Genomic DNA, 72,089 nt, shown 5'->3' with positions numbered 1-72,089 from the left:
CAGGTCTAAAAGCCAACTTCCTTAAAAAAAAAAAACAAAAAAAAACAACTTAGTTTTGGTGTTTTAAAATTGCACAAAATAAAATTTGTTTTCTTGCAAGTTTAGGATCAAATTTTGTATTTGGTGCTCTAAAATTGAACAAAACAACTTTGTTTATTGCAAGTTTAGGCTCAATTTTTCATTTGGGGCTTAAAATCAACAAGACAAACTTCTTTCTTGCATCAAACTAAGAATTCATAATCGACACTTCTCTTTTGGTGCAAATAAAACTCACAATCAACTTGTTTCATTTTTTGCAAAGCGATTTTCCTTCATGCATACGTGCTTCAAATTAAGTTGACCAGGATTTTCAAAGTTCTAGTTTACTCAAAAACTTTGTATTTGAAGTTAAAAAGAACACCATGATTGTTGGAGCAACATCTCCAAATAGTTAAAACACATTGTGATGGCAATTTAAAAAGAACAAGTGCATTTCATGTTTGGCACACTTGTGCAAAAGGGTTGGTCGAGTGGTCCTACTTCTAATACACACTATCCTCTCCCTTGGCTTTCGTGGTCCTAGGTGCAAGAGAAAAGTGTTAGTAACACTCAAATTTTTATCTTTTTAAGAGAGGCCTGCCAAGAGACACATAACTCTTGGGAATGACCTCATGCGGTAAATCCTTCGAGCCGCTTTAGAAATCAGGTGAGAGCGAAAGCTGTAGCCTTGGGTATAGCTGTTCCTACAGTGTAACTTGCCAAAAGGACAAATGGGCCCCACCACAAGTTACAAGGCTCTTAAGTGAGTCACTGCAAAATGAACTTATGTCCAAAGACATCCAAAATTACTAAACACCTTTAAGTAGTAGCCCACCCGTTCTATTGATTGAGAATATTTGAGATACAATTTAGTGCAAGAGCATAGATGGTTTTGCTCCCAAGATACTCACCATACATATTTCCTTGAGTAGAAACATAGCTTTTTGAAAAGTCACTTGTGGCTAGATAAAAGTGGTGACTCCCCCATCATAGGGATAATCTATTTGTTATACTCGCGCAAGACTTAGTATATCACATCCTTACCTACCATGGCGGGATTCATAAGGTATGTAGTACCAAAGTTGAAGAAATATCAAGATGTGGGCTGAATTTGTCACAAGTGGCCATTTGACCTTAGGGATACAAAGTGTTTGAAGTGTTTTCATTTTGAGTCAAAGACCAAGTACAAATTGAGCTAACTTCAGGCTTTGGAAAGAAAAACACCTAAAATACACTTAAAGGAAAGGGTCATAAAATGTCCAAGGATTGGGTTGATCTAGACCCATACTCATTTGTGCCTTTAAAGACAACATTCTTGTGTTTGTGTGCTTGCTTTGTTTTCTTGTCAAAGAAACATCATAAAATCCAAAAATCAAAACAAGTATTCATCCAACCAAACATCTTTCAAAAACAACCAAAAGATCAAAAACAAAGAGAAAAGTATCAAACTTTATGACCATTCTTCACATCTTGAGAAAGAAGAATCTTCATCAAAACATCAACTTGAAAAGAAGACCATTGAGTTCAAAGGCTTTTATCAAAAGGAGGAAATTCTTCTATCTAAATAGATAAATCTTTGTTTCTCATAGAGTTTTTCTACGTCACATGCGTCTCTACCTTCAAGGCAAAACAAATGAATTTGATTCAGAATCATTAAACCACAAAGCTTTTATGCAATATAGAGCTTTGAGTTATCACAAAAACCAAGGAGGCAAGATTAATCCCAACTTCTTCCCAAACATTTGTATCACATACAACGTAGCTCGAGAAATGCCACCAACACTCGAAAGGGAAGAGGTAGAATTTTTTTCAAAGCTTTTATTGAAGTTAAAACATTTCATCCATTATCTCATTCATACATCATCACTTCAACATAAATCCGTTCCAACTCTCAAAACATTAAGAGGTTCTTGTCCTAAGTTCTCTTTTGGATATTGCTTGAATCAAACACATCCCATCACTTTTTAGATTGTTTCTACATCTAGGATAAGCTCATCCTAAGAGACATATCTACGCAGGTTTAAACTAGTTTATGAGTGAATCCTCTCATTACTAGGTAGTTAAGTTTGTAACACATCTTAGATTTCTCTAAAACCTTATCACAACAAACCTTATAAAAAACAAACAAGCAATTCAAAGAAAGAATTTCGGTCACATCTACCTTTAAGTGCTAGAGATCCACATGCAACACAATTCATCAACCATTAATCTTTCATTTCATCAACAACTCATCATCATTTTCACCCAACTTCAACAAAGACTCATAAGAAAAATGGCTCAAACCCAATTACAGTCAAGACAATGAGAAATGGAAATTGAAGAAGAAGAGGAGGAAAATATCAATGAATTTCAAGAAGCACTTGGAGGAAATGGGAATGACGAAAACCCAAGTACTCCTACTCCTACAACAATAGAAAGGGCCTAGCATAACCCTCTCTTTAATAGACTTTTTGATGAAATACTCAGGAGCAATGTGGATGCTCACTTTTTAAAGCTCACTCAAGAAGGAGCCAAGCTCCCCTCTGACTTTGATCTTGCCCAATTAAGACAAGCATCAGAATGACAAAGTCACCATGAAGAAGAAAGAGGTAGAGATCCCATCAGATATAACATTTCTCGAGGTAACTCACCACCTCCTCCTCCAAATGAAATAGAGATGTTGTGGCAACAAGTTGAAAATCTCACCCAACAACTTCATAGTGGTGTGAAAAATAATCAATTCTCACTCAATGACATCTGTCCCTATCCCTTTGATAGGAATCTTTATTTGCCACCTTTTCCAGGAGGATTCGAAACACCCAAATTTGAAAAATATAGAGGAAAGGGAGATCCTCGCAATCATGTCAGAGAATTTCATTTAGCTTGCCTCGAAGTGGCATATGAGGACACATACCTAATGCGAATTTTTCCCCAAAGCTTGGGAGGAACAACCACATCATGGTTTTCTCGACTGCCAGGTGGCATTAGGATCTTTGAAGAGCTAGTTTAGAAGTTCTTGGCACAATACTCTCATAACATTGAACGCGATATCAACATGGCTGATTTGTGTACCACTAAACAAAAACCAGGTGAACTATTCTTAGTATTCTGGGAATGATGGCATCAAATTTCTAGCAGACATTCTCTTCAGTTACCTGAACAAGAACTAGTGGAAATATTTATTTCCAACTTAAACGAAGAAATGGAGTTTCACTTGGATGTTAAAGACATAGACTCTTTTAATGACATGATCACCAAGGGCTTAAAATGTGAGTGAGCTCTCATCAAGAAAGGACTTATCAAAATCTATAATGAATGAAAGGATGGTCCTCACCCACGCTTCAATAGTGACAAACCAAGCTTCTAGAACAAAAACAAAAATATCGTCAATGATGGGGTTGTGGATGCCAGAACTATCAAAAGTGCACAACCTATAGTTTGATTTGCAGGACAGAATCCCCCACCCTAGACTAACATAGTTGTTCCTTCAAATCAAGGTTGCATCACATCTCATGATGAACCCAGACCTCATCAACAAAAATAAAAGTGAACATACACTCCCTTAGGGGAACCCATCGAAATAGTGTTGCGACAATTGGTTTCTCAAAATTTGGTAACTCTACCTAAAACATCAAACTATAAACCTCAAGTCAAACCTGCATGGTGGAGGGATACTGAACATTGTGATTTCCATCAAGGGAGAGGACACAAGACAAGTAATTGTCACAGATTGAGAGATCTTATTCAGGATCTTATTGATCGAGGTGAAATCAAAATTGAAGGGCATGACCCAAAAATGACAAACAATGATCATCTGATGTTCAAAAATCCACTTCCATCACAAGATCAAAGGGGTCCTTCCACTTCCAGGAGAGGCACTGATACCATTGATTATACGTAGGTTGCATATAATTATACTGTAAATCACCTATATGATGCCAGTGAACAAATTGCAACTATAACCATAAAAAATCCCAGCTCCAATTGCAATGTTGTTACATGACGCGGCAAGGTTACCATAAAGGCAGCTCCACAAGGCACCACCTCCATAACAAAGCAGAACAATCTTGTGGAACAATTAGACAAAATGCCTGTGCTTATATCAATTTTAGAGATATTGCGCCTATCTCCATCTCATAAAACAATCTTGGATCAAGCTCTCCAAGAGGTGTTAGTCCCTGCAAACCTAAATACAGATCAATTCCAAGCCATGGTTGGAAGTCTAAAGTCATCACCTTGTCTCACCTTTTCCAAAAGTGACAACTCTTCCTTCCAGCAACCTCATAACGCTTCACTACACATTGAAGGATTTATCAACCAACATAGGATCAAGTGAGTCTTGATCGACAATGGAGCATGCTTAAATATTTGTACACTATAGTTGGTCACTGCTTTGGGATATGCAATAGAATCAATGGATCCCTGTAAGAAGATCACAATCAAAGCCTATGATGATGCAAATCGTTCATCCAAAGGAGCTGTGGTACTACCAATCTGAGTGGGCCCTGTGGTGAAACACATCATCTGTCAGGTTTTGGACCTTCCTCTGCCATACAATCTATTGTTAGGAAGACCTTGTATACATGCCATGCAAGCCGTTCCATATACCTACCATCAATGTATCAAGTTCCCACATAACAGTGTAGAGATCACAATCCTAGGCGATGCAAATCCCTTTGCATATTGTCATAATATCAGTCATCAACCAGAGATTACCATTCCTAACAATAGAGAAGCCATTTCCTCCACATCATATATAAGTCCGACCTCTCTTGCTAGTTCAAACACCACTATACCCAAGCAAGAAAATCTTAAGATGAAAATAGCAGAGGAAGGTCTTGGGGATTACAACTTAAGTCAACTCTTTTGTGTGGGACAAATGCCCACTTCTCCTAGAACACATGGCAAACCACAACATTACTTTAGCAACCACTGATCATGCCAGCATGTGCTTTGATGCCTTTCATCCTTGGGAAGAGTCAAGAAGAAGAAACCAAAGATGAGAACTTAGCAGAATGGATCTATAAAGATCCCATCACCACCGATATGCTGCAAGCTACACTTCCCACGGATCAGTATGGCAAAGGCCTCCTCATTATGTAAAGAATGGGTTATGATGGTCAGAATGCTTTGGGACCTTGCAAACAAGGAAGACATGAACCACTACTGCCATAATTAAAGCCCAAAGATAATACAGGCCTAGGATTTGAAAAGGAAATCTTTCCTAAGCTCAGATTCAAAGGAAAACCCAACAAACCACTATATCAACCCATTACAAAGAGGACACCTTTTATTATCAAAGCAACATCAAACACCATCGCAACTGCCCCACCAAGGCTCAAAATCCCAACACAACCATCTATAATGCCAATCATCCCACCAATCAAACCAGTAATCCCATCAGCAGTAGCAATAACATCAATAGCACCATTAGCAGCAACAACTGTATCAGAACCCATAGCAGTATCTACAACACCAGTAGTTCTAGCAGAAGCAGCTGAGTCAACATTACCGATACTCCCCTATCGGATTCATTGATCCCCATCATCCTTCCTGCGACACCTATCATTTCATCTACAAAGTTACATCAACCGATCACACCTGCAGTATTTAACACAAAGGACATCCCAGTATGGTATAGTAATCGGATGCTGGAAAGTGATTCAGAGACCGACTCACATGAATGGGAATTTGATTCCATTCAGCTTAATACTTCAGATGAGGAAGACACATCAATACGTCCAACTCGCAAAGACATCCCTGTTTATGGAGAAGCACAAATAAAGACCTCTTGGGTTCCTGAGCTGGAAACTTCTTCCATAGATCCTATGTCACATCCTACGCTTGATTCTGATAGGGAGAGTACCATCAATGACCTTCACCATAATGTCTTAACCCTCACCGATACATCTAATGAACTTAACCTAATCAATGAAGTAATGCCCATTATTCATCCTAAACTCATCGAATGGAACCAACCTAATCCCCCATGTCTTGACCACTTCCAAAACGATGAGGCCATCATTGACTTTTTGGAATTACGGGATAACCTACCAAGCGGGGATCACAAAGCTGGATTCGCCATTGAACTTAATAGTGCAACATATTTTGGGGCAGATGCCAAACCTTTCAGCTACAAAAATATAACAATAAAACATGGATCTTCCAGTGAAAACCACACTGTGGCACTGTTTGATTCAACAAAAGTAAAAACAAAGAGCATATCCAATGGCAAAAATCTCTCCGAGGCACCCGAGGATGAAAGGTTTGACATCCTTCGCTACAACACACAATGGGAACGATCAATGATTCTCATCGAGGAAACCAAAGAATACAATGTGGGGACTCCTGAAACTCCTCACCTCATACATCTGGCATCTCTTTTAACTCCAGAGGAAAAACCTAAATTCATAGAGTTCTTTTAGAAGCACCAGATTAATTTTGCATGGTCATATGCAGACATGCCTAGACTTGATCCTAATTTAGTCATGCATCACCTCACCATAGCGGAAGGAGCCAAACCTGTCAAGTAGAAGCTTCATAAGATGCATCCTCAAATTGTAGTACTATTCAAAGCAGAACTCAAGAAACTTCTGGATGTTGGTTTCATTAGACCAATTAATTATGCAGATTGGATATCCAATATTGTGCCGGCTAGCAAACCAAATGGGGGCATTCATATTTGTACTAACTTCAGAGATCTGAATAAGGCATGCCCTAAGGATGACTTCCCCCTACCAAACATCAACATCATAGTAGAAACTTACAGCAGGACATGCCATGCTTTCACTAATGGATGGATTTTTGGGATACAATCAGATAAAAATCACACCAGAGGATCAACATAAGACAGCCTTCACATGTCCATGGGGCACATACTACTGGAATCTAATGCCTTTCGGTCTAAAGAATGCAGGAGCAACCTATCAATGAGCAATGACCACCATCTTCCATGGCATGATGCATACTATGATGGAAGATTATGTAGATGACTTACTAGCAAAATCACTCACCAGAGAAGGGCATCTCAACATATTAGATAAAATCTTTGATAGACTGGAACAATACCATGTTCGACTCAACCCAAAGAAATGTGTCTTTGGAGTAACCTCCGAGAAGCTTCCAGGATACATTTTCTCAAGCAAAGGTATCAAGGTCGACCCAGCAAAGGTAAAAGCAATCATGGACATGCCACCTCCAAAGAACATCAGTTAGCTAAGGACATTACAAGGACGGCTACAATCCATCCATAGATTCATTGCACAATTGGCAGATAAGTGTCACCCCTTTACACATCTGTTACACAAAAACATCTACTTTCAATGGGATGCAAGACGCTAGCAAGCATTCCAGATGCTTAAAGATTATCTCATGAATACGCCATTATTGATCCCACCAGATCCAAGTAGACCTCTATTACTCTATATATCAGCAACAAGTACAACATTGGGTGTACTATTGGCACAACATAATGCAGAAGGGAAAGAGTGCGCTGTTTACTATATCTCTTGTACACTAGTTGGCTATGAACTCAATTTCACACCTATTGAGTGAGCTTGCCTAGCAGTAATCTTGGTAGCCACTAAACTGAGGCATTATCTATTGAGACATAAAGTATAGCTCATCGCAAAGATTGATCCACTCAAGTATTTACTCAGCAAAGCAGCATTGACAGGCCGCTTCTCTAAATGGGTGATGATTCTAAGTGAATTTGACATCAAGTATGTAGACCGTAAAGCTATCAAAGGACAAGTTATTGCAGATCAGTTGGCCGATGCACCCCTCATAGGAGATCATCCCCTCATTTCCAATTTTCCGGATGAAGAGATATTCATGATCGCAACAACACAACCATGGAAACTATACTTTGATGGTTCGTACACTAGGCATGGCTCGGGGGCAGGCATTCTATTTATCACACCTCAAGGTGACAACATCCCAAAGTCTAATAGGCTCAAATTTTCCTGCACCAACAACATAGCAGAGTATGAGGCCTTGATCATAAGACTCAGGCTCTCTGTACAATGGAAATTACAAGAACTACAAGTATATGATGACTCCCAACTGGTCCCTCGACAAGCAACTAATGAATATCAGACCAAGGATGACAAACTCATGCCATACAAAAACATGGTGGAAAAATTAAAGACATCATTTACTACTATCACCTTTGAACAGATACCAAGAGATTAGAATTGAGCTGCTAACGCTATGGCTACCATCGCATCTCTCCTAGATCTTCCACAAAATTCAACACGCTATGAGTTCTTGGTAGAACAACTTTGGATCCCTGCTTATGATATCCCTAAATCCGAGATGATATGCCACCTTGTCGGTTCCGAGTCCCCATGGTATGGTGAGTTTTACACCTATCTCCATGATCACACCCTTCCTTCTAACCAATTGAATAACCAACGTAAAACCTTCATTCGCCAAACTGCTCGATATACCATTATTGCTGAAACCTTATACCGATGTAGTCTTGATGGTACTCTCCTTTGATGTGTGGAACAAGATGAGATAACAAAGGCCTTGGAAGCGGTACATGAAGGAATTTGCGGAACTCATGCAAGTGGCCTGTCACTAGCCAAGAAACTCCTGCGCACTGGATACTATTGGCCATATATGGAAAAAGACTCCTACTACTTTGTGAGGAAGTGCAAGAAATGTCAAGTTCATGGAGACCTGATACATGAACCAACACAAGAATTACAACCAATCACGACACCATGGCCTTTTTGTCAATGGGGTCTTGACCTTGTGGGTAAAATCCATCCATCTTCATCCAATGGCCATAAATTCATTATTACCGCCACCGAATACTTCACAAAGTGGATTGAAGTTGTTCCACTTACCCAAGTCACCAGAAAGCAGATCACCTCATTCATCCTTAATTACATCATCTGTCGGTATGGTGTACCCATGTCCATCATCACAGATAATGGTCTGCCTTTCAAAAATCAGGATGTCCGTGAACTCTGTGAGAAATTTCACATCCAACACCGCTTTTCCACTCCCTATTACCCACAAGGAAATGGTCAAGCCAAAGCATCAAACAAGAACATATTAAGAATCCTAAAGAAGATAGTCAATGATGCCAGTCGTGATTGGCATGTTCAATTGAATCGAGCACTATGGGCATATCGAACTAGCATTCGAACCCCTACATGCGCAACTCCATACTCATTGGTCTATGGCGTAGAAGCTATTTTACCTATTGAAGTTGAGATACCATCACTATGGGTTTCCTTGCACAATCTCATCAATGATGAAGCATACAGAGTATCCTATCTTTAGGACTTAGAGCTACTTGATGAGAAGCGACAAGCTGCATATAATCACCTCAAAGCCTATCAGTAGCGCATGAGTAGAAGTTATAATCATTGAGTTAAGCCTCGTACATTCGAGGTAGGTGATCTCATTCTTCAAGAAAATCCTCGTAACCAACTAAACCAAGAACATCAAGGAAATTTTGAATCAAATTGGCTGGGTCCATATGTTGTCACTGCTGTATTTAGGTCCAGGGCATATCAGTTGGCTACGTCAGAAGGAGAACCACTAGGAGATCTGATCAACAACATGCACCTCAAACAGTTTTATACCTAAAAGCTGTACAGAGTATCAGGCTCCCATATATACTGGCAAAAATACCAAAAACATCCAGATAAAATGACCTGAAGAAAATACAAAAACACCAAAAAAAGTAAAGAAAAATCATGCATCCAAATGGTGAACAACCACTCCGGTGGCACCTTGGGTAAGTGCGATGGTGAAAACCTAGCAAACAGGCGCAACTCGTAAAGGCTATCGCTCCATTGTCTTTCAGACTTGTTGTGATCACATTCACTGCATCCATATCCATCCGTCCACACCATGTCTTGTTATTAATCTGCAATCAAAATAGTGCTTCATGCATCTTGCATTCCACCTTTTCATAGTCATGTCTAAACTGGGGGCAATGCCCTTAACCTATTTGATGGAAGTGGATTATACATTACTTATGATTCGTTGGGTTCTTCATTCAAAACAATCATCACAAAATCCAAAAACATTGGAAAACTATCTCACAAAATACCAGAAACATTCAAAACAATCATCACAAAATCCAAAAACATCAGAAAACATAAAAAATTCAAACAAAAACATGGCAACACATTGAGCATACTCATCCAAGCAGATACCAAGAAAACATTGAAAAAATTCTCACATGATGCTCACTTCTCCAATTGACCAAACAATCAACATCAACACTCAAAAACTGTCTTCAACAAGGATGCATCCTTCCTTACCAAAACCAAGACAAAATGACGTTTTCTTTGACAAGAAAATTGTGTTAAGCTATCAAATACTTGGTTGATTTGTGAAGTAATTCATTCGTTTATATGCATCAGGTTCCTACAACATTGTTTGTGTGTCTTCTGTAGATTGTTCTGATGAAGTTTCGGGGCATGTACTAATGGTTTCTATGTGGGAAGTCATAAATAAATGGAGATGATCCTTGTCTGTTCTGCAAGAAATACTCTAGTCAACTTGACCCATTATATCAAGTCATTTGTATTAACTTTCTATATCAAAATCCATGTAGGAACTACTCTGGTCATCTTGAATCATTATGTCAAGATGCTTGTATTTTCTTACAACATTTTAAAGCTCAATCATGAAAATAGAGCACTATGGATCGTCATTTCATCTCATCTATTTATATATTTCATTCCATTGCATATCACCCATCCATTCACTCATTCATATGTATGATTTGTATGCAAATATAAACAAGGTTAATATGGACAGTTATGTAAGAATTGAGCTGGTCTTGGATACAATCGCGACCGAGTACTCTGATACATCATCAATGCATCATGCAAAGTCTCAAAAAACCTTGCATTCATCATGGTCATATCATCATTACATTTAGTTGCATTTTGCATCAAGTACATTCATGTCATTTTTAATTAAATTGCATATAGTTCATTTAATTTATTGACATTAATCATTTGCATCATTGCATAATCATGATGATTAGATTCATATGATGAAATTGTCCTTGATTGTATTAACCATTTACTATGCATACATCTAGTGTCAATTATCAATTATCATTTTATCATCCTTTATTATTCTTTATCATTTATTGTTGCATACATTTATTTATCTATTCATTAGTTGAAAGGTGCATTCATTCATCCATTATTAAGTGTCTTATTATGCTCATTTTAGGATTCATTTACATTGCATTCATTATCATTTTTTAATTGCATTAAGGTGTAGTTATTAAACCATAAGTTGCATTATCATCACATTATCATTTTTACTTAATCATATTTAAACATTTAAAATCATAAAACCATTTGTCTCCAAACATTGGTTCATACCATTTTATATATCCATTATACATATGCATTCATTTAGACATCATCATATAAACATTTGTACTTTACATTTTGTTTATCCATATTACATTCATCTAAAAACATCTAGATGCATATCCATACATAAACCATTAATTCTTTGCATTAACATCATTACATATCATTATCTAACCATTCATTCAAAATATTGCATGCATCATTTCAAATATATAAAACAGGAAACACCAAAATCGTGTTCATAAATTATCATGAACATACATCATCATCATAACATTACATACATAAAGTATTACATCAAACAAAAGATGCACACATGTATAAACTTGCATTCATATGTCAGTATCTAACATCATAAATCATCATAAAAACATGCATATAGGAATCATCTCATAAATGCATACATATACACGTATCCATCTAAGCAATAAACTCATAAAAACACCATCCTATATAGCATCCATACATCACAATATGCATATAATCAAAATATGGGATCTCCTCATATATATCATCTCATGTATCAGAGTACAATGACATCTACGAAATCAGCTACTAAGAGCCATCCAAGACATAGCCCAAAATAACAATGATAAAATACATGCATGCAAAATGCTCTCTCAGATGCCACTCTGACCAGATGCTACACCACCATCGCCACCTTCTCCCCCACTAGTCCCTGCACCATCTAATCTATCTCTCCGTGGAGGCCCCATCAAACCCCCACTAGCTCCTGCACCCCCTGACCTATCTCTCGATAGAGGACCCATCACACCCCCACTGCTCTGTATCCTCTGGGATCATTCTGATCTGACTTATCGCATCTATGAATAGCTCAGTGCTCGCTAACTGGATGGTACCACCTGCTCATATAGGCCCAGCCAATAATCAACCTCTCCACCTGCTCTTCGTACCTCCCTCACCAATGCCTCTACAGATGGCCCCTGTCCCTGTACTCCCTCCAAAACCCTCACTCTCTCCTGCAACTGGACCACCTTGTCAACAACCGGATCTCTCTCCTACAACACTACACTTAGTGTCGACTCTCATGCAAATAGCTACACATCTCTTGCTGCAACCTCTACCTCCAGATCCTCCACCCATGTCTCAGTTGCTATCAGTCGAGTATGCAAATGTGCTAGCATATGCTCCCAAGGATCACCACCCCCTGTCGCTCCCTCCCCTATCTCCATAGGTGCCTCTCTAGTAGCTCCCTCCTCTCTGTCCATCAAGATCTCCCTCTCCATACCGTGGCCACCTATTTTGACTCCTCCCAACACCAACGGCCCCTGTGATATCCAAAGTGGCAATCCGCCTCTCCCTCTCCACTGGACCCGGCCACCTAAGCCACCTAAACCACCACCTCCACCACCTCCACCATCTCCTCCTCCCCCTCCCCCACCTCCACCTCCACCATCTCCTCCTCCTCCTCCTCCACCTGCTATCAGTCCTCGACCTCCTCCCCTCCTCCGTCTTCATCCCCTCTCATCCTCAAAAGCATGAACCAGCTCTACTGGATCAGATATCCGTAGAATCAGATGAGCTACCATATACTCTGTATACTCATTTGACATCCCTGCATCCACCACCCTCGGCCGTATATCCCATGGCCTCACCTAAAGCATTCGAAACTTTGCCAATGCCTGATCATATGGAAGTATTGGCCCCCATGCATACCTCTCTCCGACCACTCGCATACTCTCTTGATCCTCTCGGCAATCCCTACTGCCGTCCAAACTACCTCAAAACCTTGCCTGGCACCTGTCTCTCTACATGATAAGATGTCCTCCCAATGAGGAATAGGATCATAAAAACATATGATAGTGCCTCCGCATCATCCTCCTAGGGCTTGCACTCCAGATCACAACATCCAGATCATCCAATGTCCGCCGCCACCACTCTAACTTCCCCAAGTGGAGCTGACTCATCATACCACTGTACATAAACATATAGGGCTGGTCAATTGCCCAAAATCTCAAACTCATTGGTCGGGTCACTGGTAAGTGTTCCCACGCCCAAATGTGCAGCAACATCACTCTCACTACTAATGAGCCCCTCCCATGATATACCACCTCATGCAGCTCTTGATATAAGTGCGCCAGCATGCATAGTCCCCAGGCAAATTGGGTCCCCTTTGTAATCATCATCTTGATCACCTGCCCCCAACCAATGGCCAGACCATGTGATCGCCTATCTGAGCAGAGTAGTCCTCCCATAATGCCTAACAAAACTGCTGGTAGAGGCTCAATAATGCAACAATATCCTCCTAGGCAATAGAGCCATCATCAATGTACACGAGCTCATCAAAGACTTGCTGAACTGCTACAGTCCCCCATGATCTATCATAGGTGACTAGCTCACCCCGAATGGGAATATGAAGGATACGCCACACATCCTCCAAAGTCACTATCATCTCCCCCTATGCAAGGTGAAATGTGCATGTCTCACTGTGCCAGCACTTTGCTAAAGCTGTAATCAACCCATGATTCATTCGAATCACGGGCATATGCATCACATCGTACAACCCAGTCGCTGCAATACAATCAATCTTGGTCTCTGTCAGCCGATCTCACAACCCTTGTCATTGGATGTCTCTCACGTAACTGTAACATGCGTAGATCCTCTTGCATATGGGCATCAATCAATCCTCGTCAGTTGTTTTGTTTTCAAACTTTCTTAAGTTTAAACCTAGACTATCAATAGATACTTTGATCAAGTATCTTCGGGTCTCAACAGGTAAGCAATCATGGCACACCTAGACTTCAACAAGTATTTATCCTAATGACCTAAGTCTTATCAGGCTACTATGGTTCAAAACAACTCCCACTTCACATCCCTATCCATCCATCATTGGCATCGGGAGATTTTTTCACACAAACTGGGGCATCTATTATCTTGCAAACAAAAGCGCTATTTTGCAAACAAAAGTGCTACTTCTCGATAATAGCACTAAACCCCTAACAAAGCGCTTAATCAGCTATGCAAAAGCACTAAAACTACAAACGTGCTACAACAGCTATGCAATAGCACTGCTTAACAACAAAAGCGCTCAATTGACCCCTCAATAGTGCTCAAAAAATAAAAGCACCTAAACATGCCTACAATAGTGCTAGTATTTTCAACAACGCCCAAACAACAACACAATAGTGCCATTGCGACACAAAAGTGCTAGTTAATTAGACAAAAGTGTCAAAACATAGTTTCAGTGCTATTGTCTTGACTCAACTTGGACTCAACAAAAAACATATAAAAAATTGCTTGTAATCCAAAATTTTAAATTTGTGTACCACTAGTCTGTAGTCGTCTGGCCGCTGGAATTGATGGACTCATTCAAAACAGTGCTCTACAATAGGTACTAGCATCCTGACTGCTGCTCGCTCCTCTCAAAAGTCACTATGAGAGCTCTGGTTTCACACTGGTTGCGGTAACAAATGATCCTATTTTCACCCCTTTCTCCTTATTTAAAACCTTCGCAGTCACCGTAACTTTCCCCCGCTCACCGCCGTGGTCTCCGTACACTTCCCGAGCCTCCCATTTCTCCATTTTACCTCTGATTTCTTCTATTTTACACCCGCGTTGCTAACTTCTTCTCTTCTACCACCCTGCCAATTTTCATTCCATTTCGAGAGATTGCCCGATTTTTCAAAAATTTTCAGCCCTTCTCTCAAGGGGGCATACCACCCATTAAATCAACATTTTATGGGGCATTTCTTCACACCTATTTTTCTTTCTTTGAAATGATGCGATAAATCGCACCATCTCAAAGAGGGGCAAATGTAGTCACATAAATCTGTCCATTCTAATTAAATGAATATTTGCTATTTATTTAATTAAAAAATCCACTAGCCATCAGCTAATTAAATTAATATTTAATTAATTCATATCCAAACATTCTTCTATTAATTAAATAAATTATTCAATTTATTTTAATTAATTCATTACACTAAATTCAAATCAATTAAATGAATAAACCATATTTATTTCATTTAAATCCCCTATTCCTCTTTTAAATAAATTAAATCAAACATTTATTTAAATCATTTATCCCCCCAACTTGCATTTAGCTACAAATGCAACTTGCACACATTTATTGAAATAAATTAATTTATTTTAATAAAAAAATCCTATTTTCCCTCACCCACCAAATCCACTTGCAAATCTAATCCCCCTCTAGATTCTTCTAACCCCTTCTTAATTAGCCTAATCCATCCCCTAATTATTGTCACATTCCTAAGCAACATGGAGTCACTTCTCAAAGACTTCAAAATCTTTGAAAAGCATTTAATGCTTTGTGTGTTCAACAATTTAACCTCCAAAGTCTTCCAGGACCACTAATGGCTCTTACATGACCATTAATGGCTCTTATATAACCATTTATGGTTATTTCAACTTGCACTCATGTGTCTCCTCAAGCATTTATTGCTTTGACCATGTTTATCCCTTTTGCCTTTGCACAAGAGTTTATCCATTGGATAAAAGTTTTACTCTTTGAATAAAGAATTTATTCATTTAGCCTAATCTTGACCTTAACTTCCAAGTTAACCTTCAGGTCATGTCAAGCATTTAATGCTTATTCCCTCTCCTCTCAACCTATCTCACATTGACACTTGTCATCCTGGGATTGGGTTGAAAGCCCTCACATGGATTGAATATCATTCAATCCTGACCCTTATTGAGATTACTCAATCTCAACCATCCATTGCTCCATTTTTCCTATAAATAGAGCCCATTTCTTCATAATCCAGATCCTGAAAACTTGTATGCATTTAAGCTATAGTGAATTCTAGAGAGCATTTAACATAAACTACTAATATCTTGTCATTTTGGTTAAAATAAATCATTTTAGTATCAATAGCATAGTATCAGCTTTTTATCCACATTTAGAGCAAATACTTCAATCTCAAACCTCCATAAGCATCCATAGTGCAAAAAGATACTGAGAGCTACACTAGTTTGGAACTTGGAGAGGAGAGGAGCAAAGGAGAAGGAGCCAAGAGTATGGTAGAAGGCATTTGGAGATGTCTTCTTGCATTTACATTTGTAGTTAAATGTTTTACTTTGTTCTTGGTGTCTCTTTTGATATGCCTGCTTAGGTTGATCTTTGGTTGAATAACACTAACCTTAGTACTTGTTTCTTGTTGTTTATGTGTTATACTACCACAAGTTTTGATCTAACACTTGCCCTTTTTGCAGAGCATCACTAACGTATCACAATGTTTCACCTCTTTATTCTTAATATCTACCTAAATATAATAATGTTACTGCTCCATCCCAATCCAACATATTCAATTTCAATCCATCCATTGAATCAACCATATATAACCTAGCCCAAGCTGTTACATCCCTACAACATCATTTGGATTCCACCACTCAATCGAAGTTTAATGTTCCCCCATTTGATGTAGCGAGCCCACTATTTGCTGACATTGTTTGTGCAGTTCCTCCTAAACATATGGAAGTCCCTCAATTGGAGTTTTATAATGGAAAAGTTGACCCCTTGACTCATCTGAAGAAATTTCAAACTATGTGTAGTGATTTTTCCCATGACCAAAGGCTTATGGACAAATTATTTACTAGAACTTTTAGGGATAAGGCTTTGCAATGGTATTATTCTTTGTCTCCTTTCTCTATTACTTCTTTTCAACAATTGGCTAATGCTTTCATTCAACAATTTTAAAATAATATTTGTCCTGAAATTACTTTGACTGATTTGATTCATTGTAAGAAATGAGTTAAAGATAAAGTGACTAATTTTATCAATTGGTAGACATAAACATTTGCACTCTCAAATTTCTTATCAAGTGCTCGATCATGATGTTCAAAGAATTTTTATTTCTAGTTTAGAAAAAAATATTAGAGATTAGATTATGTTTTCTAAATTTACTTCCTTTATGCAATTGTTTGCAGTGGTGCATAAGTATCAGCTTCAAGTGAGTCAATTTGAATCATCCTCTTCAATGACTCTATTTGATAAGAATTAGGGTGCTCAACAATCATTTGTGAAATTTAAACCCAACAAAGGTTACATCAAGATAAATGACAACATAAACACACAAGTGGGAGCCATGACATTAGATGTGGCCCCTTTATCCAAATACTTTATAAAATAATTAACTCCTCTTCCAGAGTCTTTGCATAGTATAATGTTGAGGCCAATAAATGCTAATGCGTTGAAATTTCCTTGCATTAAGCCAACTAATACTTCGAAACCATTTCCACCCTACCATGATCCAAAAACCTTTGATCAATATCACCGTCAACCTGGCCATAATAAAAAATCTAAATCTCACCAATCCTTTGCCTTCTCCCAATGTTTTTGAGTCTGAGTCTCTTGATTTTTGTCCCAATGACCTTGGTGTAGAATCTAACAATAATGTGAATTTTGTTCATGAACCTACACCTCCTAAATACCTATGCATTACTTTTGATCCTAGTAAGACTATTGTTCCATCTGATGGCCCATTATATATCACTACAAAGATTAAAGACAAACTCTCATGAGGGGTTCTCATTGATCTAGTGTGTATGTTGAATGTGATTACTAAAGAATATATTTATATATTACAATTGCATCAAGTAACATATGATAAATTTGATGTTATGGCCAAGGTGTGTGATGATTTCACTTTCCCTACTATTGGTTCTATTTCTCTTCTCATTAAGGTTGGGACTAAGTGCTTCAATGTAACTTTTTCTATTATACTTACATCAGATCAATTTTGTGTGACGTTAGGACATCCTTGGTTCTCTTCCATGAATGCCATTCCTTCTATAACTCATAAATATTTCAAATTCCCTCATAATGACACTTTTTATCGTAACAATTAATCATAGCTTTTACAAACCTAAAATGAATCATGAAAATTTCACCCTTGATTAATTTTGGCCTAAAAAACCTAAATCTCTTAAGACTCAAAATGACATCCTTTTCTTATCTTACCAGAAGAGGAAAAATGAGATGATCATATCCTGGAGTAAGCATAGAGACCCTATACCTATGGATATTCCTCCTCCTCATAATGGACTTGGTATATATGCCTCAGTCCCACTTCCTACATCTTAAAAACGAAAGTGATTGGAATATTCTACATATCAATCTAGTGGGGTTTCTTTCATTCCTCCCCCTTTAAGGGAAGAAACGAAGCTTATGCACATTGATCCCCAAGCTTCACAACCCTCGGCTAAAACTTAAAAGAATTGTTATGTGAGAGAATATTGATGAATCCATTGTACTAAGTCTTATGAGATTTCTTTCCAAACCATTTGCTCCCCAAAGAAACCAAATGTTAACTTGATCCCATTTATCTAGCCTTTGCCTAAGCCTAGGGAGGAAGTTCAACTCAAATCACCAAAATTAAAAGTGCTTAAGAAAAATTATGGTTCAAGTTCTTTTTGTGTTAGAGATCATATTACTATTAATGTAGATGATGACATGGATGATGATGTTAATGTTCATGCTAACAATTTTGATTCTAATGATTCTAACGATATGTATGAGCATGTTGATGTTAATCATGATTTATCTTCACATTTTTAAAAATCATTAATCATAGCTCCTAGTGATAAACAAAGTGACTCATCGTTAGAGTATGGTCCTTGTTTGGAACTTACAAAAACTCCATCTACTATGCTTAAAGTGGCTCCTCTTCCATCTTGTCTACCATCCCCAAATGTTGTTCAACAAGATTGGGAGGAGAATGATTTGCTTAACCAGCTTCATTCGTGTTGTGGATCCTCTTTTATGTATTTGCTTGTTCGCAATGGGCTTCCCCTGTGATATGTTTTTGTGTTATGTTAGGTTCTCTTTGGAAGACCTTTTCCACTCTATTGGTGTAAGGTAATAAAGAGGCCAAATCCATTTTGACATTCTTCTATTTGTATCTCCTTTCATTTATATGTTTTACCTTGTTTTGTCTACTTGGAGATGATGCAAAGTATTAACATCTCTTTTTGGTCTCTTCTATGTTGAGTTAAAAAGAAACTTTCACTATTCTTCCATTGTATTTGTAGTTCCACTACCTTTGGGGGATGAGGTCAATTCAATATAAATATTCTTGATATACATTATTTATCGAAAGAGCATACTGACCTTGTATTTAGTTGATTCCTTACGTTCTTTTTCCTTATATGTTTAGTGACCATTATCCTTTGTTTTTTCCTTTCTTGGTGGCATCTCATTGTGATAATGTGCTTGTCTTTTGGATGTATGCTTCCTTAAAGAAATTACTCTAGATAAGACATTTACAATCACTTTAATGTTGGGGTATACACTTTGCTCAATGTTACACTTTTTTCACACACCATAACATGTTTTCAATGCTCAACTTTGAAAACTGAGCCTTTTGATTTGTAATTTAGTATTTTAAACAAATATTACTAGTTTAGTATAGTCATTCTGTCTCTTTCTCTTTCATATGTTGTCCCTTTTATTTTGATATTAGAGTAGTAAAGATCCTAAAGTCTATGGGGGCTTGGTGCATCTTGTCTCTTTGATATCTTGGGGAAATTTTTTCAATGCAACTTTGTACTTTACTATGATTATGCTTAGTCTCATACTCCCACTAAAGTGGGGGCTAAACGTAGAATCATAAATTTTAATGCTTGCAATTTCATCCTTACCTAGGCCTCACTTTGGCATTCCAACTTCCAATGCTTGATTATTGTGCTGATTTTGCTCACACCCCCTATCAATCTTGTATTTTCATCTTTTTATCTTCTTTCCCCTCATGTAGAGTCTTGATTTTTCAAGACCAGGGCACCTAGCACCCTGTTCCTCCTAATCAAGAACCATTTCCAAGACCTATAATGGTCATTTCATTTGAGCAAGAAATTTGGCCTTATTTCAACCTACTTTAGAAATTTAATTTGTTTTCTAGCAATCAATTATAAAAGGATGTCTACCCCTCTGATTCGAAACCTAATCAATCATCTAATCAAATTCATGATCTCACTTACATTCAAGAAAATTAAAGTGAGAAAGAAATTAGTCATTCATTAAGCATTGGAGTAGAAGTGAACTCAAGTTCAAGTATTGAAGATGACATCCATGATCAATGTTTTATGAATACATTGCACATGAAACCCTAAAACCTTTATGTGAAGGTAAAAAAAATTCATCAAGGTATACATTGTTGTTTCAATAATTTCATTTCAGATTTAGACTTTCTCTCAAAAGGAAAGTATTTTATTATAGTCTTTCATTACATTTATCAATTCGATTTTATGGTTAATTCCAAAACTGGGGTTTGACCTAAGGAAAACCCCTATTCCCAACCTATTTACTATATTTCTATGTGTAGGGAACATGTGAAGGAGTTATACTCAAGAATTTGTACAACATCAATAGTGATGAACATGTTCAAATTTCAATGACAAAAAATCAGAGGACTAGGGTGGATATATACTACCTAGTCTCAAAAATCAGGTTGAACTTCTGGGAACGGGTTCTAAACATCTTCTTTTGCCTAGATCTCAGTTTTTGGCTCTATGGGATACAGTCTATTTGTAATGATTTACTTCAATTATTCATTGTTTCTTCCTAATTTTACATCTACATTCCAAATTCAATTAAGAAATAGGATCAACCATTCCAACCAAGTGAATCCAATCATAATATCAACCCTTTCCTTATTTGGATTGAGGCTAGATCTATTGCGTTCACTCATGTCTCTAATCATTTAAGTTAATTTGGATTATTATTGGTTTTATTATCTTAATTGAAAACCCAATTCCAAATTACACCATTATATCAACATATCCAAATTTGGGCTTAGATTAGGGGATAAAGACAACCAAATGCCCTTGTCCATGACAAGATAACCCAAATATCCTTGTCCACCCAAATGAGGTGAAACAAGTGTGAAACATACATATTTGGTCCCAGGATAGGGGGTTTGATATCCATATAATTAGGTGACTCCAATTTTTTAGTATAAAGGCAATATATACACTTGGAGAGAGCTAGGAGGAAACACACAAAGACAATGAAACCAAGAGTAATGTAAAATTGTAAAGGGTTACAATTTATGATACTACATTCACTAACACATTTGAACACATTTTTCGATGAATAATCGTCAAATTTCCAATGGTTTTGTGTCAATGGTTCGACTAACGGCGGTGAGATTTTCGTCACTAGAATTTCGTCGGAGCCTCCAACGTAGAAAATTTCATCAAAAAATCGATGAAAATTCCATTGAAAACCCATTCTACCTCACACAAAACCAAACAACAATTGTCGTCGGAACTCTGACGGAAACCATACTAGATGCGGTGGAGTTTTCCGCCGCACATACAACATTCCCATTGAAACTATGTTGTATGTGCAATGAATTTTAACTTCAGCAATTGTTGGAATTCTGACAGAAGTTTTTCGACTGCTAGTTTGCTTCGATGAGAATGTTGTACTTGCAATGAAAAATTTCATTGCAAGTTCAACATTCTTGTCGGATCATACTGGCAGCTTTCGTTGGAATTTCAACAAACAATTAATATTTAAAAAACAAAAATGCAATCAACATGTCTTAAAACATAATCAGTCCACCCAACATAAATAGTAAATAATAGAAACTCTCTAGTTCTCCCAACTCTCTTAAGCAACTTCTAGTCTCATATCAATGTGAACCATCTCTTCACTCAACACTCAACGCAAGTGTCAACCTTTGTTACTACTTGAGTTCTAAGGAAGAAGAGGATGTGTTATCAAAGTGCTTAGAGACCTAAATGCAATAGGCTCCCTCAAAGTTTATGGATCCAATCCCTTACCCTATCTTGGGACCATGACCTCAAATTTTATAGGACATTGATCCTTATCCTGTCTTGGGAATCATCCTATTGATTGGATTTAGATTGCCCCTCTTTGGAAACAATTCAGTCCCTTCTTAGATACTAACATAAATTACAATAATTAGGCTATAAGTATTCTAACTTCTCTTGTATTATGAATATATATGAAATTAAGTATGACTGTCATACATATCACAATCCATATTAATATTACTATTAAATTCTGCATAAGAACATTATGAGGTTTCAAATATCAAGCATACATATTAAATAAATCCCCATGCATACCACCAAGAACAAGGATGTTACTGCTTGTAACTTAATAATAGTTCTGATATGATATGATCCATGATTATGTTATTAAATGTTCACTATATCTCTCAATGTGAGGGAGAGGTCATACCTCTTCATCATGTATGCCTTTTGGCAAGAGACACACTCTCTCACCATTAGCAGCCTTTGAAAGAGTGCAACTCTTCATTATTTCTGCCCTTTGAAAGGGACACGACCTTTCACAATCAGATTTGCACATCTTATTTAAATCAGATCTGCACTTCTGATTCCCAAATTATCCCCTTCTCAAATGAGGTTCTCTTCTCCCTTTTATATCTCATGTTTGAGGGAGTCACAACTTTTCCTTCCATGTCTTTTGACCATTCATTAACTTAATTAAATTTTAATTATATTCAATTATATTCTTTTATATTTTAGTTTAACTATTATTATTTATTATTAAATTATATTTTAAAGTGGGGACATTACAATGACATTTAATCTATAATCAAAAGTGGAGATCTAATTTGAATGATAAGGCAAGCAATGAGGAGCTATGACCCTTGAAATGGGCATCTCTTTTCAAAGGGATGTGCCTCCTCAATATAGTATGAAAGTGTAAAAGGAATTAGGCAATCAAAGAAGAGCAGAAGTACTCATACATCACACATGATGAAGGAACAAACAACTGTTTCATAATTAATAAGAATAGTCAATAGGCTTATATATTTTCAATTGATGGGATCTAAACCAAGATTTAAAGATCGACAATTTGGATTTCTTACATATATGTCATACCTTTTTGGGAATTCTAAGGCAAAATATAGGAAATCCCAAAAGGGGAAAGTACACACGTACATTGAATTAGCATTAGGTGCCTCTTGAATATTCAAATTATAGGGATTCCCATATACTATAAGCCATTTGTAGACTAAAAAATAGATTGCCCTGTTCGTGGACTGTAAAACAAAATTATATACTCTAGGTGCCCAACTGATAATGTGCCCTATAGTTGGAATGTAGTGCTAGGCTCTATATATATACTCATATTGCCAATATATATAATATTTAAATAACTCATTCTTAATATATATATATATATATATATATATATATACATACATATATATATACTCATATTGCATCAAGCCCTCCACAAACAGAACACATTCATGAACTACAAAAGAGTAGATTTGTATCATAAAAACATAGATAAATAATAGTCTTGAGGTCCAAAAGTAGTTTTCATAGAAGCAACCCTATTTATCTCAACCACGGGGTCACAAGTCACAGTCATCTAGAAGCAACTATACACAGAAAACAATAGTGTTGTGACATGAAAATACCATGATTGGAAAACAACAGTGTTGTGACATGACAATACCATGATTGCAATCATAAAGATTTTCCCATGAAGAAGGGGCAAAGTATCCACAAGATCACAACCATGAGAAGGATCAAAGTTTACATCAAGGTGGAGATAGTCATGACCTGAGGATTTTCACAAAGGTAGTATAACAGTTCCTTTTAGGGCAATATTGTAGCATCATGATCAAAGGACAATACAAATCTATCTTATAGTAGCATCAAGAGATGACATATAGTGAAGTTGGGTCAAGTCTTAGAGGATAAAGACATCAAGACCATTGTTAAAAGGTGTAGTCTATATTGAAGATAGTAAATGGATAGATTAAGCATGAATAACAATGACCATTTAACAAAATGAATGAGTAGAATACAAGGATCACAACCCTATCATAGGAGCCAAAGAGTGGCTCAAAGGACACAAGCTTTAGAAAACTTGATACAATTTTTTAGACCTAAGGAAATAAATGCTAAAGACTGTCATAACAATCATAAGAAGGATTGCCTTCTCAAACCTACAATAGGGTTATTTAGTGTAGAATACCTGAATTTGAATACCATCTTGAATGAGTTCCTATTAAATGGGAAGCATTGATTTAGGATAATCTTTCCAGTAATTTTCAAGCATGAAACTGCTTTCAGAAAAAAAAATAAAAAACAATATTCACAAAATAGTACAATAACTGGTTCTTTTTTCTTTTGGCAGAAAGATGGGAATTATGAAGAAAAGGCTTGAAGATATGTGAAACAAATATTTTCTTCAATCTCAAGAGAAGCAAATATTCCCCAACATATCAAATAAATAAACTAATAAAACTAGAAAATCTGCAAGTAGTCCAGCTATATAGAATTCCTATAGAATTCACATGAAATGCCTTTTGTACTTCGGGTTGACTGAAATTCAATTCTGAGTATCTCTTAGTGCATGGGTCATATGCTTTAAATCTCCAAGGTTGTCACAAGTTATATAGGTTAGCTCAAGTACAAGTCATATTTTGTTGTGACTAGTATCAGTAAGAACCATGACAAAGTGAAATTAGTTTGTTTCAAGATTTTGAGCGTTTTGATAGGTTTTATATCCAAAGATATTCCCTACGATGGTGACAAGCCCTACATATATATATCAATGGTGACAAAAATCTAGACAAAATAAGAGTAAAAATAGTGTTAGAAATATTAATAAAGAAAGTTGTTACCTATTTTTGCTTTCATGTCAAAAATATGTTCTTTCAAAGAAAAGCCCATAGTTTCAGTTGAAAATATTTTATGATTGTTAGTAGGGTTCAATTTGTTTAAAAGTTGTCAAATTCCCTCTTATTTTCAAGATCATCTTGAAAAGAAATTAAAAAAACCATTATGTTTATGGCAAGAATTTTCAAAAGTCAAGTAAAATAGAGTAACTTATTTGGAGGGAATTCAAAAATCCAAAAAAAGAAGGTTATTCACATTACTTGCAAGAGTAACCAGCTAATGTCTATGTGGTATGGATAAACTAGGGTTTTAGCTGAAGAAGAAAGCTTGAATTATTTTTCAAAGGGAATATTTTTCTTTAGTTACTCATGCACAAATCCAAGGTGGAAGCTTAAGAACTTTCCAAGAACTTGTTCTACTCATGCATCTAAGTTTATTAAAAGAATAAAGGGGTTTTCATGTGAAGGATAAATCAATCAAAGGTTCAAGCAGATCATGAAAGTAATTTTGATTGGACTATCTCATATCATATAGATTTTATTCATCTTAGCAATTTCAAATAGGTTGGTGACTCAACTACTGTCTTTTATGCAGGAATCATGGTTATCGACATGAATTTTGAGAGTTTTTCTTATTTTATCTGTGAAAATTAAGTCTTGTAAAGAAGGAACTTAATAAAGGTGCAAGATCTCCAAGACTTTTAGACGGTGACATGGGTTTATATTATTATCATTATTTGCATGATTTATCTGTCAAACCCTATCGAGTTGACTCTCCTCAAGGCATGAATGTTGATCTGCATGATTGAATGATGAACATGGATGATAAAAACATCAGCAAAGACATTCACTATGTTCTCAATCCAAAACATGCAAATCACATAGCATATAAGATATAATACATTAGGGATCCACACCAAAACCACATTAGGGAGATTTCTGTCTCCCAACTCACCTATTCAATAGGTGACAAACTCCAAGCCTTGACTAGGCTACTAGGCCCTCTAATGGATTCAATGCCCCAAAGTCACTTCCATGCTCATCTACCTACTTCTAACTACTGACACACATCATCCTAGGTATATTCATCTTGCCAAATCCATCTTGAGATCTTCCAATCCTTGAATCTCACCAACTCACAAAATAATACTCCCATAAGGCCTTCTCCAATTAGGACTCTTAGTTGCTTGTAGACAAAACCCCTAGTCCCAAGTAGGCACACACCAACCCATGTGTACTCAAGGACACATCAATGACTCTCTCTCCCATAGTCAAACACAGGTCTTAACCCTCCCATCCACCCTAGAAGGCAACACAATGCCCTTCTATCTTAACACTATTCACAAAGACAAAAACAACTTTAAGATAATCAACTATGTGGGGAACATTACCCATGCTTGGGATTCAGACAATAGTTATAGTGAAGGATACATAATTGGTGAAAGCTGGCCAATAGATATGCTATTTGATGATATTTGATGTAATTTTTATCAAATCTTCAAACTGATTACATGTTGAACTAAGCTTGATAAACAAGAAGATGATACGTAAACAAAAAATTGAAACAAAAATAAAAAATCTTAATCAAGGACCTTACCTATGATGGTCTCCACTAAGTAACTTGTTGTGCTATTGTTCATGTTGGCTATGTTGGACCTTTCAATTAAGATTCAATACATATTATTCAATAAGATTAATAGTGGGGCATAATGAAATATTGAAAAGTGCATTACCTTATTGAGCTTCTCTTTGTTTCAAGAATAGTTTAATATTCTCTACTTAACAAGGCCAACCACGTGAAGATGGAAGCTCATTTGCCCCCCCACATAACATCACTCTTAAATATTGGGTAACATATAATATTCATTCATTCTTCCATCCATTAATAAAATGTCACATTCTTTCATTGTTGCATAACATTCATTAACACATAAAATTCATTCATTAACACAATATGATTATAATCATTTCTTTTTTTTGTTTTTTTTGAAGCTAAGTAAAGACAAAGTGGAGAATCATTTTATTCATCATTTTTCCCCTCTTCAGTTGTTGTGCCCTTTTCTCATGATCTTAATGTATGCCTAGTCCTATACTCATGACATGGATGCCTATGCAAAGGGGGGTCTGTTGCAATAACAAAGAAATGGGTTAAATTGATAAGTTTTTTATTATTGTTACAAGTATTTCATTAATTAAAAGAACATTATAGGGGTGCTCTTTACCTAATGAGGCCACACCATCTTCCTGATCATGTCGTCTAGCCTCATCCTCAACATGTTGAACACCCTCTAAATCCTCTAGAGTTGAAACATGAAAGGTTACATTAATCAATACACCAATTGCAATTAAATTCGTTTAAAAAAATAACAGTGGTCCCCTTTACTTGATGCTGTCTAGCTTGATCATGCTCAACTTGTTCATCGCGCTCTACATGCTCTACAGTAAAATCAGAAAAGGTTACATTAATTACTACACCAATTGCAATTAAAGATGTTCAATTATATTTATAATTACATACAAAAAAATTGTATAGTACATGAATACTTCTAGTACCGGGATGCACATTGTAGACACCTAAAATTGTCCAACCTAATTAAATAAATATCTTTATTTATTTAATTACTTTAGCCTAATTCATCTATTAATTAAATAAATCCCCATTTATTTAATTAATTCATTTATCCTCTTCTAGCCTTATTTCTCATTTAAATAAATACATTTATTTATTTAAATTATGCTTTTCCTAAATTAAATAAATATCTTATTTATTTAATTGATCTCACTTCTTCTATTAATTAAATAGATCTTTATTTATTTAATTAATTCATTAACCTTTTCTACCCATGACACATGTCATTCATCTCTTAATTCATACACTACCTACCCCTTTCATTATTTTATTATTTCATTTACCTACCCTCTAATCATAGCCGACCTCCTTTTACACCTCTCAATCTTATCCCTCCATTTCATATAGTGTCTTCTATATAAGGAGATGCTTCCTTCATTATCAAACCCCCCATTGACTACTTGACTACACTACGCTTTTGAACATATGCGATCCTACTTGCAACCACATTCCGTTCTTTGTTGAGCTCTTGTGCACATAAAATCTGAGAGCAAATATATCAAGCAAGATCAATGGAGATAGGAAGAATGGAGATCCAAACCCTATTGGACATGTGATGGTATAATCTTTGTGATTTCATTTGATTTGCATTGTCTTAGGTAATCTTCAAATATTATGGTGGATCTTGTTGTTGTTAGGCTAGGGTTTTGTGGTTGAATTCATTTAGCCTTTCAATATCGTTATTATTGTTATCCATTTTCACCATAAACACACACCATGACCTTCATTATGTTTAGGTTATGGTCCACCCTTAGTAGGTTGCATTTCAATGTCATGTGCATTGTTATCATTTCTTGCTTATTTACAACAAATATAGTCACTTTATGGTAGAAATTAATATCAAATAGATTATTGCTCAAGTATTCAATTTTAAATAATCTTCATTTAGATTATTTACCCATGTGATGGATGCACTGGAAGCTTGTGTTTTCCCACTCAAGACTCTTAGGCATTCAACCATGACTCCATAGCCTTGTTGGAAGGCAATCTTCATGTCATCTTCTGTGGGTGCTCTATTGAATTCAGAGCCCTGCAATTTTGCATAATATCATGAATTTTGCTTCTATTGTGTGATTAAAAAAATTGTTTGCATTTTATTATTTCGATGCGATATTTCATTTATTGATACTTACAATTCGTGCGTCAAATTTCATGTAACCACCAGAGCCAAGTTTGTGTTGCCTGTGTTTTTCTAGTCTTGCCTTTGTTGCCTTCAATGTTATGAGCAGCCTGTGAAAAGTTTTAAATATGTTAGATTATATAAAGATAAAGAGTAATTAGTACATAATTACATTGTTGATAGTATCACATACCTTCCTTCACTCGTTGGTGTATGTCCTTTTCTCTTTTCAGCTTTCTCCTTTCCATCTGAAAGCAGGTCCTTCCACTCCTTCTCTGGAATCATGGGGGGACACTCATACTTTCTGCTCTTCTCTAAATGTGTCCTATATTGGTCCCTCACATACTTTAGATATGTGCCAGCTTTCTGAAGGACCTTGATTTTGTTGAATGTGTCGTTTCTGAACAACACAACTAAACGGTTTATGAGTTCATCTTTTAATTGTTGATTTTGGGTATTCCATCGTGTATGTATGGTGGGCCTGAAGATCTCCAATGTAATATTATTTGAATTTTTATAAAAAACATCATTGCCTGCAAAAAAAATCGTTGGATCATTAGTCCAAAAAGAGTGATCAATAAGTAAATTACAATTAGACTATATATAATAATAATTTTAAAGTACCTGTAACCTTCTCTATCTTTATGGGAACAAAATCATTAGTCACCACAAATGTGACTGGCAACATTCCCGTACTAGTAATATGGGAAGATCCAAGAAATGCTGCTAAAATATCACCACTAGTGGCCTCTGCATCCCCAGGTACATGTCCTACTGCACCCTCTGCTTGTGCTTGGTGCAACTAGAGGCCGGTGCGCTACTCGATGCCTACATGTTGTGTGTTGTTGACATTGTAGCCAACAATACAAGTGTGGATGATGGGGTCAGATGAGGTGGTGTATGCATAGTAACATGGACAACACCTGAACTACCTTAAATAATACATTAAATATACAATACATTAAACATATGAGGAATAACACATTAACTAAAGGACAAGAACATGTAAAAATATGAGGTGGTGTATGCACAAGAATATGGCCAGCACCTGAACTACCCGGAGTACCCTGATCATGGCCAACAATATCATGAGGATGCAAAAAATCCTTTTAAAACAACATGTACATATTTTAGTTCATGACATAAAAGAGTATAAAATATAAACCATGAATGAACTCATGCTATAATTAAAGATTTCATGACAACTTACTTGCAAGTTTCGTAATCTCTCAGTCAATTTTTTCACCCTCTCTTTTATCTCATCAGTTTGAGGGACTATGAATAACAATTTAAGGATTTCTTTATTATTTTTTTTGTGTCTTTCTTATCATTTTAGTAGGGTTTGTGGAATATGCAATACCATCATGGCATGATGATGAGTCCACCTTTGTATCAATGTTGTCAATTATTGCAGGTGTCTTTCCCCAAACATCCAACTGTGACAAGAATATTAGTAACATTATCAAAATTAATCCAAAACCCTAAAGAAAAGAACATAATAATATAACATTTTGCTCGTATCTAATTTGTACAATTACAATGAGGTTTACCTATTGGGTAGAAGTGCTCAGAGATGCATCCTAGTCTGTGCTATGGGTTGGAGCCTCCCCCTATGATCAATGTCATGCTTTGACAAAAAGTAAATATAAAAAAACATTAGGGAAATGAAACCAATAGACTTATGAAAAAAATGTAATAATAGAATGGTATATTGGAGTCATTAATTGGAGGTTGGTTTAAATGGCATATAGTACGTACCACCCCCATGATAGTAACTTTGTTTCTATCTATTCAATTTAAATTGCAATCAATTAGCATCTCTTCCCCTTCACTTATTTATTTTATCGCACATACGAATACATGGTTTCCCTTGCACACCTTGAATATGCAATTGGGTTGCCTATTAGTTGACCCAAGTCATGTACTATTTATAAACCCTGCAATATTCCCTATTTCTTTTGGCCTTCCACCAATGTATATAGCCACTCTTTTACTTTGATTATTATCTTTTAGCTATATATAATTTGCTGACAGTGCATACCTACACATACGTCATGTATATCGAACCAACTACCTCCAATCTTTGTAAATGTAACAGGGTCTGACATACTCCATCAATTCAACAACTTTTTTGTAACATACCTTTATGTTGTCCATGGAAAATAGGCCCAAACCATGTAATGATGATGGTGTTATGTGATATATCCTTTCGTTAACACAAAAATCAATGTTTATTGGAGGAAGTTCCTTGGGTACCCATTGTTTCTATAGATGTTTGTACCTCAAGGGAACCTCGATGTCACCTATGCTCTCATCATCATAAGAACATGACCCCCCTTCAACAAGAAAAAATTCTATGCATTTATCAAATTTTATTCTAAACTTTTGACCTCTAGTTGATCTCCCTCTTTTCGACCTACTACATGTTTGGTTTTCCTCTTCTCTTCCTGAATTTCCCTTGCTCAAGGAAGACACATCTGACAAATACCAATTTGGTGGTACCTGTACTCCATCAAATAAGAGAGATAGTTGGTAGAGGGTCGATTGTTATTGTGAGAGGAAATAAATCTTAGGATTCCATGGAGAGAGACTACAAGAAGTTGTAATAGATGGTTCACCATATCTTGTTGATTTTTTACAAATGCTGCAAATAGATTTGACAGTGGGTTGTCAAAGGTCCATTGAATGGATTGATAAGAATGGCTCATGATTTTTCCCCAAATTCATCATTGAGGGTAATGTTGATGAAGAAGTCGCCCCTAAAGTTGAGGTTGAGATTGAAATTTTGGAGCAAGTTTGTTTTCCTGGTGATTTTGGTGTTTCAAAAAAAAAAAATAGTTTTCCTGGTCACTTAAAGCATATAGGAGGGCCAAAAAAGTGGAATGACCTATACCATGTTGATGTCAAGGTGGTTTAGGTGAGAAAAAAATCAAAGGTTTGACAAAATATAGTTGCTAAAACCTGGCTTATTATTAACCCACTCCAAGATGGGTGTAAAGAGAAATAAAGCAAATAATGAAGGGTTTCTATAGGGTGTATTGACTTATACTTGTCGATCCATGAGAAGAATCCTCGCCTTGCCTTTATGTAGACTATGCAGGATCCTTATCAAAGGGGTTCATGGTCCTGCATACGTAATTCATTTATCCTATGTCAGCTTACATTTTATATGAAGGTTAGAGTTCAAATAATAATCTAAATGTGCCTGCATATAATGTGAGCATAAAAAAATTAAGTAAAACAACCATAACTAATAACAACATGAATAAACTCACAATGTTGAAAGTTTTGTGAGGTTTGCAAGCAAGGCAGGAATTTGACCATGAAATGTATTACTCAATATATCTCTGCAAATTAATAGAGAAAAAAATCAAATACTATTAAATTGAATATGCATACATCTTATAGTATTGGAAGAGTTAATATTAATATGATACATGCAAAAATATAACATCAGTAGACAAAGATCTAGAAAATTTACAATAGATACACCATTTAAGCTTGCTAAAATAAGTCATATGCAAATATTGGAAACAAATTTAAAATCAGGATGTCATTCTGAATATTTCTCAAGTTTCATCGAAAAAGTGTCAGACACTATTGCTAGGAAACCTTGACCTAGGCATTTCACTAAACTTCAAAATCTTGTTATGTGTGTAGTCTACCCTTTCTAGATTTGTATTAATAACTACTACTAGGAGGTGATACACCAAATTTATTATTCTATTTACTATCCTAAACTCATAATCAAACCCAATGGAAGAAGTTTCATAGTTCAAAACTCAAATTTACTCATGAAAATGCAAACTATTTTATAAGGTCTGAAGTACATCCCGCTTTCCTATTGCTACATCTAGGAATGATAATACCCACCTTGTTCAAATATTCATGATATTGTGAAATCTCATGATAATGATAATCCCTCATATAGCTCATGATAGTTCTTTACATTATCATCCATCCATTATCATCTTTTTGGACAAGGTAGGTATTTAGTGACATGTCATTAGTGGCATTATCATTACCAGTTTCACAACATATGATGGTAGAGATTTTATTTCTTCTTTTTGGAGAGTCCTAGTAGGAGTTATATTGGCAATAAAATCTTGGAGTTTTATACTATCTTACTATTTTGATTGTAAAAATTCTTTGTTATTGTTGGAAACCAATTGGAGATGACAGGGGAATGAATCCTCTCTAATTTTCCTTTGGTTTCATTTAAATTTATTCTTTTTTGGCAAAGATATAAAATTTTTGGTAAAACTTGTTCATACCCTAACCTAGGGCAACCCGAGACTGTGTAATAATAATTTTGTTTTGCTTCCACATTAGAAGATCACCCCAATGGGTGGAAATGCATCTGTATATGTGTATTTGTTTGACTTATGCTCTATAGAAACCCAAGATATGGTTTCCACATGTTAAAGAGGACACAAAGACTGATTTTTGTGTCTTAGTCTGGTAATAACATCAAGTTAATGTTGTGGTGAGAGTTTGAATGCAAGAAACAAGATTTAGAGGGTTGGTGAAGGCTTAGAGTGGTGTATTGGGACACCACATATGTGTTCTTATGATTAAAATTCCCTTGAACCAAAAATTAACTACAAGTGTTTATGATTGTCCATACAAGAACACATGACTTTTATAGTTTGATAGTGCACTGAATCACTGCTCCTTGCAAGTTTGGGTGAGTAGTTTGATGTTGAGTTTGATGAAAGGAATGAGGAATGAGGGGGTCCCTAAACATCCTTGTTAGTATTTGGATTTCTATGAATGAAGAGTGATCCTTGTTACTTGACTGTCCCTACTGTTGGATTTTGCCAAGATCAAGAAGTCATTGAAATGTACAAGATAGAGACATAATATGGGACAAGAATAAACTGTATTCTCATCAATAGAAAAAAATCAACAATTGTTGTTCAATAGTTTTATACAATGTAGATGAGCCTTCTTATATAGGCAAGGCTAGGGATATGTATGAGCACACAAACATGACATGTGGCTCAATAAGAAACAGGGGTAGGTAGGAAATAAGTGTGGGTAGGTAGGAGAAATAATATAATATTCCACATGAGGTGGATCACCCACCGAAGGTGGAATTATCACTCCACTATAAGTGGATATGATAGTGTAATAACAAGATCAACACCATAAGAGGTGGAATTTCTCCTACACACACTATCCCAATGTGGCACAAACACCCAAGTGTCTCATATCCAAACTACTATGAAATGCATTATCCTAAGTAAACTTAAGTAAGTGTAATAATATCCATGATGAATAATTATTTACACCAACACCCCCCCTTAAGTGCAACTTAGGGGAATGCACTTAAGTCTACAATGCAACTAAGCAATGCAAGATGGGTCCCGGCTACGAGGCCATGTTAGGTACCCATGCACAAATGCAAATGCATGCAAACCAATGCAATGAAATCTCTCACAAAGTGGGGAAAGAGAGAAAAACCCAATGGGAAAAAACCCTCCCCCAAAAAGAGAGATGAAAGCTATACAAGAGAACTCTCAAAGAAGAATGTGAGGAACAAAACCCCATGTGAGGAAATAGTCCCCCCCATATGAGAGAAGAAGAGAAGTCAAACTGTGATCATCCCTCAATGAAGAATCTGCACCAATGATAGAAGCTCGATGTATGAAGAAACTGCTCCACGAACGTTGAAAAACATTCCTCCCCTTAGGAAGAAACAAAACCAAAGGTGTATCCATGAAGTCTCCCCAATCATGAAGGGAAGATGTATGAAGAAAACTCATGATGAAAGGAATCTCTGAAAACTGCTCAAGTGTCCCCATGTCGATGCTGAAAGATACCCCTTCCAAAGATGGTAAACTGTGCCATACTGCTGAAAAAGGAACTCCAACATCTAGTGGAGATGGATGTAGAACAATGTCCAAAGACTCATGTGTCTCCTCAAAGCATAAAGAGACCTCCTCCAATTGCTGTACATAAGTATCCACAATCATGTCAACCTCGAAAGAATGATCATGTAGAGAATGAACAAGAGGGTCAGAGTGTGCCCTCGCAACAATCGAAGAAGGATCATCTTCATCAAAGAGAAGATGAATGTCATCAATGATGTCTCCCAAATCTGCAATGTAGGATTCTACAAACAAACCTGCAATATCTGTCATGTAATCATCCCATAAATCTGAAGCTGGAAGACAATGTATATCCTGCTGCACTGAATCACATGAAGGCAAAACTATCGCACTATCTGCATCATCAGGTGCAATAGGTGATGTGATATCAATATGAGAAGATGAAGTACAAGACTCAAGAACGGGGTCACATGTGAGAATCCCCAAGTTCAAGTGTCCAAAGTTCTCCTCAAAATCTGAATCATCACAATAAGTGTGATCATCATGTGTAGAATCATCAAATGTGAAATCATCATCATCAACAAAATCTGAAAAGGAGTATAACCGAGATGCATGATCAACCACCCTAGTTGCAATGATAGCTCTAGTCTCCATGTCTCTAATAAAAACTGAGTCAGGTGTGAACTCCACAACTCTCTTAGTTGCGCCATGTGTGATTTGATAGATAGAAAGGAGATTGTTTGTCAAGTGGGGTACACACAACACATCATTGAAGGAGTTATCCCCAATGTCAATAGATCCTTTCCCAATCACATCCATGTATGTATGATTGCCCATCAAAATCTGTGGCATGGTGCAAGGCTCAAATGTAGAGAACATAGACTGTGAAGATGCCATATGATGAGAAGCCCCTGAATCTAGAAGCCATCTCTCTGAAGTATGATTTGTTGTAGCACATAGAGCTTGTCCTTTTCTTGTTCCAAAAGAGTGAGTTTTTCCACTTGTAGAAGCCATGAATGCTTGCCCTTTTCCTTTTGAATGTGAGGAAGTGGAAGTTGATGAATCATCCTTCTTGTAGACTTTAGGCAAATCAATGTTATGCTTTTTGATGATATGTGTGAGCTCATCAATCTTCTTAGTATGGCAACGATGTTCCTCATTACCAATCTTTTTACAATAAGCACAAGTAGGTCTCTCTCTCTTTGGTGAATTATCTCTCTTGGAAGAAGATGAATCTCCTTGTTGTGGAGAAGATTGTGCTTTGTCTTTAGGCTTTGATTGCCATTTCTTCTTGTTTGAGTTGTCCTTTCCTTGATTTCCTTTGTTTCCTTGATTTGCCACTAATGCTTGAGACTTAGAAGAAGCCTTAAGAATGCCCATGCTTATCAACTTAGTTTGTTCCATCCTCAACATTTCATTGAAAGCATCAAATGTAGGCATTTTGTAGCTTGAACCCATTGTCATTCTATGAGTTTGGAAACTAGAAACAAATGCTGCATATTCTTTTGGAAGCTTCCCTATCAAGTTGAATATCAATTGAGTATCCTTCTTATCAATGCCACAATCTTTGAGTTGTGCCCTCAACTCATTTGCCTTAGTGACATAATCTTGTATAGTATCAAAGTTCTTGGGATCTAACATGGTGAGATCACTATCAATTTGATATCCCCTAATCTCATCAACTTGACCATACAAGTCTTGAAACTTTTGCCAAGCATCCTTGATTAGAGTGCATTTCTCAATATGAAAAATGAGATCCTTTGATACATACTTTCTTAAGGTACCAATTGCCATGATATTTTTAGTGAGCCAATCTAAGTGACCAACTGGATCAGCCTTAGGATCAGCTGGAGCAACAATAGTTCCATCAATGTAATGAGTGAGTCCTTTTTCCATAAGTTTACTCCATGCATCAATTTTCCAAGTAGCATAGTTATGTGGAGTTAAGAGAGGAAACTTAGAAGAACCCATAGCAGCAAAAAGGAAAGAACACAAGAGCACAAAAGCACAAGAGACACCCCCCAAATTCAATCAATCAAAGTACCCCCCCAAAAGTGATGATTTTGGCACTTTATACTTAGTGCGATTACAATGAGCCACTTGCAAAACAAGGCAAAGTGGACTTATGATGCAAATTTTACAACTTCTCAAATGAGATACAAGAGAATTCAATCAATAGTGCAATGAATCTAACTGAGATTCAAGCAAATATACAAGTACCAAGATAGCCAAAAAAGGCCAAGATCTGAAAGTACAATTTCTACTTACAATGACATCAATCTGATAGCATCATGTGAAAGTAGACGAAAAAATACGCACTTTCAAAAAAAACGGCACCTGAAAAGGAGGTCGGATGAACCCAAACGAAGCCTCTGAAGTTGCAAAAACTGGGATTACTCAGGGACAGTCACCAAAAACTGAATTTTCTGAAAAATCCGTGCATCAAAATCAAAAAGTTCTTTCACCACTACGGAGAGCACGAAATTATAGCCCATTTAAAAAAAAAATGCACCCAAAAAGGAGCAAAAATGAGCAAGTTATGGCCATTTGAAGTTGAACTGCAAAATCAAAAATGCGAATGAGAGGGGGTCTAAAAATTTTCAAACCCTGCTGATGTGGCGCTGACATCAGAAAAACACTGTCTTAAATTTGACGGCCGTATGACCGTCGCCAAAACTTCGCTGCCTGGCTGACTGGACATCCGTACCGTACGGACAGATGATTCGGCCTACTGACTGTACAGTCCGTACTGTACGGAAGATGATGTGGCATGCGATGACTGGGCGTACGGAATAGGTCTGCGTGGCATACGGAAATCCATGTGGCGATGACTGTACGAGGAGCTGGCTAAGCTAACGTGGCAGAAGAACCTGCGTGGCGGTTGACTGTGTCCTGTGAGACGGGCCGGAGGCCGAGAGACCGGAGCTGTCGGAAACTGCCGGAGCCGCGAGCTGCTGGAGGGTGGTGCCGTGAAGCTGCAGGGGGAGCGGAAGCCGAGCCCGGGCGGAGCCAAGGGCGCCGGAGAATGGAGGGGGCGCCGGGTGTCGTCGGCGCGGCAGGAATCGATGGGCGGCGTGGACGAGCGTGGGCCGGGAGGACCTGTGCGGTGGCGGCGCCTGTGCTCGGTGGGAGATGGGCGAGGACGGGCGCTGCAAGAACGAGGACGCCGGACGGGAGGTACGCAGTGCAGACAGAGATTGTGCGATGAGTACGATGCGTAGACGGAGGTACGTGGGCAGTCAGAACGAGGTGCCTGCGATCTGCAAAAAAAAAGGTACGTACGGAGCACGGGGGGGGTCTGCGGACCCCCCAAAAAATATTTTGATTTTTTTTTTGCTTTCTTTTAAAATTTTTTTGATTTTTTTTCGATTTTTCAATTTTTTTGATTTTTTAGACAATTTTTCCGAAAGATAATATTTTCAGAGAAATTTTTTTTTTTTTTCCGAAAATAATATTAAAAAATTTAAAAATCCGTACGATATAGGCAAAAATGGAGAAAAAAATTTTTCTCACCAAAATAAGCCAACTTTATAAGCAAAATTCATGGAAATGGCCTTCCAGATGCAATGGCGAGGTCGGATCTGGTCTAGGACGCCTCCAAATGACGATGCTCCTCAGATCTGCCTCTTGACGTCGCAATAATGCCTCTTCAAGACGAATCAATGAGACTCCAATAGCTCTGATACCATGTTGGATTTTGCCAAGATCAAGAAGTCATTGAAATGTACAAGATAGAGACATAATATGGGACAAGAATAAACTGTATTCTCATCAATAGAAAAAAATCAACAATTGTTGTTCAATAGTTTTATACAATGTAGATGAGCCTGCTTATATAGGCAAGGCTAGGGATATGTATGAGCACACAAACATGACATGTGGCTCAATAAGAAAGAAGGGTAGGTAGGAAATAGGTGTGGGTAGGTAGGAGAAATAATATAATATTCCACATGAGGTGGATCACCCACCGAAGGTGGAATTATCACTCCACTATAAGTGGATATGATAGTGTAATAACAAGATCAACACCATAAGAGGTGGAATTTCTCCTACACACACTATCCCAATGTGGCACAAACACCCAAGTGTCTCATATCCAAACTACTATGAAATGCATTATCCTAAGTAAACTTAAGTAAGTGTAATAATATCCATGATGAATAATTATTTACACCAACACCTACACATAGTATGACTGTCTTAATGAATAGTGAAATAGCAGTGAGTGTTGTTGGGGTCTCTTGGGTGGTTGGGAGGGTAGAGAACCATGTCATAAATAATCAAAAGAGTATAAAAATGCTACCTAAAATTTTGTAACCGGTTGGTTACAATCTGAAACTTGTCCGCCACAACTAGATTCAGACTTTGAATAAACTTGTTGTTGTCAGTTAGAGTTACCTCAATCTACTGGATCATACCGGTGAGATAGTGCATTTGTTGCTCCGATGATCATTCTTCTTGAACTATTGCCTTAGATAATTCATTTCTCTGAGTAATAAGAGTATCCAACCTTAGACCAAGTTTATCCTTTAGTTCCCAGGCATTAGACCTTATTCTTGCCTTCTCTTTCTCAAGCTTTTCCAATTTCTCCTAAAAAACTGCCATTTCTTGCTCAAAAACTGATATAAGTCCAGATGAACCTATTATATTATTCACAATGTCATCAATTTACTTTTGTGTCTTTTTGATCTCCTCATCAATGTCCTCTGTCAAATAGTGAGGTTTACATGCTTCTATATATAATTCCTTATACTCCAAAATTGTAGAATTGAGTACCGGTAAAAGTGTGTCCAAGTGATCGGTACATTTCTTTATGGTGTTCTCAAAGAATGTGTTTTTCTCTTTGTCAACTGTCTCCTTAATAATATCCTCATTCACCTTATCTATAGTTATTACATTATCAACAATGGATTTGGACAATGTGTCCAATTTCCCTAAAGAATCATTAATGTGATCTATCTTGCAATTAGGTGCAATCATCTTCAGAATAGGTAAAGTGTTATCAATTGCCTTAAATACTAAGGAATTGCAATTGGTAATCCTTTTAATAGAATCCAAAAGTACCTTTGTTATGTTAGTGGGTCTGAATTCTCCTATAGATGTACTTGGTTCTACTGTAGGTTCTTCTCAATGGACGTCTGACCAATTATCTTCACTATAACCTCTTTACTTCCATCAGATGCATCCACTTTACTTACATTTTCTTCCGGTGGATCTGTCTATGTTTGTACCTCTACCTTTAATGGTTTCCTAGTTTTATTTAGCCCCTTTGTAACTGCTAGTGTCACATACTCAACATGAACCTTTGCCTTAGATTGTTTCTCTGTCTGTACCATTGTTGATTTCTCAGATTCCGGTGGTCCTGTGCTAGTTGTCTTGTCCTCTATTGGTTTTTTAGTCTCCGGTTTCTCTGTTTGAACTGGTATCTCAGTGTTCTGAGAGTCTATAGTTTGTGCCAGTTTCTTTCAAATCTTGCTGTCCTCAACATTATCTGCCTTAACCTCTGTAGTTTCTTTGTCCACAACAATGTTTATATCTTGAGTATCTACACTCATGGTGAAAAGTATCTCAGATGATTCTGGTTTAGTATCATCATGAGTTATACCTTCAGTAGCTATATTCGGTGGATTAGCTGTATGAACCGGTGATGAAGGTGCTAATGGAGGGGTGTCCTGATTCGGTGGAGGGATGTTATCTGTTATTCTTATAGATATACCACCTATTTTACCTTTTCCCTTGTCTTTTTGATATACCTTGAATGTCTTTTCTACTTTTGGTCTGCTTCTTTCCTCTTGCTTTTCCTTCTCTACAAAGAATATGTCTGATTTATCTGTAGTCTCATCTACAATTTCTTTAACCCTTCCATCCATCAGGCTCACTTTCCCATGTCCACTAACAAATACTGACCGGTTAGCTTCAAAAATAAGCTCATCTATTTCTTCTCTAGAATTTACCAGATGTACAACCAAGAGTGCTTCAACTTTCAACTTTTTGTCCAGTTCCATCATTGATAGCCTTGTAGCTTCCAATCTCATGTATAAATCATTGGGTATCTCATAAATCACTTTTATCAAAAATTTCTTGTAAATGTCCAAGTGTAAAATAATGCTTTCTTCAATTGTATTTTTGTCAGAATCATTGGAAGAATTATACCATTTACTTACATTAGACATATTTCCTTCCTCTGTAATCTCATTCAATAGATCATCCGGTGTGGGGGTAATGAGTGTCTATTTCTTCTTAGGTGTAAGCTTCTTGTTCGGTTCCCTAACTGCCTGCTGTTTCTTCCTTAGTGTCCTGGTTTTCTTAGGTGAAGGCGAGGGTACCTGGGAGGGTTTTCTCTTCCTTTCTACTCTTTTAAACTCAACAACCTTACCACTGTTAGTATTAGAAGATTTTACAAATGGTGAAACATGTGCTTCAGGTTGCAGTCCTTCAAGCTCACTTGCTATTATACCATTGATATTCATGACATTTTCTTTGATTTCCTTGACCTTCTTGGAGGCATCTCTAATAAAGTTTTCTCTTCTTTTTGTCCTTTTCTGCATAAATATATTTCTCTCAATAGTTTCTACATTACCAAAGAATTTCTCAGATGGCTCCCTTGGTGAATCAAGTAGAGCTTTAGCATATGTCTCTAGAACAGATAGGTCTACCTCATAACCCATCTCAGTAGCCCAAATAGTTCTAGGGATTAATGCTTCCATCGAAGTCTCATCTCGCTGAACAACAAAGAAAATTTCCTTGTCATACTTATCAATTATGCTCTATGGTAGTCTCTCTCTTGCTCTCATCTTAGCTTGAAATGTTTTCAAGTAGTCTGAGATGTTCTTAACACTGTCAGTGGCCATACCGGTGAAAGCTTACTATATCTGTCTTCCTACCAGGATGTCATAACTAAAACCTTTGTGACCTATGCTAGGTATCTCTTTGGTAAAGTATAGCATTAGACATACTAGTAGGTTTCCATAATGGAAAGTACCTTTCTTGTCTCCCTTAATCTTCTTCAAATTGTCAATTAATTCATCTTTAATCCATTCACAAACATCTATCTTAGCATTATTGTTTATCATTTCATATGCACTGTGAATATAGAGACTAGAAACAAAATTCAGTCTATTTGCATGTGTGGCTTTGTATCCAAGTACCATACTCACATATCTCACATTTATATCCTTAGCATCATTCACTCTAAGTGACCTGCTATCATATGTGGCTCCGGTTAACTCCATAACTCCCTGTTAGGTATTTTCTTGGTTTTATCAGGCCTACTACCAGTTGAAGGTAAACTAGTAACTGCCTTAATTGCTTCCTTGGTTATCTTGCAAACTGACTCTAACCACATGAACTCTCCATGGACTCTGCTCAATACAAGTCTTACAACTTCCTTTGGAAATTCAGGAATGTTCATAATCTCTACAAATCCTAAGTCTTCCATAATTTTATGTTCAAATTTAATCACACTATTTCCATCGGTAATAACCCCATTAAACATTTTCTTCAAATCCTCAGTCCTTAGGTTTTCTATGTTGCAATGTATGTAGATTCTAGGGTCTTCTACAAATGCTACACCCTTCAGAATTTTTGAAAAAGCTCTGACATAATCATCCTATTTTGCAATCTCGGGGATAATCTTAAACACACGTCTAGGGCGTTTGACATTTTCCACAATGATAGGTTTTGCAATAAACTTAGGAACAAAAGATGAGGTTGCCATTTCAAAAGATAAATACCTCTTAACCAAAATTTTGGATGCTTGAAAATTACTTAGCAGCTTCACCTTAGAATTCTCTTGCTAAGTTTTGTGCTCTCTGATTGTTTGAATGCTCGGTGAGTTCAAAATGAGGGTTTTTCGGTGCTTTATAGCCAAAAGGTTCTTTAAAACTGCATTAAATTCTCGTCGGTTAAGTGAAAACTTAACACACCTACCAGTAAAAAAGAAATGTATCTTCTTACCATCAACCAAGGTTAGAATGCATGATTTTCAACTTGTTGCAATACCCCCTAAGGATTATTCCTCAGTTGTATGAAGAATCTCCTACCGGTGGAGGATTACTCTGTTCTACCAATGTAGAGATAGTTTCATTAGTTCTCTGATCACTCTTGTTAATCCATTATATTGAAAATTCTTGCTTTACTTCATCTACCTTTTCTTTGCCCTTCAAACTGGATCCTTTATTGTTCCCCGGTGTATTCTTGCTTCTACAAAATTTTGCAATATGTCCAATCTTGTTACCTGCATAACAAGTTACATTATTCCTTTGAATAGCCTTTCCATATCCTTAACCAGTTTATGATAAGCATTGATTAGATAAATGACCAAATCTTCCACAAACATAGCATTTCACATTCATTCTACAATTTTCTAAATTATGACCAACTTTGTTTCATTTGGAACATTGACTGGTGGGTGAGTTTGTATTATGATTATTTCTAAATCTACACTGATTTGCTCTATGACCATATTTGTTGCAATTAAAACATTTCCCATTAAATTTATAAGGATTAGGTTGTCTTACTGGTTTGTTCTGATCTTGATTATTTGTAGTACCAGAACTTTCTTCATGTTCAAATCCAAGTCCATTTGTATCTCCACCAGGTTTCTGACTTTTAAGCATGTCATCAAGTTCTTCTGAACTTTTATTGAATTTGTCTTTGTGTTTATTTGCAGTAACCAACTCATTTTCCAAAAATCCAACTTGTCTCACAAGTTCATCTTTATCATGTTGCATGTGAATCAGATCTATCTTTAGCATATCATTTTCATGACCAAGTCTCAGATTTTCATTTCCTGCATCATTAAGTCTCCTATCCAAGTCTTCTTCATTCTTCTGCCAATGAATAAATACTACTTACAATAAGGGACCTGCACATGCAGGGAGGCCAACAGCCTAGAGCTCACTGCTCAATGAGGAGTCACACTGACTACAAAATAGATTATCAAATCCAATACAATGTACTACTTAAAAAAACATCTCTAATGCCAGGTTCAGTACCGGTTTAAGCTCAGTCAATAACCAAAACCTTCGCTATCCACTATATCACCTTATACAATAATTTATATCTCACTCTCTATTCCTCTCTCTCTCTAATTCAAAATGACCTATAAGATCTCATACATATATGAGTCTTTTACAATATACCATGTCAACTTACAAAAGATAATTATATTACAATAAACAAAAGTTCATCCCATGTCGGTGGAGTGCTGGTATGCTTTGTTGCCAATGTACTTTGAATGCTGGTGTAAGTGCTTGTCGGTGCCACTGTTTGCTGGTGTATGAAGCTTGTGATGTCGGGCATGTAGAAACCAATTGTCGGTGGGTTACTAGTTGTTTGCCATCACTAACAACATCAACTATTTTCATAAGAGTATAGAATGCCAATAGGAAGTACCTATTTGGTGTTGTAACCTTGTGAGAAACCTATGACCTTGTGAGGAAACTAGTGAATAAGTGAATTGTTGTCACCTAATAAGATAGGTGAGTTGGGAGAAATATTTTCCTAGTTTGTGTTCACCCTTTGGGTTTTTTGGATGCTTTGCATTCTAAGAGTAAGACAGTAGACTGTTATGTCCGAGAACACCAAAAAGTTGTAGAAAACTCCTACTTTTTGGAGAGTCCATTTTTTGAGTTATGTGCTAGTGTATACCAATGTGAGCTTGTCTTATTAAAAAATAATTTGTCACATAATAGCATATTAAGTACTTCCTCTATTTCCATGAGTTTTGATTAGAATCAAATTTTGAAAATGGGAACAAGATGAGTGATATAAAAATAGAAGCAATCATCATCATCATCCAAACATCTTTCAAGAGAGATCACTAGATTGGAGAATGCTCCAAATGCTATTTTAAAACTTCTACAAAATTAAATCATCAAATTACCTCCCACTAAGCCAATTGCTACATCGAAAGTTTCCCCATTACATTTCAAGGCTAATTATTTGTGTGATTATAATCAAACACATGGACATCAATGTGTAGATAAAAACACTCACGCATAAAATTCAATATATTATTAACAAAATATGATACTGTACGCTAGGAAATAGGGAATCATCACAAACAAGTCAAAATACTAATCTAGCCCAATGACAAAAGCTCAAATGTAATGATCTATCCTAAACACATTCAATAGAGACATGAAAATAAAACATTCAAAAGGATTGTGCAAACCAGATGTAAATCCAAATGTTTTCTTCATGCGGCTCCATTGTTCTTCTTTCCTCTTCAAATAGTTTGGTTGTGGATCTCACCTACAAGTGCATGATCATGATATGAAAGCAAGTAAATGAGATATTGCTCAAGAATACTCGAAGTGTGATTTGACAAAGAAATTCGATCATTTGATTAGGGGAGGGCCTTTGATTGAAGAAATTCATCCAATTTATAGACAAATTGGAGAGATGGATCAAATTAGCATGATTCAATTCAAATGGAAATTGCAAATTAATTATGTCAATTATGACAAATTATGACAAATTATGCACTTTCTATGCACAATTTGTTGATTGATAATTTATGACAAATTATGACAACTTCTATGTCAAAAATTGATTGATTGTCAATTATGACAAATTATGACAAATTGACATGTCATTCCCATGAATTTAGGAGAGAAATAGGAGGAAATTGAAATTAGGAATTAAGAAATCAGAAAATTGAAATTAATGAAAATTAGGAATTAGAAATTAGGTAAATTAATTAATAATCTTTCATTTATTAATTAATTCACAAAAAGAGGAATAATTAGCCAATTAAATGAACATTTAATTGTACTGAGAAGACTTAGGATAAATAAATAATTTATTAATCCTAGAGAGAGAAATGACAAACAGGGTTAAATGATTAAATCACGAAACCCTAGAAGATGAATTAGGTTTTGATGAAAGATAATTGACTCGATCATGATTTTGAATTGATAAATAACTAATGTGATAAATGATTTGTTTGATAAATGCACCAATTGACGAGGAACAATGACAAATTGATCCAAATTGACATAATTAAGATAGACAACAATCGACAGCGAAATGATCGCAAAATGACAAGATCGACAAGAGGACAAGGATCGATGACAAAATAGATTGCAAGACGACAAGATTGAAAAATGACCACGATCGATGACAAATCGATCGCAAAATGACAAGATCGAACATGACAACGATCGATGACAAATCGATCGTAAAACACCAAGATTGATAAACCGATCGCCAGATGATAAGATTGAAAAGAGGACAAAACCCTAATTAGGATTGATGATGTCCAAAATGATATGATTGATGATAAGATTGAAAAGAGGACAAAACCCTAATTAGGATTGACGATGTCCAAAATGATAAGATTGATGAATACGCACATTGATGCAACAGGATAAAATCGATCAAAATCATGACTGGATAATGTTGTCGACAAGACCAAATTCGAATACGAGATGGATGAAGAATGTAGAAGAATGACTTGATGCTCGCAAATGATAAAGACCAAGTGCGAATAATAGGAGAAATGTTAATGCGATGCAAAAACCTAAAATGAGGCAATGCGTAAATGTTAAAGTATGACTCTGCAAGCGTTGACCATTTTTAGGTGTCTACATTTCGCCCCTCTTTGAGACAATGCAATTCTAAGCGTTGTTTCAAAGAACAATAATGAAAAAGCCCCACACAATGATAATGACATATGCATGCCCCCTCGAGGAATTGGCTAGAAACATGCAGAAAAGAGGCCAATTGATCGATAAAAATGATAGGATTGAACGGACTGACAATTGAAGATCGGATGCACGAAGGACAAGCGATTAATGACACAAAAGATCATGACCAACATAAGATGGAGAGGGTGCACGTCCATCTATGCACTGACAAAGATCTATAAATGAGGCAAAGAGAGTGAAATTTGCTCATTTGCACTAGCCCAAGAGAAGAATTTGTTGCTCTGGAAAAGGACACTTGCAGACAGATGGTGAACATTCCAAGGGTAGATCACCTCGGAGAATGTGTACGCACATTCAGACGACCAGACGATGCAAGAGCAGTGGTATGGATCTCAAAAACCCATGTTTTCAATATCATGAATTTTGAATGCTTGTGGGACATTGCGGGGCCCACAAGGGATGCCAAAAAGGACTCCTATGCTTGTGGAGGGTGAATCCTGCGCTTGTGTAGGGTCTTCTGTGCTTGTGTAGGGTCTTCTACGCTTATGTCGGGTTCACCAATTAATGTATGCTAGGAAATAGGGAATCATCACAAACAAGTCAAAATACTAATCTAGCCCAATCACGAAAGCTCAAATGTAATGATCTATCCTAAACACATTCAATAGAGACATGAAAATAAAACATTCAAAAGGATTATGCAAACCAGATGTAAATCCAAATGTTTTCTTCATGCAGCTCCATTGTTCTTCTTTCCTCTTCAAATAGTTTGGTTGTGGATCTCACCTACAAGTGCCTGATCATGATATGAAAGCAAGTAAATGAGATATTGCTCAAGAATACTCAAAGTGTGATTTGACAAAGAAATTCAATCATCTGATTAGGGGAGGGCTTTTGATTGAAGAAATTCATCCAATTTACAGACAAATTGGAGAGATGGATCAAATTAGCATGATTCAATTCAAATGGAAATTGTAAATCAATTATGTCAATTATGACAAATTATGACAAATTATGCACTTTCTATGCACAATTTGTTGATTGATAATTTATGACAAATTATGACAACTTCTATGTCAAAAATTGATTGATTGTCAATTATGACAAATTATGACAAATTGACATGTCATTCCCATGAATTTAGGAGAGAAATAGGAGGAAATTGAAATTAGGAATTAAGAAATTAGAAAATTGAAATTAATGAAAATTAGGAATTAGAAATTAGGTAAATTAATTAATAGTCTTTCATTTATTAATTAATTCACAAAAAGAGGAATAATTAGCCAATTAAATGAACATTTAATTGTACTGAGAAGACTTAGGATAAATAAATAATTTATTAATCCTAGAGAGAGAAATGACAAACAGGGTTAAATGATTAAATCACGAAACCCTAGAAGATGAATTAGGTCTTGATGAAAGATAATTGACTCGATCATGATTTTGAATTGATAAATAACCAATGTGATAAATGATTTGTTTGATAAATGCACCAATTGATGAGGAACAATGACAAATTGATCCAAATTGACATAATTAAGATAGACAACAATCGACAGCGAAATGATCACAAAATGACAAGATCGACAAGAGGACAAGGATCGACGACAAAATAGATTGCAAGACGACGAGATTGAAAAATGACCACGATCGATGACAAATCGATCGCAAAATGACAAGATCGAACATGACAACGATCGATGACAAATCGATCGTAAAACGCCAAGATTGATAAACCGATCGCCAGATGATAAGATTGAAAAGAGGACAAAACCCTAATTAGGATTGATGATGTCCAAAATGATATGATTGATGATAAGATTGAAAAGAGGACAAAACCCTAATTAGGATTGACAATGTCCAAAATGATAAGATTGATGAATACGCACATTGATGCAACAGGATAAAATCGATCAAAATCATGACTGGATAATGTTGTCGACAAGACCAAATTCGAATACGAGATGAATGAAGAATGTAGAAGAATGACTTGATGCTCGCAAATGATAAAGACCAAGTGCGAATCATAGGAGAAATGTTAATGCGATGCAAAAACCTAAAATGAGGCAATGCGTAAATGTTAAAGTATGACTCCGCAAGAATTGACCATTTTTAGGTGTCTACAGATACAAGTAGAGAATTTCTATGATCAAGAAAATACATCTTTAGTGCATCAACATGACAAGTCCAATTGAATGGAAATGGATGATTAGGATCCTTCTCACATAAGTGCTAATGAGGCTATGGTCTTGACAAAAATTCTAATAATATACCTACAACATCTAACATCTAAGAACATGAAGGTATCAAACATGGTGCAATGAAAGGAAGATACATTAACAAATATCCACTAATGAAACTCATCTAGAACATGAAAAGTCCATCAAAACATCTAAGCCAATTATTTCAAAAAATCTATCACAATCAACACATAAGACATTGTTTATGTTCACAGAAAGACATTTCATGGTTATAAATTATAGATGCAACATGTTTCATGATTATACATTATCAATGCAACACGAAATTATGAAAAAGATAGTTCCATTAGGGCATTGATTTATGTTGCACATCTTGTGATCCCATTGAGATAGATCCATGTCCACCTAATTTCATTTAACTTATTAATTAATCTTATTTTCTATATTTATCATTTGTTTTTCTTGTTCATCATACTATAGTTATGTATGGTATAGTTGCATTATTTCTATTATTTTCAATTGATCTTGCTAGTTGGACATGGGGCATTGTTTATTGTTGCAAGTTTTGTGTCATAAGCCTTGAATATTTAGAGGAAAACATGGGAGCTTCTTTTATCCTCTATATACCAAATGGCAAAGAATCCAACATTGGGCAAACAAGAATTGAATGTGGAAACTCGCCCAAACCATGAATAGTAAGCCCTTAAATTTAGAGAAAAAATTAATAAAATTTATTTTAAAAATAGTGTCTCTAAATACCTTCTAAATACCTGGCCACAAAGGAAAATGCTTTTCTCCCACAGTAGATCCAATCTCCTCTTTCGGTGATCGAGCTCCTGCACATGGGAATGAAGTGTTTTTCCATGATGTAAATGAAATAGAATAAAGAAACAAACTTATAATGTTCCAAATTTGTACAAGCTATCCATTCAAATTTTTATTTAGAATTTAAAATTGAAAGAAATGAAGGTAAGGAAAACCTAGGGGATAAGATTGGAAAAACATGATTAGTATTTGTAAGTGAAAAAAAATGATTATAATGTTATAATGATTATATAATTTTTTATTTTTTATTTTTTATAATGATTATATATAGTACCCCTATCCTAGTCAGCTTTGTAAAACCGGTTTGACCGTGGTTGACATCTTATGTTGCATTCTTGGATAGTTGATTTACCATGATGAAATGCTATAGTCAGATATAATGATTATTGTGTGTACCTGTAAATGTGCTTTCGCATCGATTCTTATGTAAGTTTATTTGTTCTCCTGATTCATGTTATTAATCTCAGGTTAACACTTTCATTAAATATTTATATGTATGCATGTGTGACTCATGGTTGCAGGAGATTGCAGGTATACTACAGCATAGGTATGAGGTTCATCTCCACCTAGATTCACAGGTTTGAGTGTACCTCTTTGGTCCTTAGAGATTGGATTAGGTGGTTGTAAGACCCTTGTTTTACCCTAGTCATGCTCAAGTGAGCGTCACCAGTCGTCCGTTAGTTTTCCCTTTTGGTTGGGTATGCAGGTCGTGTATCTGGTTGGCTTTCTTGGGTTGCATGTTTTGCGTGTGGTAAAATTGAGTATTTAATCCTAAGTATTTAATTTGATGAAATGTATTTTTATGCATTAATTAAGGGACTAAATTAAATAGGACCCCTTTGTGTGATTAATCATTATTTAGAGTTGCTCTATTCATGTTTGTAGAAAGTTCGATTTAAACGGTTAATTTTAAATGATGAATTTATTCAGTTTATGCATTTTGAAAGGAAAGATTAAATTTTATTCGAAAATAGAAATATTTTATCCTCCTTGGCATTTTGGAAATAGAAATGTTAGTTTCAATTAATTGAGAAAATCAATTTTAAAAGAAAAGCAAGTTGTTGCATATTTGAATTGTTTGAAAAGATGATTTTTCATTTTATTTGAAAGAAAGTATTTTAAATCCAAAAATATGAATTTTGGTCAAACAATTTCCATTTAACCTAGGTTTGGAAAATTTTTTTGGGAGGATTATTTTTGGAGAATTATTTTTGTGAATGAAGTTTTTGGGCATTTGGGGAAGAAGGTTTTCTTGAGATGGCAGGTTGGGCTCTTCATGAAATCTTTCCCAAGATTGCTAAATGAGGTAGGATTCTTGTTTATCTCTTTGGTTTCTTTGTTTATCAGAGATTGTTTGGTTTTTGGAAGAAATATGGTTATGTTGTTGATAATCTCTTATACTTTGTGGAAAATGGGAGAGTGGTAGTTAAATCACAAACTCAAGCCCTCCTTGCCTTCTTTCCCAACCTCCAGATTAGATTAGATTTTGGTTGCTCAAATTGTTTTTAATACCAAATATTGGGGTTTGTTGTTCATGATGAATTTTTGTTTGAAACTCCATTGAATGTTCTTAGATTTAAGTTTTAATTTGGGAGATTAGTTTGTTTTGGGCAAGATTGGTTGGATAAATGTGTGAGAAATGATTGTTTTTGCCAAATATGGTGTTTGGTTCAAAAAATTTGCCTATTCTGGGTCTAGTTATTCTAATATTTTAATTTGTGGAAACCATGGCAATTTTGGAAATTTATTTCTACATTTTGGTCTTTGTCTGAGACTTTGGATATTGGGAATTCCAAGGTGATAGAAATCTTAACATTCAATCCATACAAAAGTTGGAAAGGTGACATGCTAATCTCTCTCTTGGGAGTTATACGATCCGCCCATAGTGCGCCATAGAGAGCTTTGTGCCAAGTCTGTTGTCTCTCATCAATAAGCTTTTTGATAATTGTAACAAGGTTCTTATTGCTTGACTTAGCTTGATCAATTCCTTGCAGATAATAGTCAAATCAATGTGAAATGGTAATACCATAATCAAAACAAAATTCAATGATCTCATAAGATGAAAAACATGAAACATTATCAGTTACTATCTTATGAGGAACACCAAACCTTGAAACAATGTTCTCCTTCAAAATTTGACAAACTACTGTTGAAGTAGCTTGCTTAGTTGGAATTGCCTCCACCCACTTGGTGAAGTAATCTTTCCCTATGAGAATATACATGTGACCTGCACTAGATGTTCAATTGATAGGTCCAATGAAATCCAATCCCCATTGTTGGAAAGGATCTTCAATTACAACTAGTTTAAGAGGAAGTGAAGCTAGCTTAGGCTTACCAACAAATTACTGACATTGCTCACATTTGCGAACCCAACTGTATGCATCTTTAAACAATGTTGGCCAATAGTATCTTGCACACAAAATTTTGTGTGCAGTGATAGGGGAAAAAAAGTGTCCACAACAAGTAAGATCATGAAAGGCTTGAAGTAACCTTACTTGTTGTTGCTTGTCAACGTAACACAGGAAATTTCCATCTAAACCCGTCTTATACAAACCACTGTCCCATAAGATAAAATCCACCACTTTAAGCTTTAGGGTCCAACTTTCATTGCATGACAAGTGCACAAGACACTCTCCATATGTTAAGAAATACACCAAGTCAAAATACCACTCATTAGTGGTGCTGACAAACAAAACCTTGGGAAGAACTTGATTGATGCCTTCATTTTCCAACACCACTTGATCAATTGATTTGCTATTAGCTATCAACTAACACAAACCTTTTCCATGAACCAACTTAGTAGGCTTAATTTACATGTCATATTCTTGAATCTTAGAAACCCAATTGCCCCTTTTAGTTCCAAACTCTCGTTGTGTGAGAATCGTCTTGACAACAACACCAGGAACAAGTACAATGACATGTGAATTTCAAATATAGAATCTAAAATGTTTTACCCCTTTTACCATGACAAATGCATGCTTGTCCATTTTTGAGTATTTTAATTCATGATTTTTTAAAGGGTAACACATGAATGCAATGGGCGATTCTACTCCCTCATTATTCTTCCACATCAGTATAGTTGAGAAAGTATGATTTGATTGTTGGCATATGTGCAGAGCATGATGACATGATGATATTGTATGTTGTCATTGATGTCAATATGTTGAAGTATGAACTTTATGGTGTAGTAAGCAAACTGGCAAGAGAATTGGTATGATGGTGTAAATAGGTATTTGTGAAAAAGTGAAGCGGTATGTCTATTCAAGGTGAACCGGTATGTTGGAATAAGAACCGATAAATGGAAGTTTTGTATTGGGGTTTCATTTGGCATGACTACCGGTTGGTAGTCTCAACTTCAGGGTTTCTGGTTGATGCATTCCAAGCTTGTGCAGTTCAACTGATGACATCTTGTGATGAGTTAGCATTGTATGAAGACCAGATAAGTGTTGCCATGTTAGCCTTGTGCGCGTGAAGGATTTCCTTGAGGATCTTGCATGAAGAGTGATCCTATCTACCTCGAGAATGTGCGAAGTCTATATAAATGATGGAGAGTGTGTGATGAGTTAACAACTTCCTGAAGCAGCAAAGAATGAATGTTGGAGAACATTTTGAGATCTGTTCAGGACTATTGTATTCAATGCAATGTGATTAACGGTCAGGATTGAACCAACTAGATTGTAAAACCTAAATTTTTAGAGTTTAGGGTTTATGCAACCGACCTATTTGTTTCCTATAAGGTCGATGATGTTTTTTCATTTTGAAGTTGTTGGCAAATGGTATGTGTGTATCCCAGTGAGTGATACTTGATTCTTGCTTGACCGGAGAAGTGTGTTGATACCTATAGAGTGTGATTGCAGAAGAGAAGGAGCTTAAGTGGATTTGCCTTGGCATTGAGTGCTGTTATTAGATCACTGTATTACCTGTTGACTTCTAACCATTTCAGCAGTTGGAAAATCCCTTAACCGTGTAGCTTTAATAGGCTTTTGTGTAAATCCTTTAACAGGGTTCTAACCTTTAACTGGGTATTTGGTCATCCCTTAACAGAGTGATCCCTAGCAGGATCGGTTCTTAGCAGAACCTATTATAAAAGTCTCTAACCGGACTAGGCTCCTAACAGAGCGGACTTCAAAAGAGTTCAAGAATAACTTGTGGGTATTCATGCCCACCGTGGTTTTTCCTAGTTGGGTTTCCACATGAAAAATCAGTGTGTCATGTGTGATGCCTTTCATGTGATGGTTTAGTGCTTTATGTCAAACTGGTAAAATATGTTGAACTAAGTAGTCATTAAATTTATGATGATAGATTACTTGTTTATGCTTAAGGGTGAAGTAGAAATGAGGTATTAGATTGTATGGAAAGCTAAGAGCTACCAGTTTATGTCTTTCACAGTCTCATTATGTTTTACCGGTATTAATCTAGTTTTGACCGGTGTTAGTGCTTGTCAGTCAAAGTGCACTATTGACAGTCAAACCTATTTTGGAAAAGTGTTTTTGCCTGTACAGATTCACCCCCTTCTCTTAGTATTGGTTTGGTACTAACTGTTCATCATTTATTCAACAATTGGTATCAGAGAATCTTCTAGGTCCTTTGTGTTGTAAGATTAACTGCTTGAGGAAAAGATCCTACTCTAATGATGAAGAGGGAAGGTCCAAAGTTCAACAGAGAAAACTTTAAAATATGGAAGGACAGAATGAAGATATACATCAAAAGCATGGGTGCTCAACACTGGAGCTATGTTGAGAATGCTTATGTTATCCCTACCGGTACTCTCACCGATGATCAAAAGAGAGAGATTCAGGAGAATGGGCAAGTCATGGAATCCCTAATCAACAGTCTATCTAACATTGAGTTTATTGAGGTTCAGGATAAAGACAATCCCAAAGGAGTATGGGATGCTCTTGAGAATATCTATGGTGGTGATGAGCATATGAAACAAGCTAAGGAAGAGAGCCTTAGGGGAAAGTTTGAAGACATGCGGATGGTTGAAGGAGAGACCATTCAACAATATGGAATAAGAATCAAAACTATTGTTGGGGACATCAAGAGTGCAGGTGGTATAATAGATGATTCCACTATTGTTAGTAAAGTCTTGAGATCCTTATTACCGGTCTATGCAATAAGGGTTGCTTCTATTCAAGAATTTAGATCTATAGACAAGACAAAGGTATCCCTAGACTCCATCATTGCTAAGTTGACAGCTTATGAGCTAAATAATTATGATGGCAATATTCAGAAGATTGAATCAGCCTTTAGAGCATCCGTTGCACCATCTAGAAAGGGAAAAGAAGCTAGTACCAATGGTGAACCAAGACAAAGAAGAGAAATGGATGATGAGGAGATCCTGATGGAATTTGAAGCTCTTCTTGCCAAGAGACTTCCTAAGGGAATCGGTAAATACAGAGGTAAGCTCCCTTTGAAATGCTTTTCTTGAAATAGGATAGGACACATTGTTGTGAACTGTCCTAATGGTGATAACAAGGACAAACTAGAGAGGTTCAAGAAGTTCAAAGGAGGAAACTGGAGAAACTATTTTGTAGTAGTTGACGAAGGTATCACTAATGAGGAATCAAAAGATGAAGAAAGTGAAGACATTGTGTTTATAGAAGTTAAGGAAGATGTGTCAGACAAGAAGGATCTTGTCTCCCACTTTGATAATTCCAATGAGTGGATTATTGACAGTGGCTGTTCTCACCATATGACTGGTGACCGAAGTAAGTTTCTATCTTTGGAAGAGTATGATGGTGGTGTGGTTCATTTGGTAATGATGCACCATGTATGGTAAAAGGTAGAGGGTCCATCTCTCTAAATGGAAAAAGTAGTGTTGACAATGTGTATTGGGTAGAAGGTCTCAGACACAACCTTTTGAGTGTTGCCCAGTTGAATGATAATGGACTCACTCTGGAATTCAAAGATGGAGTGTGTAAAATAAAAGGTAAGAGTGGTGAACTAATGGCCACTGGTATGCAGACTAAAGGCAACCTATTTTAGTTGAATGCTAATGTCAGTACTTGTCTAATGGATAAATTTGATGATAGCTAGATATGGAATAGGAGACTCTGCCATGTAAAATTTGATAATATTGTGAAGGATAGTAAGATCAAGGCAGTTAAAGGATTGCCTATGCTGAGCAAACTAGAAAATCCTTTGTGTAGAGTGTGTCAACTGGGGAAAATGTCTTCCTCAACCTTCAAAGGTAAATCTTTCATTGCAGACAATTTACTTGATCTTGTGCATACTGATTTGTGTGGTCCTATGAAAACTAGGAGTGTGCAGGGAGATAGGTATTTTATGATTCTTACTGATGATTTCTCAAGAATGATGTGGGTCACATTCTTGAAGGACAAGTCTAAAGCCTTTGGAAAGTTCAAAGCCTTCAGAGCACTGGTTGATAAAGAAAGCGGTAAGAGGATTAAGTGCCTGAGAACTGATCAAGGAGGAGAATTCACTTCCGGTGAATTCAACAAGTACTGTGAAGAGAACAACATCAAGAGGCAACTGTCCGCCCCCCAAAATCCATAGCAGAATGGCCTAGCAGAGAGAAACAATCGGACTGTAGTTGAAGTAGCTAGAACAATGTTGATCCAAGGAAAAGTTGCTCACACCTTTTGGAGAGAAGTGATGAGCACTGTAGTCTACACAATGAATCAGGTACTCATCAAAAAGGGTAATGATAAAATACCTTATGAGTATTGGACTGGTAAGACACCAGTGATAAGCTACTTCAAAGTGTCTGGTAGCAAATGTTATATCAAGAGGAGTGAACATCAGAGCAAGTTTTATGCTAAATGTGATGAGGGAATATTCCTAGGGTATTCCACAAAGAGAAAAGCTCTCAAATGTTTCAACAATAGGACTCAGAGAATTGTTGAAAGAATCAATGTTAGAGTTGATGAAACCTTTGAGAAATCTGAGGAAACCGACAGTGAGCAAGTAGGAGATGAACCGGTAGTAACCTTCTAGGAACCGGTTGCAAAACAGCCTAGCACCAGTAACAACGCTCCTACACTGGTAGATGTTGATGAAGATGAGGATGAAGAAGAAAAGCAAGAGCAAACAACTAAGATCATTCCTAGGTATGTAAAGATGAATCATGATCCAAAGCAGATCATAGGAGACAAGGATGTAGGAATTCCTACAAGAAGAAAGGTTAGAGAAAACTCTTGCATGATCTTTGAATTTGAGCCTAAAATATTCAAAGAGGCACATAAAGATGAAGACTGGATCAAGGCAATGGGAGAGGAACTTGACTAGATAGAAAAGGATGGTACATGGTCCTTGGTACCCAGACCTAAGCATAAAAATGTCATAGGCACCAAATGGGTTCTCAGAAATAAGCTGAATGAAGATGGAACAATGGTAAGAAACAAAGCTAGACTGGTGTGCAAAGGATATGGTCAAGAAGAAGGAGAAGACTATGGAGAAACTTTTTCTCTAGTAGCTAGATTGGAAGGAGTTCGTATGCTTGTTGCATATGCAACATTCAAGGGATTCAAAGTATATCAAATGGATGTAAAATCTGCAAACCTGAATGGAATACTAGAAGAGGAGGTGTATATAGAGCAACCAGATGGGTTTTCCCTATCAGAAGACAATGACATGGTGTGTAGGCTACATAAAGCCTTGTATGGACTAAAGCAGGCACCTAGATCATGGTATGAATGCTTGGACTCCCATCTTGTGAAGATTTGATTTGAGAGAATAAGTGAAGATAGTAATATCTATCTGAAGTCAGAAGGAGATCAGATTCTAATTTGTGAGGTATTTATTGATGACATAATTTTTGGAGGAGATGACAAGATGAGTCATGATTTTGCAGATTAGATAAAAAAGGATTTTGAGATGTCACTTATAGGGGAGATTAAGTTCTTCATTGGACTATAGATTCAACAAATAAAAGATGGAATCTTTATCACTTAGTCCAAGTATGTAAAAGAGGTGTTGAAGACTTTTGGCATGGAAGACAACAAATCAGCTGGTACATCGATGGTGACTGGTTGTAAATTATCAAAAGAGGATGACTCAGGATTGATAAATGAGAAGGAATACTGATCAATGATTGGTAAATTGCACTATGTAGTACATAGAAAACCAGACATTGCACATGTCATGGGCATTACTATACGGTTCCAGAAAAGCCCAAGAGAATCCCACTTAGTAGCAGTCAAGTGGATTTTGAGATATCTGAAGGGAACTATTGACTATGGATTATGGTATCCATACAGTAATTATTTCAACCTGAAAGTGTTTATAGATGCTGATTGGGCTGGTAATGTGGACGACCAAAAGAGCACAACCAGTGGTGCATTATTTCTTGGTGGTAGACTAGTCTCATGGATGAGTAAGAAGCAGAGTTGTATCTCTCAGTCTACAGCAAAAGCGAAGTATGTTGCAGCATTTATGAATTGCACCCAAACAATTTGGATGAAGCATGTATTAAATGGCTTCAAAGTTCTTGTATCTAAACCGGTAAGTATATTTTGTGACAACACAAGTGCAATTAACATCTCTAAGAATCTAGTTTTACATGATAGAACCAAGCACTTGGAGCTCAAGTATCATTGCTTGAGGGAAAAGGTTCAGAACAAAGAAGTTGCACTTGAACATGTTTCTAGTAAAGAGCAGTTAGCAGACCTATTCACCAAGCCTCTACCAAAGGCTACCTTTACCTATTTGAGAGGTGAATTAGGGGTGCTTCCCCTTCAAGAGGTGAACTAAACGTGTGTGCTCCACATCAGTCAGATCTTACATTGATATATCTTTTTCAGGATTGATGTGTTGAAGGATGCTACTCCTTAGGGGGAGCAACATAGTGGAACATAGATATGTATGCCTCCACTTTGACATTATTGTCAAAGGGGGAGAAGATGTGAAGTGGAGAAGATATCTGTAGTATTGGGGAGAAGATGTGAAGTAGAAGCAGAAAGATATCTTTGTATATTACCATCAATGCCAAAGAGGGATATTGTTGGCATATGTGTAGAGCATGATGACATGATGATATTGTATGTTGTCATTGATGTCAATATGCTAAAGTATGAACTGGTATGGTGTAGTAAGCAAACTAGAAAGAGAACTGGTATGATGGTGTAAACCGGTATTTGTGAAAAAGTGAAGCGGTATGTCTGTTCAAGGTGAACCGGTAAATGGAAGTTTTGTATTGGGGTTTCATTTGGCATGACTACCGGTTGGTAGTCTTAGCTTCAGGGTTTCTGGTTGATGCATTCCAAGCTTGTGTGATTGAACCAATGACATCTTGTGATGAGTTAGCATTGTATGAAGACCAGATAAGTGTTGCCATGCTAGCCTTGTGCGCGTGAAGGATTTCCTTGAGGATCTTGCATGAAGAGTGATCCTATCTACCTCGGGAATGTGCAAAGTCTCTGTAAATGGTGGAGAGCACATGATGAGTTATCAACTTCCTGAAGCAGCAAATAATGAACGTTGGAGAACATCTTGAGATTTGTTTAAGACTATTGCATTCAATGCAGTGTGATTAATAGTTAGGATTGAACCGACTAGATTGTAAAACCTAAATGTTTAGGGTTTAGGGTTTATGCTATCGACCTATCTGTTTCCTATAAGGTCGATGATGTTTTTTTCATTTTGAAGTTATTGGCAAATGGTATGTGTGTATCCTAGTGAGTGATACTTAATTCTTGCCAGACCGGAGAAGTGTGTTGATACCTGTAGAGTGTGATTGCAAAAAAGAAGGAGCTTAAGTGGATCTGCCTTGGCATTGAGTGCTGTTATCAGATCACTATATTACTTGTTGACTTCTAACCATTTCCGTAGTTGGAAAATCCCTTAATCGGGTAGCTTTAACATGATTTTGTGTAAATCCTTTAACAGGGTGACTCAATTCAATGAGTTCCTCAAATCCTCTTGTGAGGTAACCTTTAATAGGGTTCTAACCTTTAACCGGGTATTTAGCCATCCCTTAACCGGGTGATCCCTAGCAGGATCGGTTCCTAGCAGAACCTATTGTAAAAGTCTCTAACTGGATTAGGCTCCTAACAGAGCGAACTTAAAAAGAGTTCAAGAACAACTTGTGGGTATTCATCCCCACTGTGGTTTTTCCCAGTTGGGTTTCCACATGAAAAATCAGTGTGTCATGTGTGATGCCTTTCATGTGATGGTTTAGTGCTTTATGTCAAACTGGTGAAATATGTTGAACTAAGCAGTCATTATATTTATGATGATAGATTACTTGTTTATGCTTAAGGGTGAAGTGGAAATGAGGTATTAGATTGTATGGAAAGCTAAGAGCTACCAGTTTATGTCTTTCACAGTCTCACTATGTTTTACCAGTATTAACCTGGTTTTGACCAGTGTTAGTGCTTGCCAGTCAAAGTGCACTATTCGTAGTCAAACTGGTTTAGGAAAAGTGTTTTTCCCTGTACCGATTCACCCCCCCTCTCAGTATCAGTTTGGTACTAATTGTTGATCATTTATTCAACATTGATACATAACTATACGTGATAAACTCCTTGGTATAATTAGGGCATACCAAAACTGGGGCATTTGCCATGGCTTTCTTAATTTCATGGAAATATTTCTTTCCTTCATGAGTCCACTTGAAAAGAGAATTACCTTTCGTCATGTCAACTATGTGATGAGTCTGTTTAGCAAAGTCTAGAATAATCCTTCACAAAAAGTTTACTCTATCGAAGAAAGAATGCACAAAAATTTCACTATTTGGCAAAGAAAGGTTACAAATGGCCTTCACCCTTTCAACATCAATTTTGATACCTTCTTTTGAGACAATATGCCCAAGCAACTTACCTTTAGCTACCCCAAAAATAGATTTCTTGGAATTAAGGGAAATTCTATGTTGGCGACATTTATCCAACACTTGCTACAAATGATAGAAATGATCTTGATGCCTCTTAGAATAAAAAGTCAGATCATCCAAATAGACTACAATGAACTTACCAAGGAAATTTTGGAAAGCCAAGTCCATTGCACGTTGGAAAGTCGATCCTGCATTTATCAACCCAAAAGGCATCCTGTGATATGCAAAAGTACCCCAAGGAGTGGTGAGTGCAGTCTTATGTTGATCTTGTTCAAGAACCTCCTCTTGATTGTAACCCAAAAATCCATCCAACATAGACACCATCTCAGATCCAATGACAACTTGTAAGATGTGATCCTTGATAGGTAATGGGTAAGTATCTTCCAAGGATGCCTGATTCAAATTTTAGAAATCAACACATATCTGGATCTCACCATTCTTATTATGCACAGGCACAATATTAGCTATCCAAGTGGAGTGATGAATAGGGAAGATTATCCTCACCTTTAACATTTTCTAAGTTTCAACAAAGATGGTGTCAGAAATATTTGGGTTATACTGCCTTTTCTTTTGACAGAAAGGAGAAGCATCTGTCTTCAACAAAATGTCATGATGAAGATATTTAGGACATAAAGACTTCAAGTCATCATATGAGTATGCCAAGACATCAATATATTTTTGTAATAATGCAATGAATTTCTTCCTTTCTTCATGTGAACAACATTTTCCAATGTTGATCATCTTTGGATTCATTTCGGTCCTGATATTCACTTGCTCATATTCCATTGAGCTAGAAGCTAATTTATGTTGCTTTTTAACAGAGTGATCATGCTTATCAAACAACTTTTCAAGAGAAACAAGACCCTTAGGAACCTTATTACCTTTCAATTGTAGAAATTTTTCACCAGTTTTTGCATCAACACTTTCAATGGCATTTTTGAAGGATATTGACTACCATCAAAATATAGGTCTTCAAAATTATTAGCAATCTACAAGAAATTGATTACATGATGATCATCATTGAACACTTTTCAATTGTCAAAATTGTTAGGAACACTCAATCGAAAAATCATTTAATAATATACGTTGATCCTGAAAAATCCTTATGTGGAACCAAAGAAGTTGTGGACACAGCTAAAGAATTTGATCTATGATTGAATTCTTGTGAAACAACAAACAAATCAAAGACATCAAATACCTCAATTAAATTCCACACAAGATTATGATAATGCCTTAGCTTATCGCTTTTTGTTTGATAGATATTTCTGACCTAGTAAAAAATCAATTCAGCATCACCCTGAGCATGCAAATTCTTAATCCCTTTCTTATGAGCCACATTCATTTCTAAAAGAAGAGATTCATACTTAGCAATATTATTAGTATTGGCAAATTGTAACTTGAAGGAAAATGGAAATTTTTTACCATCAGGGGATATTAATACAATATCGGCTCTTGATTCAGTGTAAGAGCAACTACTGTCAAACTCTAATGTCCAAACCTCATTTGGACCACCAATATTGATAGTATCAAAATTGAGAGTTTGTTCTTATAGAGTTGAGGATCCTACGGATTCAATAACAATGCTTTCACAATCACTTGAGTCTTCATCAAGTGAAATGACATTCCCAATTTTAGGAACAACTTCAAACTCATCATCAACATATAAGAAATAGTTACTCATACCTAACGACTCAAAGAGAATCTGAGCTCACTAATCATCAGATTTCACAATGGTATATTGTGATTCTTTTTTTGGAAGCAACTTTTGGATATCTCCTTTGACACGAATATGAGATTCAGTCATATCCATGTTTAACTCTCCTCCCACATCTCTACAAAAATTTCTTCCCAATAGTATACCATAGGAAGCTGGCACATCGACTACAAATACTGTCATCTTGATTTTCTTGTCTGGAAATGCGACGAAAGCGAATTGTACATCCTTAATCTGACCTATTAAGGGGACTTTCTTATTATCCATGGAAAAAAATTCTACCAAATGTTTTAGTTAAAATTAAACCAACAACGTCGATAACTTTTGCTGGCATAACATTGTCAGATGCTCCAGAATCAATCACATAATTACTTAGCTTGTAACCATCAATTAACAAAGAGATATAAAATGGTTCTATCTTTTATATAGGACAAGGACAACTCACTAAGTTATTTTCAGATGTATTAGACTTTGGAAGATCACTTGGTGAAATAACTTTTTCTTTCACAAATTTGACCAAACGGTGAAATTGATTTGGATTAGATCTCAAATATTCTACATCAAACATTTGTATTTTAGTCTTCCTAGCATGATCTATAATATCAAATGACTAAAAATAATTCATCAAATATTGAGTAAGGTTATCATTTTGAGAACTTACAACATTAGGTGCACTGATCTTTTATGTAGGTGCAAAAGAATTGATAGGTGCAGAAAAATTTGCAGTAGTCGAAGGAGCACTTACACTTTTATCCTTCACATTTTCTTTCATGATAGAGTTATCTTTCAGAGAATTTGGTAAAGGAGTTCCATGATTAGCCATAGTAACTGGAAAGCATTGATAATCCTTGACTTGTGTAGAATCATCACTTTTCGCATTGACAAGCGGCTATGCTGCTTGTGCTTGCGAACGGGTGAATACTGCAAATACATCTCCATCATGTGCATCTAGGAAATCATCTTCTTTGTACTGCATATACTTGATATTAGAGTCATCATCCAATTCTTCATCATCTCCTTGAAGAAAATTGGCATCTTCGTTACCAAATGAAGGAATATCTTTTGTTTAGCTTCATCATAACTTGTAGCTAAATTTTGAGTCGGTGCTTCCAAGGCAAGTCTCTCTGGAATAGGAGGTGACTTATTCTAATTATGTGCAACATAATTGGAAGAGTTATTTAGATAAGTCCTTCTTGGAAAATCATGATAAGAAGTATTTCCTTGTGAGGAAATTTTCTTCTTAAGTGCAAACAACTCTTTTGCTATCTTTTGAATCATGGGGTCAGCAGAATTTGTTGAAGGAAATGATGAATTAGAAATTTGATTATTCCTAACCTTGTTAGGGTCCTTTCTTATCTTACTAGCAAGGATAAGATCATCTTCAATTGAAATGGCCATCTGTTGTGCAACAACCAAATCTGCAGGATTATCCCTACGCAAAAGAAAACTCACTTCTGGGAATTGAGCATTAATAAAGAAACATTACAAATTTCCCGCAGTGGATTGTGAAGTGGTAGCAATGTGATTGTGTAGTTTATTAAACTTTTCCACAAATTCTCACATGGGTTCTTGTGGTTCTTTTTTCATTTGAGTCAGTTGCACTAAAATCGCATGATCATCTTCGACAGACTTAACCCTTGCCTCAAACAGTGTTCTAAGGCTTGCCCAATTTGTAATACAATTATTCAGAAGATTATAGAACCAATCAGCAGCTGCACCTTGCAAATTTTCAATGAATAATATTACAGAAACATCTTCATGTTCAACACCAATAACACCACATACAATATAAAAAGAAGCAATGTGCTCATTAGGATGTTGAGCACCATCTCCCAAAAACTTACGCAAATTTTTCCTTGTGCCTTTTGGAAGTTCATGTAAAGGTGCCGTTAGGCTCAAAGGACCAAAAGCAGTACCCCAAGTACCCACAACAACCATCCTTAATGGATTATATGGTGGTATTACAAAATGATTTGCAAGTGGAACAACTGAAACTTGCAAACTTGACACCTCACTTGTTACGAGAGTGTTGTGCAGTAGGAGGAAAACTTCATGTTCACTGCAAAGGAGTTCACATTTGTGGAGGTGTCACAAAGGGAAAATTATGTTGCTACAAAAACTCAAAAGTAGGATAAACAATTCCTATTGCTCATTGTCCACGAGTGTAACTTGGATCAACTAGATAAGAACCTTGAGAAAATCAGCAATATGGATATTAAAATGAAAAGCGCACTGCAACCCAAAAAAGACAATACTAGCTGCACATCACTCACCAACAAAGTCGCCAAAAAACTGTTCGGTGAATATTTTGTCACTAGTATACCAATAAAAAAATACATGATTCACACACAACTATGTTGAGAAATTAATCTCTCCTCTCAGCAAGGGGAGGTTCCCTTTAAAATTTCTTCTCTAATTAACAAGAAACTAAAATTTGTGGGTAAGTTTCAGGCATATAACTCTCTTTTTCAGAGTTATATATTTCCCTCCACTTGTTACAATTCCCTATCACATGTGATACTTAAAGAGATGAACAAATTACTCCAACAAATTACACCAAACCTTACAATTGAGAAGCACAATGTCTTTCTTGAATGTAATTCTAACTAAGTTAAAGATTATAAATGATAAGAAATTTAACTTGCAGCTCAAAGTCTTTAAGTATAAATTCCCAATTCCTTAAACTACAAGTAATAGTAGCAATACAAAGCCTACTACTAATTACTTAACATCAGAAAATTTCCCAAATATGTAAACAACACAAAGTCTATTTCCACAATTGGAAAGCTCTTCGTAAACTATCACAATTTTTACCAAAAGATTCAAGAAAGTAAGGAATGAGTATGAGAATTAAACATAAGAATAATCCCAATCACAATCACAATCTTCTATTCAACATAGAGTTTGGAAATAAGCCGATTGCTATCTTTATTTCCTTGAATCGAATTTTACAACAAAAAAGCACAGTCTTAGCCGGCACCACAATTTTGATAGAGCTTTTGCTAAGCATATCAAAGATAAATATTTACAAATGAGGTCCTCCTTATATAGGAAAAGAAGTTGAGAAAAAGGTGGGCACAATTGACTAATTCAACTGCACAGTCCCACTTGACTATAAATACATCAGAAAAAAAATATGCAGCTGCGAGAAAACTTGCAGCATCTAACAATGCAACTACATGAAAAAAAAGTGTCAAAAGGGGACTCTTTATTCATTTTTCTCATGCTCATTGAATATTCTGAAATTCCTCTAACTTGACCAAAATTGCTTCCATCTCAGTTTGTCTGGCATTGGGGTAGAGTTGGTGATGATGCGAACATGAGAAACTGCATCTTCAACCTTTATGTATTTCTTTTTTCCATGTTTCAACATTGATGAAAGGACTTCAAAACTGACTTGTATGTATAGCAATTTATCAAATGCATTCAATGAGAAATCTTGTTTTGTACAGTGATCTATTAAGGAAATAAATTCTTGTATGATGGCGTCACTGGTCACAAGGTTTTGATTATCATCATACAAATAATAAGGAATATCAACTATTGTTTCTGAAATAAGATCAATTTCATCATCACCTTCCTTCTTTTCTTGATCCAGCTCCATAATCATTGACCTTATTTTTTCTTTCTTATGAGACAATAATGACAAAATTTGGATATATTTCTCTCTTGTTGGAATTACCCTATTCTCCAAGAGGACGTCAATTCTAAAATCCTCCATTTTAATCCAAAGAGTTAAATTTTTTTCAATATCCTCGACCTCTTGAGATAAAGAAGTTTTAACACCTTGCATTTGACTTTGGATAACTTCAAAATCAGTCAACAACTTAATCGTTGAACCTAGAAGATGGGAACCTTCTACTTTCAATCGAGCAATCCACTCATCCACTACTCGGCTCTTGATGCTCACCCGTTCCACCTTCTTGAGAGCCTCAATATCCATTGAGGAAACCATTGGATCGATTTCCTAGGAAGATTGTGTGACTTTGAGGAGCACACTGGTCAACTGCTCACATTTCTGCTTTAATTCATTCTTTTCATCTCTTTCTTGATCAAATATTTGCACCAAAGAATTGAAAGCAGTTTGGTAGTCTAACTTGACACTTTCATGTGTCTCCACTCCAAGCTCTACAGTCTGCATAGTATAATCCCTAGGTTGTATATTATCCTTATTCTTATCTGAAGGTGGCACCATAACCTCAACATATTTCCTTTTGGTAGTTGGATCTACTAGTACCCAAGAATCAATCTTTGGTTTTTTAGTACTTTTGGATTTGGGAGGAGCCAATTGTTTAAAATCAAATTCATCTGGTGAAATTACCCATTTCTTTCTTTTGGGTGCTACGACATCCATCCATGGTCGTAATTCTATGTTAGTGAATGGAGTTGTGGCCTTCTGCTGAGTATCAACCGGTATTTGAGGAGCATTCTGACTTGAAGTTGCAGCATTTGTAGATGAAATCATTGGTATCAAGGCTACGGTGTCCAGTGATATGCCAGCTGATGTAGAAATAGTAGTTACTATTGATGCCTCCTTTGTAACAACTATGGATGGAAGAGTGGATGGTGCACTAGTGGTAACTACAATACTCACATGGAGTGGAAATTTAGTTATAATTGTTGTGGAAGGTAAAGGCACCATCTGTTGTTCTGCAAATCCTTGCTCCATAGTTTAAGTAAAATCCAAAATTGAGGATTCAATAGTGGATGAAGGAATATCATCCAAACTAGAGAAATTAGACAATGTAAAATATTGTCAAGCACCCTCCGATTTTGGTATTTTTATATTCAACTCTTCATCATTGTATTCCTCATCTTCTTGATCTGAATCAGATTCAATAAAATGAATGATAACCTATGTATGAGTTTATACTTGTGAAGTGGTGGGAACATTGCTCTCCCCTTGGTGAGCTGGTCCTTCAACCTATATTTCCTCTTCACGAGGAATCTCTCCTTCTTCTGGTTCTTTTTCTTTCTCAGTTTCTTCTAAAGGTTGTTTTTCTAACTCCTTTGTTGGTGTTTCTTGTGCTACTGAAGAAGATTCACCTTTCTTAGACCCTTTGATTGTGAATTTAAGTTTAGGTCCTTTTACCTTAGATTGTGTTGAAGGGATTGATGGTGGTTCTTGCACATCTGCTTTGCTTTTGGTCCTCATTTTAGCTGTAGCCATTTTACCAACTAGACCATCATTGTTATCATCATCACTAGAACTGGCAGGCAGTTGTTTCATCATGATCTTCTTTTTTAATAACCATGCATTGGTATTGGCCAAAATAAGAGTAATTCTTTGAGTAATGGATTTACTTTCCTTTTTTGACCATTGAACAGGTGGTAGTCGAGAATCAACAATCTTTCGTTCAAAATAGACTAGATCCACTATGTCGTCAGTATCTTCCATGGTCATAGGGATTTTAGCCAAATCCAAATTTTCAATTTGCTCAAATGTGAGGCGAGTAACATTTATTTTCCTCACATTCTCTTCATCCTGACAATCAGGCCATACATCTTCAAACCTGAATACATGAGTGTAACTTCTTTTGAGTTTATTCTTGATTCCGTGAAAATCAAAATTATTTCGGGCTTTGAATCTCCTCATAGTGTTCCACTGCATCTCTTCCTCCATATTCTTGGCCTTGGGATTGGTCATAATTGAATATTGACCAATAGATTCTTGAAACTTTAAGCCAGTCTTATGAGCCTATGACTATTTTTCATGTACATAGATCAATTGCTGACATAACTCCATGAGTATAACCTTATCAGATGGATATCATGGCAAAATGAAGGGTTCTCTTGTGAAACATCCTATGCCGATGTAAGTGAATGTGGGGAATTGGAGAAAGACTCAACCAAAATGAGAAACCTTACTGTATGTTGCCTCTGAAAGTCTCTTCTTCTATAAGTCATTATCAAACATATATTTCCATACAGCAAATAATGCATCATTGACCCTTCTGAAATGACTTCCTTGATTATTGATTGTGAGCTGATCATAATAATTCCAAACAAACACTAACCTCTTGTCACCCTTTGTAGACAAACTTGGATATTGCCTCGTGGAGGTGGTTGCATATACAAGGTATGAAGTCATGTAAAACTTTAGTATTATTTTGTCCTCTTTCAATTGTGCACAAAGTGCATCACCGATCTGCTCACCCCAATCTATCTTGATAGCTCCTTTCCTTGTTATATTCATATAATAACACATCCACTTTTGAAAATAATGAGAAGCTTTCTGGCCTTTTACTCGTGCCAGAATGGTTACCATATCATTATATTCCTCATTGAAATCACTTCTATGAAAATACTTTGGCCATCTTGAAGTGGTGGAATTCCTAGCGGAAGAGAGAAAAAATATATTAATAATTTTCATGCACTTTGTTTCATTTTTCTCAAAATATTCTTGAGCACTTGCCTGAGTAATGTCAGCTACTTCCTCAACTTGAGATCCCTTGAATACACTGTCTAATGTCATAACAACATTCTGGTTGACATATTTTACTTGTCTAGTATTTGGGTCAAAATGATCTGCCACTGCAAGTACAAAGTTTGGATCATGAGCTGCAACTAGGAAGGAAGCATATTTGTGCAACTTTGATTTGATAAAGTTTGACAAGTGGGAAGGAGCTTTCTCAATTCAATCAATGAATTCCTACAAATTCACATGACAATTTCTATATCCTTTATCTCCTTGATATTGGAGTCAACTAAGCTTTTTGGATACATGTTCAAGTATTTATCATACTTGTACTTCATCTTTTTTACCGATGGTTTGTTTGGTGAGGATTCTAACTGACTTGAGGAAGGCTTTGGTTTATCTTGAGGGGGATTTGAAATTTGTAAAGTATTGCATCCAACACTGAGGATTAGCTTTTTTGAAAATCACCATCATCAGAAAACCAAATTTTATCAACTGGACCAAGAATCCGGAGCTAAAATGGACTTGGGAAAAATATTGTCAAAAACTGGTAGGTCGGAGAAAAAAGTCTGACCTGTCCATTAGAAATCAAAATTTGCACACCAGACATTAAAGTCTGATGTGCAAAGGCAAAATGACTTTTGGTGCATTTCAGACTTTAAAGTCTGATGTGCAAGCGAGAAGATTGATATTTGCATGTTAGACTTTAAAGTCTGATATGCAGAGGTAACATGTAGAAATAATACACACATCAGATTTTAAAGTCCGATGTGCAAAGGGGGAAAAGCAATGATCAAGATATCAGGTTTTAAAACCTGACATGTCAACTAGATAGTGTGAACATATTCTGCTAACACGTCGGGTTTTAAAACTGTAGGGAAGAATGTCTCTTGCATGCTGGATTTTAAAATCTGATGTGTAGACAGAGGAAAAACAACACCTCGCATGTCGGGGTTTAAAAATTGACATGTGAGGGTAGAAAGGGAGGAAGGAGGAAGAAATTAGGGCATCGGATTTTAAAATCCGATGTGCCCTAATTTCTATGACAAACCATGGAAGAAAAATTGAAGAAAAACCTAAACAAAATAAAAAGATCATGCAAAAGAAAAAGAAAAACCCAAAAATCATCAAACCCTACCTTGAGAATGTCGATCGACAAGAGGAAGAAATCAGTGAGACGATCAGGAGAAAATCATGAAAGGAGAGCTGAAGAGAATGTGAGGAGCAACTTAACTAGCTAAAAATGAGATTAAACAAACCAAGAAACCAATAAATAACCTTTAAACAAGTCATGAATGATAAGGCGCACCGTGCATGTTGGACTTCCGACATGTAGGAAAAAAACTCCTCAAAAGTCAGACTTTAAAGTATGACATGCATCTTTCTTTTGACAAGACTGCACATTGGAATTTAAAGTCCGACATGCAAGAAAAATTTCCTTGCAGGTCAAACTTTAAAGTTTGATCTGCAGGAATGATTTCCCTATAGGTCGGACTTTAAAGTTCGATCTGCAGGAAAGACTCACAAAACACTGCACATCAGACTTTAAAGTTTGATGTGTGGTTATAACCTAGAATCACTAAAGCAAATTAGGAATAGTGAAAAGTGACTAACCAATGAAGTTGATCAACCTTTCCCAGAGGACGTGAGGTACAAAACGGACCTGTTTCGTAGAGTTGCCTCACAATTTTAGCCATGCTGAAATCAAGGACAACAATCTTCAATTTTATTTTGTGGCTCATGATCGTCATCTTCCATGGGATCATTATCTTCATCTTCGATATTCACACCTCCATGTTCCTCCACTATGAAAACCATATTCTTCGGGTTGTGTTGATCCACATCATGTGCTCTGGGGTGCTCGACTTGTATAAAAATGATTAACATAAATAAACCATGATCATGATTTCATCATTAAGTGATTTATTATGTATATAAATTGTTAAAAGGATAATGAAAAACTTACCAATGGATGATAATCATGTCCCCCTTTAATGTGACCATGCAACCTACAATATTTCTTATTTGTTTTGATTAGAAGTCTTCTAGTCTTTAACATCTTACAAATTTTGCAGGGACAATAACATTTTCCATCACCTTTTCTTTTCAAGTTAGACCACAATCTAGCAATTGTCTCCTTATTTTGTTGTTCACTGATATTATTTGACATGGTCTTTCTTCACAAGCAAAAAAATTGGGCTATAGAACTAGTTATATAGAAGTTTAAATGTTAGTTATGAAATGACGTTTCAGTATAATATACCAAATTAAATTACTTGAACAGAGAAATAATGCAAATTGAACCAAAACCATTTAACTTCTTTTTCATCTCAAAACATATGTAATGGCTTTGTGGTGATTTAGAGTAGGTGATATGCTAATGGCTTTGTGGTATGCAATCCTTGTATCATATCCTAAGTTGACTAATGTCTAATTGGGGTAATCCTTGAGTGTCTAATGTGAATTCATTATCAATGTTGTGAAGTCACTGAGAGTATGGTGATAGTCATCTTTATAGGATCCTCTCAATACTGTCCAAATCAATGACAAGTAAGACAAAATTCTCAGTCACACCTTGGATGCAAGTGAATTATATTACATATACTTTTGGGATGAACACCATTGAGAGTCATAAACCCAAGTTAGTCTAAAAGGAAAGTAACTATCCATTCCCATGCTCATGCATACTTACATGACTAAGAAAGGATAGTTTATGTCATTCCCTACCAAGTTGAATAACTTCCTAATGTTGCCCTTGTGTATCCTAAACATTGGAGACACCTTATTTGACTTGCCTAATCAATGTGGTTGTTGTCCTAATATGAACTACTGAGTTACCCTTGCCTTTGCATTAAACTTCTCACATCATGTTTCTTCACCAAAACACACTATTCCCAATCTTCCTCAATACCCTCAATTGTCAGGTCTGAAGCATTAGGCCTCAATACACATCGACATTTTGACTCAACCAACCTTCCAAGAACAATAACTTTGCCTACTCAATTCACTTGAAGTCACAAACCGGCCTCACAACTCTTGAACAACCTTGTACTCTTAGGACAACAACCTTACACCTTCACTGGCAACTGAACAACCCTTACAAAGACAACATGACACTCCCTTCAGCATAGCATCCTTCACAAAAACATGGAACACAAACATACTAAACAACTACTGCCAATATCAAGGAAATAAAAGTACTCCTCATTGCATTATACACATCAAACACAAACAAGGTGGTAGAGGTTTTAATACTGTCACAACCCTAAAATTTTGATTTAATTGATTTTATATGTATTTAATCTTCTTAAAATATATTTAAGACATTATTTTATTCTCTATATTATTACGTGCATTTAAAAATTCAAATTAAGAGAATCCTTATCAGCTCCACTCAACCTATGTCATCCCTACATAAATCCACTTCAAAACCATGCCTTCCAAAGATGAAGGGAAGTTACTTGCTTGGATTAGCTGCATGGAATGTAAGCCATTTTAGTAGAAGATTTTATTTTCAATGTGATGAAAATTTACAGGCATGGCATAGTAGAAAAGAGAACATGTGTATAGAAAAGTAGTTGTGAAGTGAAAGACATGTCCCATAAATGCTAAGAAAAATAAAAGGAGATTCATTTCTTTTAGGTAGGAACTGGTAGTTTCTATTTATGAAGGGAGAAAGGAGTGCAATCGAACTCACTAGGCCTTCAACAACCATTAATTGTGCTTAACAATTGGGGGCGCACACTTCCATGGAATCATATGTTGTACTTCCATTTTCAACATGCAGTCCTTATGCAAAAAAAAAAAGAGAGGAATAATTTGAGGGATAATGTAGCAATTGTTCATGGTGTTTGTGATTAGAGATGTCATAACACTTCTATTTGTAAATATCTAATAGCCTTCATCATGTTGTAATGAGTTAAGGG

Source organism: Cryptomeria japonica, chromosome 4, assembly GCF_030272615.1.
Source record: "Cryptomeria japonica chromosome 4, Sugi_1.0, whole genome shotgun sequence".
Taxonomy (NCBI): Eukaryota; Viridiplantae; Streptophyta; class Pinopsida; order Cupressales; family Cupressaceae; genus Cryptomeria; species Cryptomeria japonica.
Note: the sequence above shows the minus strand (reverse complement) of the source record.